At 37.0% G+C, this 72,089-nt stretch overlaps 1 protein-coding gene across 7 annotated transcripts; it reads left to right on the top strand.

The window, feature by feature from the left end:
* The first annotated feature begins 28,488 nt into the window (after positions 1-28,488).
* On the top strand, positions 28,489-70,298 carry Fmr1 (FMRP translational regulator 1). 7 transcript variants are annotated; one of them, XM_042680364.1, is made up of 17 exons: positions 28,489-28,810; positions 42,923-42,975; positions 47,963-48,056; positions 50,049-50,120; positions 50,379-50,527; positions 51,073-51,166; positions 51,249-51,365; positions 53,298-53,468; positions 53,549-53,627; positions 57,190-57,299; positions 58,268-58,402; positions 58,958-59,017; positions 61,161-61,250; positions 63,383-63,578; positions 65,064-65,246; positions 65,671-65,753; positions 67,904-70,298. In XM_042680364.1, exons 1-17 carry the CDS (start codon positions 28,760-28,762, stop codon positions 68,012-68,014), a joined length of 1,848 nt encoding a protein of 615 aa, XP_042536298.1. In that variant the 5' UTR covers positions 28,489-28,759; the 3' UTR covers positions 68,015-70,298. The 7 variants fall into 7 exon arrangements, with proteins under 7 accessions (XP_042536298.1, XP_042536300.1, XP_042536301.1 ...); XM_042680367.1 differs by having other exon boundaries at positions 28,664-28,810; positions 65,139-65,246; XM_042680365.1 differs by having other exon boundaries at positions 28,664-28,810; positions 65,100-65,246.
* Positions 70,299-72,089: the final 1,791 nt, after the last annotated feature.

Raw genomic sequence — 72,089 nt, 5'->3', positions numbered from 1 at the left:
TGGTTTACCTGCTAGGAAGTACAGATCTATAGATCATGTTTCAGGTCATTCTGGAGTTTCTATTTTGAACAGGGAGAAAAAAATCTCAGAAGTTCATTCTGAGTTTCTTTTATTATTAAGTATTTATACAAAGAAGTTACAATTCTATAAGTCTAGTTAAGAGTAGAATGCATGGGCTGGGACGGTGGCTCAATGGTAGAGCACTTGCCTTGCATGCCTGAGGCCCTGGGTTTGATTCCTCAGCAGCACCACATAAGCAAAAAGAAAAAAGCCGGAAGTGGTGCTGTGGCTCAAGTGGTAGAGTGCTAGCCTTGAGCTGAAGAGCTGAGGGACAGTGCCCAGGCCCAGAGTTCAGGACCCACGACCAGAACCACCCCCCCCAAAAAAAAGAGTAGAATGCATATGAATAAATATCACTTCTTCCATCCTTCTCTCCTCATGTCCCCCCCTCCCATCCCTACCCTCATTCTCAGTTTCAGTTTGTCATTTTCCTATATCAAAGACAGATGGGATTACACGTAAACATACGGGAGAATATTTTCTAAGTCTAAAATGACTTGTATATTTGTATATTTTCTCATTATTATACAGGACTAGGCTGTCATTTGGCTGTCACCTTAAAGTAATTTCTTCTGAGACATAGAGACTATCTAGCTTTAAATTATCCACTGTAGAAACAACAGAGAATACAGAAAAGAGATTCACTACGCAAGTTGTATTTTCTCTATCTTTCATAAAAACTGTTTTTGACCAACATGCTGAGGGCAATTGTAACTATACTTTTCTCATGTCTGTCTTTCTCCCTCTCAGTAACCCTGAGACTCTGTATCAGGTTTATGGGATTTCCCATGACACTACTTGCAAAACTAATCTCTATAAACCAGTGTCTTTGTCTCATATTCTCCCTCATTTGTATGCAAAGTTTATTTGCCACCAAATATTTATTCCTTTATTTAAAAAGGCCTCTTGAGCCAGACACCCGTGCCTCATGCCTGTAATCCCAACTATTCAAGGGGCTGAGATCTGAGGATTGTGGTTTGAAGCCAGCTGGGGCAGGAAAGTCTGTGAGACTTTTATCTTGAATTAATCACACAAAAAAGCAGAACTAGTGCTGTGGCTCAACTGGTAGTGTGCTAACCTGTTGAACAAAAGGAGCTCAGGGACTGTGCCCAGGCCCAGAGTTCAAGGCGTAGGACTGGCAAAAAGAAAAGATAAAAAAAAAGGCCTCTATGCATCAGGCATGATGGTTCATGCCAGTAATCTGAGCTACTTCATGATGGTTCATGCCAGTAATCTGAGCTACTTGGTAGGAGGACATAGGGAGGATTGTGGTTTGAGGCTATTCTGGGCAAAAATGTTAGCAAGACCCCACCTTAACCAATAAAATGAGGATGGGGGCAGTGCTGATTCACTAATAGAAGAATCAGTTTGGGGACATTCCCAGGCTAAAACAAACAAACAAACAAAAAAAAGCCTATGGTGGGGGGAAGCTAAAGAAGGAGTGGGAGAATGGTCCAAGTGGAAGAGTCCTTGCTAAGAAAATGTGAGTTCCTGAGTTCAAACCTCAGAACTACTAATGAATGAATGAATAGATAGATATCACTACCCACCAATAAACATTTTAACATGAGATAATTTTTGTGTACTTAACAAAAAGGACTGGCTTGCTTTTCCTATATTCACTAGTAGTAGGTTAAATTTCTCATATTCTTTTGTACCCACCTCCCAGATTCATTCCTTCCCTAATTCTCAAATAAGATCTCAATGTGGGTATCATTGCCATTATTCTAAATTAAAATGAAATGGTGAAAGATCAAAAAGAAAATATTGAAAAATATTCATCTTTTTCTTCAAAATACTCTAGCTATGCATAAACACAACAACAGAAGAAGAAACCATAAAATAAAAGATGGCTGAGGCCTGGGAATGTGGCTTAGAGGTAGAGTACTTGCCTAGCATTCATAAAACCCTGAGTTCATTTCCACAGTACCACATAACAGAAAAAAGCTGGAAATGGCACTGTGGATCAAGTACTAGAGTGCTAGCCTTGAGCAAAAGAAGCCCAGGTACTGTGCCCAGGCAGAGTTCAAGCCACAGAACTAACAAAAAAAATGATGGCTGACTCTAACAATTAAAATATACATCTGAGGTGAGCAAGGTGTCTGACGCCAGTAATCCCAGTTACTGAGGAGGCTGCAATTTGAGGTCTGTGGTTTAAAGCCAGTCTGGGCAGAAAATTCCGTGAGACTGGTTTCCAATTAATCACAAAAAAATCTGGTAGTGATCATTTGGGTAAATGCCCAAAAGTGGGATTGCTGGGTCGTTGGGGAGCTCTATGTGGAGTCTTTTGAGGAACCTCCATACTGCTTTCCAAAGTGGTTGAACAGGTTTACATTCCCACCAACAATGAAGTAAGGTTTCTTTCTGTCCACATCCCCTCCAGCATCTGTTGTTGTTAGAGTTCTTGATTTTTGCTGTTCTAACTGGAGTGAGGTGATATCTCAATGTTGTTTTGATTTGCATTTCTTTTATGGCTAGGGATGTTGAACATTTCTTCATGTGTCTATTGGCCATCCTTCTTTCTTCTTCAGAGAAGCTTCTCTTTAAGTCTTTCGCCCACTTACTTATTGGGCAGTTGTTTCTTTGAGGATTTGTTGTTGGGTGGTTTAATTTTTTGAGTTCCAAGTATATTTTAGATATGAGACCCTTGTCCGTTGTATGGCTAGTAAAGATCTTCTCCCAGTCCGTGGGCTTTCTATTGATCTTGCTAGCTATGTCATTTGCCCTGCAGAAGCTCTGCAACCTTATACAATCCCATTTGTCCAGCAAACAAGGCCACACTAAAGCTACCAGCACAACTATGTTTATTGCAGCATTATTTACCATAGCTAAGACATGGAACCAACCCAGATGCCCCTCAGTAGATGAATGGATCAAGAAGATGTGGTATATATACACAATGGAATTCTATGCCTCCATCAGAAAGAATGACATTTCCCCATTTGTTAGGAAATGGAAAGGCTTGGAAAAAATTATATTAAGTGAAGTAAGCCAGGCCCAAAGAAACATAGGTCCCATGGTTTCCCTTATTTGCAATATCTAGTATAGGTATGAGTCAAGCGAAAAAAGTCAGATAATGTGATGTTAGGAAAACAAAACCTCAAATATGTATTTTAATGTTTTTGTTTCTTTCATGCATGTGTTTCTAACGCATTTATAAGATTATTTCTTTGTTGCTTTGTATGTCCCTCCCCCACAGTGTAACCCCCGCTTTCACTATATTTGATGTCAGTATAACATGTGGAGGAGATGGGGACAAACAAGTCGTTTAAGGATTCAGGTGGACCTGTTGCAACAATGAGAAGTACAAAATGTCATGTCAAAACCAGCTTTACATGTCGGTGGGGGGGGGAGGGGGGGTATGATTGGTTGGGAGGGAGGGGGGAGGCTGGGAAGGGAGGTGAAGGGTAAACAAAGGAGGAGGCTGCAATGCTTGGTAAGAAATGTATGCATTATCCTGCCCATGTAATTGTAACCCCTCTGTACAGTATGTTCTCAAATAAAATAAAATAAAATTAAAAAAAAAAATACCAAAAAAAAAAAAAATCTGGTAGTGGAGCTGTGGTTGAAGTGGTAGAGCATTACCTTGAGCATATATATATATATATATATATATATATGAGAGTAAGGGAGTCAATCTGATTAAAGCACAGTACATGCATATGAGAGACACCGCAGTACATAAAACCCTATGAACAATTAAAATACACTTAAAAACAAATGATAGTGGTGCTGGGAAGGTGGCTTAGTGGTAGAGTGCTTGCCTTGCAATTCCTGGGTTCGATTCCTCAGCACGACATAACCAGAAAAAAGCCAGAAGTGGCACTGTGGCTCAAGTGGTAGAGCGCTAGCCTTGAGCTGAAGAGCTGAGGGACAGCGCCCAGGCCCAGAGTTCAGGCCCCACTACCGAAAATAAATAAATAAATAATAGTAATCTAAAAAGATCCTGTCTGGGGGTACAGGTACTAGTCAGAATGGGGTGGAAGAACAGAGAGGGCGAATGATGGGAAATATGGTTAAAATATTTTGTGTGCCCATGGAGCAATAAGCTGGTTGAGACTGGTATGGGAAGGAATGATTTGGTGGTGACGACAGTGAGTGAAGGGGACAGTGGTGAATCTCATAAAGGTACCTCTTATGCATATATGGACATGTGAAAATGAACCTCTTTGTACAACTAATTGATGTCAATACAAATGTAGGGGAAATCCATTTTAAGGTGCTGAGATAAAACAAAAATTAAACTGAAAATGCACACACACACATAAGAGGTTAATAAAAGGACAACTAAATGAACCAGTCAATCAACAGAATTTTGCCTATTGGACTATTGGAATATTTAATGTATTTTGTATTGATTTTCATAAGTTATTTGTACGTTAACAGTATTAACTACTTGAGAATCACTGAGAAATTAAAAAGAGTGGATTGTAATAAGTAATTGCTGAAGGAGTGGATCATTTTTTATTTTGATTGTACAGATTTATGGGATACACAAGTTTATGATACTTTGATACAAGTAAATGTGTGATAATTTGATACTAGTATACAATGTGTGATGATCAAAAATGTGCTTAATATTTCTATCTCCTTAAACATTTTGTACTGTTTTTAAATTTTAAACATTGTGTTCTGGATAAAAATTACAGGTATTTACACATCTTTTTGTTGTTGTTGTGATCAGTGTTGGGCTTGAACTCTAGGCCTGAGCGCTGTCCAGTTCAAAGTGAGTGCTCTACCACTTGAGCCACAGTACCACTTCTGGTTTTCTGGTGGTTTATTGGAAATAAGAGTCTCACAGACTTTCCTGTCCGGGCTGACTTTGACCCGCGATCCTCAGATCTGTGCCTCCAAAGTAGCTAGGATTGCAGGCATGAGCCACTGGCGCCCAGAGTATTTACACATCTTAATTATCTCATTCTTCTTCTCTTGAACAAGGATAGGATGGCTGAAGCTAGAGCAATTGTAAACATTATGTGACTGTGCCACTGACCTATACTTGAAGATATTCATTCTTGTAAAGAAAAGGCAAATTTTCATTAGTTCAATCATGTGTTAATGGGGTTTTCAGATACTTTACAGCAAAAACATTTCATATATTTCTTATGCCTGTGACTTACACAAAAAAGAGATACAAATGGACAGTAAGTACAAATATTGTTTTACTTCTGCAATGGTGAGTTTCATGTATCAATCTAACCTTTGGCTAAGGGATTCCCAGATAGCTGACAAAACATTTATGAGTGAGTCTGTGAGGTTCTTCTGGAAATAATTAGTAGGCCGAGGGGATAAAAAAAAAAAAAACATTGTATTCACAGACGTAACGCAGTATTACCAAATGAAGTTAAGGTTCTGAAAATAAATAAGTAAATAAATAAATAAATAAATAATAAAAACAGAACAAGGATGTATTTCTTGCTGCTTGAGCTGGGACATCAACTTACTTATACTCTGTGACCTCAGTGCTTCTAGTTCTAGCTAATCTAATCTAAACTCAAAGTGGGATTTCCACATTGACTTCTTTGCCTCTCTCTCAGACCTTCAATTGTGAGGATCGAAGTATACCATTGGCTTTCCTGAACTTGCTTGGTCACTTACCAGCTTACATAATCATATGAACCAATTCCTTCAATAAATGTACTCATATATATATATATATATATATATATATATATACACACACATATACATATATACTAACATATATTCATATTTACTGAGATAAATGGCTATGTTTAGAAATATCTTATATTTTATAAACTGGATGGCCAGCTGGATATGTAATATACATGACAAGAGCACCTATAATATAGGAGCTTGAGGTCATGAGTTTAATCTTCATTACCACCAAAAAAAAGTTTTAAAGCAAAAAGTAAGATAGTAACCTCAAACATATTATGCTAAGTGGGAAAAGCCAAACACAAAAAGACAATGATTGCTTGATTGCACTTACATGAACCCAAAGTATTCTAACTTAGTAGAGATAGAAGAGTGATGGAAGCTAAGGACAGGGAGAGGAGTAAGGAGTCATTGCTTAATGTATACAAAATTCAGCCAGGGAAGATGAAAATGTTTGAGAAATGGAAGAGGCTGATGGTTGTACAACAGTGAGAATGTACTTAATGCCAATCAACTGCACACTTAAAATGGTGAAGATGGTTAAATTTATGTTGTGTATATTTAATTACAATAAAAGGAAAGGAAATCAGGTGTGCTTGCTTGCCAAATTTTTGGTCAATGGTGCACCTTTCTTCAGAAGTCAGTTGTGCTTTGCTGAGACTAGTCTTTATTTTCCTATCCTTGTGACTCTAATGCTTCTTGGGGACTATATTTATTTGTTCTTTTGTTTTGTCGGTCAGAGGGCTTGAATTCAAGGCCTGGGCTAGCTTTGAGCTGTGATCCTCAGATCTCAGCCTCCTGAGTAGCTAGGATTACAGGCATGAGCCACCAGCGTCTGGTGAGAACATATTTATAGTAATAGTTTATTGGAGGTGGAGTCTCCTAGACTTTTCTGCCCATGTTGGCTTCAAAGCAAGATTGTTCAGTCTCCTGACTAGCTAGAATTAACAGACAAGAGCCGCCAATGCTCAGCTTTCTTTTTCACTTTTAAAAATCAGATTTAGTGAAATGTAACCCACATACAACAGAATGTATTCATTTTTGTAAAATGAACTGGTCTAAGTAATCACCATATTGTCAAAGCACAGAATATTCCCTTTAGCCCAGGAGGTTTCCTAATACTCTTGTCTCCAGGAAGTTCTTCATTCACAGCCTCAGGCCAACAAGAGAGAACAGAGCAAAAGTATACTCCGTAATCCTAGCACTTAAAAAGGCTAAGGCAGGAAGATAGCGAGTTTCGGGCCTGCCTGGGTTACACAGTTTAAAAAAATGTGTCTCAATAAAAACCAAACAAAAAATCCCAACCAAAAAAGAAAGAAAACAAAATCAGAAAGCACTGACAATAATTTTTCACATTTAAAATTGACTGCATTTTAGTTTTATTATTAATTTTGTTAATGATGGCTCACAGCGTTTCTGCATATGGGAAAGTAAAATTCTACCCTGCTACTTGGGGGAATCTAAATTACCCAAACCACTTTAGAGGGAAATATGGCCAATTGTATCCAAAATCTTATAAATATTCAGATGTTTTAACAGACTGGTTTTGCTTCTAGGAATACAATCAAATAAAACATGTAGACAATATTTTATGTCCAAAAGTGTTCATACAGCATTTGTTTCTAATGTCAAACCATTTGAAGCAGCAAACGTGTCCAAAAAAATGGTTGGTCTAAATGCATTACAGTGCAGCCTTTCTATAGAATACTGAATCATTATGATGAACCATCAGTAGCTGTTAAACTTTACCGCAAATTTGAATCACCTAAGGAGATTTTACAATTTCTAGTGCCAGCCATATCCCAAATCTGTTAAATTAGGACTTGTGGAGGTGGGGGCTCAGGCATCAGTACTTTTTAAAGCTACCCCCACCCCCACCACCTACTCATTCCAATGTGCTGCCAAGTTTAAGAACCACTTGTGTAGATTTCTATTTACTGAGATAAAAATATAAATATTCACTAGAATTTGATGATAAAAGCAGATTATAAAACAGTCTGTATAGCATGAGCTTCTTTAAAAATATAAATGTGTGGGACTTTTGAGTAAGGATGATGGATTAAAACTCACAATTGCTTTAACTTCCTCCTGAAAAAAATCCACTAAAACAACAATAAAAGACTTTTTAAAGATGCAAATTCACAAGGAAAATGTAATTGCAGAGAGGGAAACAGCAATGTGACTTTGGAAGCTAGAAAGTATTTCAGTGGCAACTTAGTAGAATGAAGAATGCTGAATCTTAAACTGTAGGTGGAAAAAGCTGAGAAATAATACAATTTACAATATAGAACCCCAACTCTAGATGATAAAGAGATCAGTGGAAGCAAGTACCTCTGGGAGAAAAGAATGGTCACATGAAAGTTTACTTACAAAACAGTAGAACTCCAGATCTCTTCTGCAACCCCAGCAGGAGTTAGTTTATTTTCTGGAAAAGACAAAATAGAGTATCCAGACAGGGAGTCATTACACAAAGCTGTGGGCTGAGGGAACAGTTTCAGAACAGACAAACACGGTCAATATTGAAGCTCCCTTCTCCTTTAGCTGCTCTATCCTATGGAGCTCCTAGAGCTGTAGGAGCCACAGCTATGCCTTCCAGGGAACAGGTTTGGGCAGGAAACTGATCAGGCCAAGAAGAGCAACCTTAAGATTTTTGTTACAGATCTTTTGTGTCCCCATGCCAAATTCATGTGTTGAACTCCTGTCCTGAGTATTTCAGAACAGGAGTATCTGGAGATTGAGTAGCTAAAGAAACAAAATAAAATAAGGTCATTAAGATGGGCCCTAATCCAATATAACTGGTGTCTTCATGAAAAGAGTAAATTTGAATAAAGACACATACAGAGGGAAAACATAAAAATTTAACAACATCGTCATCTCCAAGTCAAGGGAAGAAGAATCATTAGAACGTAATCCTGATACCCCTTTATATAACTACCTAAAGATAATAAAAATATTCAAAAACAGAGATAGAGACACAGAGAGATATCTAGGAAGAAATCATCTCTTCTTTTCTGACCCAGCCTTGATACCTTCTGCCATATTTTTCCAGTTTGGGCAGCTGCTCAAGAGAAAGGAATATAAAGTCAACTCCTCCATGAAGAGGTATCAAAATCATATTGTAAGAACAATATTAATGATGGTCATTAGAAAACACAATGTGTGACAACAGCAAGAGAAGTTTGATGAAATATCAAAACATAAGAAAATTTTCCACAATAACTCATATATGTCTGAGTCAAGCAGAAAAGGTCAGATAAGTTGATGCTAGGGAAATGAACCCCAAGATAAGTATTCAAATCCTTTTTTTTCATTCAGTTGTTTCTAACATATTTATAAGATGATTTCTTTGTTGCTTTGTATGTCCCTCCCTCACAGTATAACCCCTGCTTTCACTGTATTTGATGTCGGTATAATTTGTGGAGGGGAAGGGGAAAAACAAATCGTTTAAATAGGGATACAGGTGGACCCACTGCAACAATGAGATGTACAAGTCGTTATGTCGAAAACGAACTTTACAAAACTTTGTTGGGGGGGCGGGGAGGACTGTGTGGGGGAGTGGGGGGAGGATAGGAAGGGATGGGAAGGGGAAATAAAGGAGGAGGCTACAATGCTTGATAAGAAATGTACTCATCTTGCCCATGTAATTGTAACCCCTCTGTACAGTATTTTCACAATTAAAAAAAAAAAAGAAAATTTTCCACAATGAAGTCTATGTACATTTTGAGATTGAAAGAGGCAAATAGTGCTCAAGCTAATGGATGAAAATACAACCACATAAGTCATGTCATTGAAAAATTTTAGAAATTCATGTCAAAGCAAAGATCTTAGAGGCTTCTGTAAGATTTTTTGATTGCCCTACACTTTTTCTTTCTAGAAGCTTCTAGTGTCCCATTGGTGAGATAAACTAAAATCATAGTACTCTGCTTCCCCAAACTCTAGAGTATATATACACTTCTATCAGGTTATTCATTGTATGTCATATCCCTGAGCACACCGAGTCACATTTCACAAGTAAAGCCACACCTACCTCTTTTTCATGGATTGATATAGATATTGATTATAAAGGTCTCTTCTGTGACTATAAGCACTAGAAAAAGGTAAACTTGGAGTTGCCAGAGCCTATATGCACAGCCACATATGAAAGCCTGCTGGACAATGAAGCCAACACTAAGGAAAGTAGAGCCAAGGAATAGAGAGACACAAATAAAATATTTTTTTTTTTTGGTTATTGGTGGTCATGGGGCTTGAATTCAGGGCATGGGTGCTGTCCCAGAGCTTTCTTGATCAAGGCGCATACTCCACCACTTTGAGCCACAGCTCCATTTCCTAAAGTATTGTTTTAATGTTTACAAGTAACTCTACCCTTGGTCTTTCAAACATATACAAGCTAACAGCTTCTCATTATTATTTAATCTCATATGAGATATATTTCTGTCATGTAAAACCAAGAATCTTGACTAATTCATTAGTTGGATATTTCAGAGGAGAATAACTATCTACCAAAACATACTAAATTGTGTCAGTTTCCCAAAGGTAAAAAAAGAACTTTACAACTTTGGTGGGGGGGGGAGGAGGATTGGGTAGGGGGGCCGGGGGGAGGATGGGAAGGGATGGGAAAGGGAAACAAAGGAGGAGGCTACAATGCTTGATAAGAAATGTACTCATTATCTTGCCCATGTAATTGTAACCCCTCTGGACAGTATTTTCACAATAAAAAAATTTTCCTTTAAAAAAATCTTCCATTATCTTTTACTCATACTTTAATAATTTTAAGGGAGTAAATTTCTATAAACCCATCAAATAATTTTGTGTAATTCAACATTAGTTATATATATGCAAAAGTTAAATTTTAAAGGGAGTGCTATATCGAGAAATGGCATATATCTTAAAATTCAGTTCTAACATACATTGTATAGTGGAAAGAATGATTTTAAAAGTTTATAATTCCAACCTGCTAAATTTTACAAATCATTTGAAATCTCTTACATTTTCTAAACATTATTTTATATGCACTATCCTTTACTATTTATAGCCTACAAATATGTATTCATCTCAAAGCATATTTTCAGAATTAACAGAGCATTTGTTGTCAAATTCTGTTGCTAAACATTGCATTTATATGAGATACGGATTAGTGTGAGTTTTTACTTTGATTATTTTTTTAGAAACATCATGTTTATGCTTTTTTTCATTATACAAAGAACAGAAGATGGAGGGAAGGAAGGAAAAAGAAAGGGAGAAAACAAGAGAGAGGGAGAGAAGAGAGCAGTAACTCTAATAAAACATGTATTACTTGACATATTAGAAGTCAATTCAAATGAATTTAGAGCCATCAAAATAATTGCTCCAGATTTTTTGTCCTTCATGATTCATACTATTCACCACTGCGTATGTAGAATCAACTAGTATTTTCAGGTTATTTCAAAACCAAACAATATTCAAATAATCAGATTGTGATTCATTCTTTTCATGTTTCTTCTCTTAACTGTTTTTTTTTGTCTTTTCTTTGGGGTACTGTAGATTAAAACCAAGACTATTCCCTAGCTAGGTAAGTGCTTTGCCACTGAGCTATACCCAGCCACATACCATGATTCTTTGGAATCAACTTTTGAAGAAAAAAAACACCTGAAAATGCTGCTGCCTACCACCATTGCTTAGATAAAAGGAATGGTCCATTTGAGAGTAGTGATAGATGGGTCAAGGGGTCAAGGCTAGCCCAGAAAAAAACTGCAGGATACCACTTAAAAACAATCCAGAAGCATAAGGAATGAGGTGTGGCTGAAGCCGTAAGGTACCTGCTTAGTGAGTGCAAGGCTCCAAGTTCCATCCATCCTCAGAATTGCCAAATCAAGGAAAGTATTTTAAAGCATATAGGAACTAGACAATGGTTTTGTCTCAGGAACTGCTTAAATGATTTATGAATTTACTATCCTCAAGGGTCACTAAATCCTGTTGTGAGCTCTATTATCATTCTCATTTTAGAAATTAGATGGAAAGAGATTGAAAAAGGGAGTTTTACCTGTATATATTACATGTTTGTATGGCCATGTCACAAGGAAACCCCTCTTGTATAACAAATGGATGCCTATAAAATCTTCTAAAAACTAAAAGAAGAAAATAGAGGCAAAGAATTAAAATAATTCTTCAGCAAAATAAACACCTGGAAATTGGTACTTCAAAGGGGTGGGATGGGATAAAGGGGAGGGAGTAGATGAATGAAGAGAAGGAGGGGAAAATGCAGTCAAGAATTCAATGTATATCCTACAGAATTAAGAAAAGTAACAGATGGGTTGGGTTGGGAAGGATAGGTGATAATATTGAAAGGGGACATTGATCAAGATGCATTGTACTCATAAACTACTTTGTGGAATAGCAACTCCTATGTAGAAAGTAGTCAAGAATTTAAAAAGAATGAAATAGATTGCAAAAGGTTTCACAACTAATAAGTAGAAGAACCAGAATTTGACCTTATAACCCCATCATTCCACTATATTAACACCTCTATTTAGTGGCTAAAATTCAGAAAGCTGGTTTGAAAGTGCCCTCTCTAAAAATTGCTAATTATTCTTCAAAAACTATTAATTCAGCTTGAGAGGCACACTTATTTAATGTAACATTTGTAAATGTCAGTGACCTACTAAAATCTCCTTGTCAGTAAACATCTTTTCAGATCAAGCCAGTTTAATAACATAAAATTGTTATAAGGTAAGGAAACAGAGAAGCTACATTTTAAGAGGTCAGATTTGGAGCCTTTATTGGAGTGCTGGTGGTCTGCAGATGGATTCCTATCACAAAGATCTGCTGCCCAATGAATACACAACACTGTTAGAAAAATGAGCCATGAGAGCCAGAGTGGAAAGAAAGGACAGAAATGCAATACCAACAAACCAGAGCAACTCCAATGGGGAGCTGAAGTGGAATACCATGTTGACTGGGAGGAGTGCCACAAGACATGGAGACATGAATAAGGAGAAAAGAGGCATGGAGTACCCGAGCCTGAGTTGGCCTGGGCCTATACAGAGTCAAGGTCAGGGGGCAGGGTTACAGGAAACTTGAGTGTCTTGCAAGTTCATAGCACAGGACTGCAAGGCCCAGTAACCTATTGTCCAAGTCTCCACTGCTGCCTCTAGGAATTCTGGCACACCCATCATCTGGGAGGTGGGACTTCCCTGCCTCCACCTAGAAAACAAGATGGCACCCGTTAAACCTAATTCCCTATCCACAATGTAGCCAATGACCTGGTCAGTCATAGAGCACCTGAAAGCTCCAGTCTCCTCACTTCAAATTATACAGAATATTGTAATAAATATCCAAACCATGAGAATAATAGACAGTCGGGTCTCATTACAAACCAGTATCTAAGACTGTAATTTTATTTTCAGCTTCAAAAAGCAACCACATTTAGTTCAGCTAAAGGAGAATAATAGTAATTCATGTATATTAGCTCATCACAACACATACAAAAAGCAGCATTTCCCATCTTTATTCTTAGTTCATCAGAATAACAAATACAAATAAAGGGTTCCAGGTCAACTCCCATTTCAACTTTCCTCAAGTCTAAGCATACCCTTCTAAAGCAATCCACTTTCTGTTTCTCTTTTTATTTTATTTACTTAATACATTTCTTTATTGTTGTTCTTTTTAATTGTTATTGTAAAAGAGATGAACAGAGGGGTTACAGTTACATAACTCAGGTCATGAGTACATTTCTTTTTGAATGGTGTCACCTTTTCCCTGGTTTGCTCCCATTTTTCCCTTCCCATCCACCCTCCCCCACCAGTTGTATATTTCATTTACAATATAGTGTCTAGTGATTATCACTAATGCAGCATTTGTTCACCCTTTGGTCCCACCATTTCTGTGCTCCTCCTTACCCTCCCCAAATCAGATAAACTTACATACAAGACAAACAGTACAGACATTTTCAAAAGTGACAAAGGGCAGGGTGAAGCAAAATAATAAAAACCCTCTTGCTTCCATTTCTTTGAGGTCATTTCAATAAATATCATTTTATATGATCATATGCACATTGCTATTGAGCCCCTGTGATCCTGTCCTAAGAATATCCTCCTTTGATCTCACTGTGTGAATGTTTTGAGATAAATTTTTGGTCTTTTACCAAACAGTATGTTTACTTGTAGATTTATAGGCACATTCTAGTTAAAACAAATGAGGGAAACCATGCAACCCATTTTTCTTTGGGTCTAGTTTTTCTTTTGGAGTTCTCTGGGAGTATGGATGATATGATTAGATCTCTGTTTCTTGCTATGTATCTGTCAATACCCTCATAAACCTGATATGAAAGATGATCTCTCTGAACTTTGTTCACCTTCCTGACTTTTGATATTGTTATTTTTAGTTCCTTTCTAGTTACCTAGGTAACTTTAAATATGGTACTTAAGCCTTCTTTCCCATTCTATCAGCTTGTCATAATATCTCCTGGACAGAATATAAATATAAGCAATACTGACTACATAGAGGGAGGTTTGAACGGGGTAAGTTAAGCTTCTTATGGATGTGACCTGGGAAGTCATAGAGCCCTGAATTTGTGTTGTCACTGCCTTGGAATCCTTGTACACGAACAAAAATTTTAAAAATGGGAAGGAATAGCCAGATACCAGTGGCTCAACCCCACAATCCTAGCTACTCAGCAGCTGAGATCTCAGGGATAACAGTGAGATTCTGTGAGACTCCATCTCCAAAACAAAAAAGAAAAAAAATAAAAACAGGAAAAAGATGCCTTTCATGGTAAAGTGATTGCAAAGTCAATGTAATTTCAACTAAAACCCAAACACATTTTTAAAGAAACTCAACCTATTTAGTGTCACTTTCCTAGATTCAAGAATATCCAAGGTATCCTTTGCATTGTCTGATGTCAAAAACTACTATGAAGCATAATTAATATAATACTTGTATAGGCATAAATGAACAAAAATGAAGCACCAACAAACATTTTTATACAAGAGGAATAATAAATGGTATATACTGTGTAAAACTAGTGTTCACCTCATTAGTAATCAGAGAAATACCAATTATTCTACAATTAGATCTAATTTTGTATCCACTTCCTTGTCAAAAAATAACATCTAATGTTTTCTAGGATACACACATAGGAAAATAATTTGGCACTATGCTAGAAAATGTAATCCTCATATATTCTTTCATCCAGCAATTCCACTCCTGGGAATATAGCCCATAAATGCATATCTGTTCTGTCTACATATACCATGCTCATACTGACATGGTTCATAATGGTGTAAAAAAATCAATGTAAAAAAACTAACAAGATGTAAATTTATACAAATAGTAATACATTCAGACCTGAAATATATAGCAGAGAAAATCAATTCATTATTACTACCTGCAACAACATGGATAAAGCTTATAAATAAAATTTTGAGTTAAAATATAAGCCATCAGACCACTTCAGTATTTCATTTTTAATGTATCTCAAAATACAAATAGAATGCAATGTAAACAAAAACATAAAGGGTAATAATAGTAAGTGATATTTACAGAGTATTTACCTGTTTGTATGACAACCTCTTTAATCACGTACTCTGTGTATCAGACAGGAATTTTGTTCCTATGCTAAAAAGAGAACAAAGACAAAAGTCAAACAAGACAGATATTTCTTTTCTCTTACATACTCTAAGCAAATCTGACAACAGATATTGCAGGATTGATACTGCAGCTCCATTTCATCACTGTTTTGGTTTCCTTTAATCTTTTTGCTTTGCAATTTTTTTTATTATACTTTCCTTCTTCAAAGTTGCTCATGGCCATAAGACAGTGGTGGCAATTTTAACCATTACATGTAATATTCCAGGCAGAAGTAAGAAATGGAGAGGATTAAAAGTATTTTCCTATGGAGTTTTCTAGAATTCCCATCAAATGACTTCTATTTTCAAATTATTGACCACTCCTACTTCATGCATATATTTTTTACTCAACATAGTATTATGTTTATGTTTACTATAGTCTTGCTTTTTTTAAATTATATAAGGTTTGGAGTTACCTTTGTATTTGGCAGTGATTTTGAACTCAGTCCATGCAAGGTAATCAAGTGTTGTACTGCTTGTGCCACATTCTCTAACCTTTTCTGATCTGGTTACTTTTGAAATAGTCTTGCCTTTTCCCAGAGCCAGACTAGACTATGATTCTCTCATGTACATTTACCCTCAAAACTGGGTAGCAGGCTATTGGTAGATAGGTTCTTGAGAACTTTTTGCCTGGGATGGTCTTGAATCATGATTGTCCCAGTCTCTGCCTCCTCAGTAGATAGGATTACAGGCATGAGTCACAGACAGCCATTATTTGTCTTTTTTATTGTTTTAAACTTTAAATTTCTCCCTTTTTTTTTTTTTGGTTGGTCATAGGGCTTGAACACTGGGCCTGGGCGCTGGCCCTCAGCTCTTTAGCTCAAGGTGAGTACTCTACCACCTGAGCCACGGCACCACTTCCAGTTTTCTGGTGGTTTATTGGAGATAAGAGTCTCATGGACTTTCCTGCCAGGGCTGGCTTTGAACTGGGATCCTCAGATCTCAGCCTCCTGAGTAGCTAGGATTACAGACGTGAGCCACCAGCACCCAGCTTCTCCCGGATTTTTAAATTTACATTTTCATAATATTTCCCCATTTCCTTAATTTCAGTATTTATCACTTTGAATTCATTTTTAATCTAAGTTACTATCACTATATGCTAATGAAAGCATCAGTCCATTCAAATATAGCCTGATGTGACTTGTTTGTTTTGAATCTTGCTTCATATTTGCAACATGTTTTGTATTGCTCCTTTTAATCTTTCTTGAATACATATCTTCACTATTTGCAATAAGATATTAAATGTTGCCCCCATCAAAATGTTCCACCTCTTTTCTCATTTTCCACATAACAGTAAGATGAAACATGTAAGATACGTTCACTTGTCCTTACCTCCTTCTCCTTAGACTTTAAAAGGCCTTTGTTTTCTCTCACCTTCCATCTTTTAGCATAACCTCTACATTTCCTACTGTAACAACTGGATGGATTAGCTGTTTAAAAAAAAGTGAAGCTGGACCCAAACCAGCCTTCTACAAAAGGTGAATTGAAATGTACAATAGACCTAAACATAACAACTAAAACTATACAACGTTTAAAATATAGAACAGGAAAAAATGCTTTGCCTCTTGTGGTAATAAAGGATATGTTTAGATAAGACACACAAATCACAGTGTATGAACACTAAATAAACTTGGTATCAAAAAAGAAAGCAATTGCTCTTTGAAACACACATTTAACTTTTTAAGAAAACTGAGGGCAAAGAGAAAAATATTGGTAAAATACTTACCTAGTAAAGGACATGTATGCAGAGAATAAGAAAAACAAAAAATTTTTAAATGGGAAAAGATTTGGGAACAGTTAAAACAATGCACACAAATGAATAATAAACTCAAAAGTTTACAAAATTAAACAAAACATGATCTATGAATTCCAGCCCTAGATAGTTTCCTAAGAGAAACCAAAATTTGTTTTCCCACACATAATCTGTAGAAATGTTTATATTAGTTTTATTCACAATCTGCCCAAACAGGAAACAACCCACTGTCCTTTAATGAATATTTTGTGCTACATGTATGTACATAGATTATGCATTACTACTAAGCAATGTGAAGAGACAAACTACTGATATATCCAACTGTATAGATGAACTTCAAAGCATTTTACTATGTGGAAAAATTGAGACAAAGATGGTTCTATATTGTATATTCCATTGATATAATATTCCAGAAAATGTTTAAACTTTAGGAGAAAAAAAAGATTAGTGGTTTCCAGGCACTAGGTAGAGAGAGTGGCCTGTGGTTGTATAATGTGACCATTTGTTAAAATTCAAGGAGCCATATACCAAAACCAGCAAAACATATTTTATGTAATATGTAGCTCAATAAAAAGAGAAAAATAACTCCTTTTTGCTGTTTATTATTGTGTCATGAAGTCACTTCTTAATGCATCCGTAAACATGGAATATGCTTTTGCCATAATCTTAAGAGATCAACCAGAAGTTAAAATTCCTAATCAAACTTGGGTGGGCCTAAGGCCAATAATGTGTTCTTCAGGATATGCACTGCTTCAGATGCATGCTATTGTTGAGGCTGGTAACATTAGCAGTCCTCATCCTCCATGACCAATGGGCACCTGTTTCCAGGTGTCATCGGACTTGGAAGGGGGGGAGGTTCAGTCAAGCCTGACCATCACAGTTCCTTTGCCGAAAAGATTTATTTTCTAATTCCAAGTTTTCCGTGTGCCTGCATTTAGACTGTCCTCCAAATCCTGGAGTGGGGGTAGTACAACTACCTTATCTGATCCGTAGCATATGACATTTGAATTGGCTCTGGCTGTCCACTGTAACCTGATAAGGAGAAGAAGACATGGGTTCTCAGATGCCTTGCTAACTTTATTGCTTCCCTGTGTGTCCAGTGACAGAACTACTATTGAATTGTCAATGCAACCGATTTCCTTCCTGTTCAGTTCTGTCCATCTAACATTCCTCTCAACTTTTCCATCAATTCTCTCCTATAAAACCAAGATTTCATATATACCCAACAGTTGGAAATCTGTTGGTCACAAGAGAGAAAGGATGGGATGGGGATCTCTGTGTCTAAAGTACCTCAAAACTTTGTATGGTGCTAACATTGAAGAATTGTCTATTTCAAGCTATAAATTGACTTCCAATTTTAAAACTTGCCTCACTTCCTGCCAAGTATATTATAAACATGTTCAAAAATTTGTCATATCGAAGAAGCCTGACGTTTTGTTGAAAAACAAACTTTACAACTTTGGTGGAGGGGGGGGGGGAGTGGGAAGGGATAGGAAGGGTAAACAAAGGAGAACAAAGGAGGAGGCAACAATGCTTGATAAGAAATGTACTCATGAGGGGATGTGGACAGAAGGGAATCTTACTGCATTGTTGGTGGGAACGTAAACTTGTTCAACCACTTTGGAAAGCAGTATGGAGGCTCCTCAAAAGACTCCACATAGAACTCCCCTATGACCCAGCAATCCCACTTTTGGGCATTTACCCAAATGTTTACAAACAGTTCCACAATAAAACTACCAGCACGACTATGTTTACTGCAGCATTATTTACTATAGCTAAGATATGGAACCAACCCAGATGCCCCTCAGTAGACGAATGGATCAAGAAAATGTGGTAAATATACACAATGGAATTCTATGCCTCCATCAGAAAGAATGACATTGTCCCATTTGTTAGGAAATGGAAAGGCTTGGAAAAAATTATATTAAGTAAGCCAAGCCCAAAGAAACATAGGTCCCATGGTTTCCCTTATTTGCAATAACTAGTACATGTCTGAGTCAAGCAGAAAAGGTCAGATAAGGTGATGTTAGGGAAATGAACCCTAAGATACATAGTCAAATGTTTTTTTTTTCGTTCATGCGATTGTTTCTAACACATTTATAAGATTACTTCTTTGTTGCTTTGTGTGTCCCTCCCCCACAGTATAACCCCTGCTTTCACTGTATTTGATGTTGGTATAATTTGTGGAGGGGAAGGGGAAAAACAAATCGTTTAAATAGGGATACAGGTGGACTCATTGCAACAATGAGATGTACAAGTCGTTATGTCAAAAACAAACTTTACAACTTTGGTGGGAGAGCGGGGAGGATGGGGGGGGCAGGGGAAGGATGGGAAGGGATGGGAAGGGGAAACAAAGGAGCAGGCTGCAATGCTTGATAAGAAATGTACTCATTATCTTGCTCATGTAATTGTAACCCCTCTGTACAGTATTTTCACAATAAAAAAAAAAAAAAACAATAAAAAGCCGGGCGCTGGTGGCTCACGCCTGTAATCCTAGCTACTCAGGAGGCTGAGATCTGAGGATCATGGTTCAAAGCCAGCCTGGGCAGGAGAGACCATGAGACTCCTATCTCCAATAAACCACCAGAAAACCGGAAGTGGCGCTGTAGCTCAAGAGGTAGAGCGCTCGCCTTGAGCTGAAGAGCTGAGGGACAGCGCCCAGGCCCAGAGTTCAAGCCCCATGACCGACAAAAAAAAAATAAATAAATAAAATTAAAAAAAAGAAATGTACTCATCACCTTGCCCATGTAATTGTAACCCTCTGTATGGTATTTTGACAATAAATAAATTTAAAAAAGAAGCCTTTAATTTTTAAAGCTACAATATTTGTGCTACTTTTGGTGTTCATATTGACTTCTTTTCAGAAGACATAATTGTCAGTGATCAGATTAACATTAGCTCTAAGTATTAATTTTGAAAAATTAATTTATTCTGGATAATTAATTGGTCAGTTTCCATGAATAATAACACTCTAGTCAAAGTGGACATTGCTATTTTGTTCTGTACAATAAAAGATCACTGGGCTGGGAATGTAGCTTAGTGGTAAAGTGCTTGCCTAACATATATGAAGCCCTGGGTTCGATTCCTCAGTACCACATAAAGCCAGAAGTAGAATTGTGACTCAAGTGATAGATGACTATCCTTGAGCAAAAGAAGCACAGTGACAGTGCCCAGGCCCTGAGTTCAAGCCCCAGGACTGGCAAAAAAATAAAATAAAATAAATCACTATTTACTTGAAGAAAACATTGCCAAACATGCATCTTGCAAGACAAACTGATTTTTATTTGTGTTTTTCCTTCTCTTGTTCTTTGGTCATCATTAAGTTATATTTCAGTACTGAATCTATCAAACAGCAAACAATTCTAAGCAAGGCCTTGTAGAATACATTCTTATATATGCTGTGATTCTCTGAACATACCAACCTAGGTGTAAAAAGAGAATTACAAGAACAGTCACATGTTAGTGTTTCTATGGCCACATTCACTTATATGTTTTTTTTCTTTTATTTCTTTTTTTGTCTAAGACTAGAACTTGAACTTGGCATTTGAAACTTGCTTTCAGTTCCTGGCTGGCACTGTACGATCTGAGCCATAAATCCAACCCTATAATTTCTAGAAAAAAAATTCTGACAATGTCCCTGGTTATTTATTCTTCATGTATCCTCCTAGAACTAATTTTCTAAGTTCCTGTTGCATTTCCTATTTCCTTCTCCCTATACTGTTGCCTCCTATCTCTATAGTTTTTAGCACTTCCAGTGAGAAGCATCACAGCTAACAACTGTGCTATGCAACAAGATCATTGCTACTAGCTGTGTTCAGTAATACCTGTACAGATGCACTGACCTACTGCTGAGGGTATTACCAGATGCACAAGCCCATCACTGGTAAACTAACTTGTTCCATCTCCATTATATTTAGAAGATCTTGGGACCTAGGCAAATAATGCCATACTCCTTTTCTGGTTCTCTTATATAAAGGAATTTAGCATGGGTTTGAGATCCAGAACAAAACCTGTGACTTTACTCAGAATCAGTCCTATCCCATGTTTGCCTGTAAACTTGAACTACATTTGTTTGATCTCTCTACTCCAAATACAAATTTTTTCATAATAGATTTATCATTCCATATGAAGTATTGACTTATGATGGTCCTTTTTCCCATCAACTTTCTAGATGTGCCTAAAATCCAGCTGTGAAAATATCTTAGGGTCATACCATTCATTCTAATTATAGTAGTTACTATTTAAATGAAAACACTGTGTTCTTACATGTTATTCCTCCTGAATTCTTTTAATTTTTGTTTTTGAGCTGGTCCTCAGGTTTGAGCTCAGGGCCTGGGTTCTTTTGCGCTCAAGGATAGTGCTCTACCACTTGAGCCACAGCTCCACGTCCAGCTTTTCTTGGTGCTTAACTAGAGGTCAGAGTTTCAACAACTTTCCTGCCCTGGCTGGCTTCAAATCACAATCCTCCTATGTCAGCTTCCTAAGTAGCTTAGTATTACAGGCGTGAACCACTTGTGCCTGAAGTCCTTTCAAGTGTTAATAAACCTTTTATCTTAGAATAATTTAAATTGACTAAAATTACAAAGATAATGTACAGTTTTCATTTAACCTCACAACCACAACTAATAAAACAGTAGTTTACTATTAACTAAAAAACAGACCTTATTCAGATTTCACTAGTTTCCCCAATATTTTCCATTTTCTTTTCCATGATCCAATCTAAGATGCCACATTGCTTTTCATCATCAGAACCTTTCCGTTTACTCACCTATTAGCATGTCTTTGTTTTTCCTTGACCCATTAATTTTTAAATGGTCAGAATTATTTTATGTTTTTTAAATAGAGTTTGAGCCTGCTCTGTCTATGTAAAATAGATTATAGAAAATATTTGTTATCAACAATTCTGGAAATGCATATTTTTATTAAAGAGAAGAAAAGTAGAATGTTGCTTTAGAATATCCTAATCAAACGGTTATGGCACTGAAGTTGGCCTTTCCTTTACTCCCTCAAAATAGGCACATTCTCATAGAGATTTTATAGGGAAATTCAATGATAGCAAAGGAGGCAAACTAACACACTAAAGGAAACAGAAGCATCTGCCACCTACAGCTGCAACAAACATTAAAACAGCACAACTTCTAGCCAGATTAACATACAAACTGAAACTGAAAGTTAAATAACCTCAGTCTTGTCACCCAATACATCATGCCTAACTCTATACAAAAATGCATTTTAAAAAGGCAGTCTGAAAGGACGAAGTAAGCATATGTACCAGATTGAAATAGGACACTAGTTTGGAAATATTAGATAGGGAAATTCAAGTAACTATGTTTTACTTTTTACTCAATATAAACTATGTTTATATTGAGTTCTAATAAAAAGTAGACTATATCCAAGAACAAATGAGTAATATTATGAGAGAGAGGAACATTCAAGAAAGGATAAAAAAGAAATGATAGAAATAAACACACATTGTAATCGAATGGGATACAATGATAGAAATAAACATACGTTGTAATAGAAGTGAAGAATACCTTCATGGGCTCATTAGTACACTGAGCACAGGTAATAAAACAATCAGAACATAAAGAACTAGTTAGTTTAAAGATATGTCAATAGAAACTTCCCAAACTGAATTACAAGGTAAAAATAATGAAAAAGAGAGCAAAAAAAATCATAAAACTGTGAATATCATTGCTGGGAAACAGCAATGAAACAGTTTGAAGGAGAAGATAATTTGGCTCTTTATTTCAGATGGTGAATAAATATGTTTTAATACACCCATTACAACAGACTATTATTTCATAGTAGAAATAACTAAGAATAAGGTACCGATCTATAAAAAGACATAAATGAATTTTAAATGTACATTGCTATTTAAAAAAAACATACAATTCAAACTACATTCAAGAATCAGTAAAACTACACATTAAAAATTTAAGTTGTGGGCTGGGAAGGTGGCTCAGTGGTAGAGCGCTTGCCTTGTATGCAGGAAGCCCTGGGTTCGATTCCTCAGTACCACATAAGCAAAAAGAAAAAAGCCAGAAGTGGCACTGTGGCTCAAGGGTAGAGCACCAGCCTTGAGCTAAAGAGCTGAGGGAGAGCGCCCAGGCCCAGAGTTCAGGCCCCACGACTGGAACCCCCCCCCCAAAAAAAATTTTTTTTAAGTTTTAACCAATGGTTAGAATATAGTGCAGGTAAGTAGGTGGAGCACAGGAGGGTTTTTTGTCTGTCTTGGGGCCTGAACTCTGGGCCTGGGCACTATGGTGCTATCCCTGAGCTCTTCAGCTCAAGGCTAGCACTCTACCACTTGAGCCACAATGCCACTTCCAGCTTTTTCTGCTTATGTTGTGTTGAGGAATCGAATCCAGGGCCCACATGCATGCAAGGCAAGCACTCTACCACTGAGCCACCTTCCCAGCCCAGAGCACAGGAGTTTTGAGAGTAAGTTTTCTGTCTGACACTGCAATGGTAGGTACATTACGCACTTGTCAAGACCCACAGAACTATATAAAACAGTAAACTAACTTAAATGTAAACTGTAGAATTCAGCTAATATTGATATATTAATCATGATAAATGCATCACACTAATGCAGGATATCATGTGTATGTGTGTGTGTGTGTGTGTGTGTGTGTGTGTGTGTATGTCAGTCGTGGGGCTTGAACTCTGGGCCTGGGTGCTGTCCCTGAGTTCTTCAGCATTAGGTGAGCACTCTACCACTTGACCCACTGTGCCACTTCCAGTTTTCTGGTGGTTAACTGGAGACAAGTGTCTCACGGACGTTCCTGCTCCAGCTGGCTCTGAACTGTGATCCTCCGATCTCAGCCTCCTGAGTAGCTATGGTTACAAGCCTGAGCCACCAACACTCAGCCAAGATGTCAATTTAAAAAGGGGAGGTTGTACAAGGGCAGGTAATAACAAGTATATAGAAACACTGAACTGTCTGGACATTTTCCCCATACATCTAAAGGTAGTCATCCTATTTTTTTTAATCTAGTTCAAAGAAGTCAAGGTGAAGTGAGATTTTCTGAGAAAGTATTGTGAAAGCAGTTCTGAAGGAACCTAAGATTTCTAGAGTTGAAAAGGGCAGAAGGCATTTCAACAGGAGTTGAGGCATGAAAAAGATTCAAAAGGCTCATGTTACAAAGGAGCGGGAAATCACAAATGTAAGTCAATGCAAAGGCAACAGGCAGCAATCTAATTAAAGATAGGGGGATCAAGCAGGACTAGAAGTTCTGAAGCAGCACTCCAATATTAAATAAATATAGACATGGGAGTCAACTTAATTTGTCCTCAATCCACAGTACATATTCACTCATTCATTCATTCACTCATTAATTCAATCAATACATATTTAGCAACCATCTATGCTGCAGGTGCTATGAAGACAGCACTGAAGACAACAAAAAAGCAAACAAAACCTGCCAGGGATTTTCACAAAATAGCAAAGAAACTTGTGGCTGGAATGGAATAAAGAGGAAGGCAGAAGGTGAGACAGAGGAGATTAACAGAGGCCAGTGTTTGTTAGGTACTGAGTCTAGAATGAATAATAGCTTTGGCATTTTCCTGAGCATTTGAGAGCCATTGGAGTATTTTTAATAGTGGAGTAATTTGAGTGACAATTGGGATAGAGTCCTTTCATGTGTTCTATTGAGAGTGGCCAGAACAAGAGTAGTTACAGAGAAACCCTTGAAGAAGCCATTGCCATAATTGACGTAAGACCCAAAGGGGACTTGGATATCATGGGTTTATTAATACAAGTAGTTAGAAGTATACTTTGAACTCTGAAGGGATTTGCTGTTGCATTTGATGTCTGAGAGAGTATCAAAACGAGTTAGTTACTGTTTATAAGCACACATTAATTTTACAAATGGATTTTATTGTGATATTTCATTGTGCTATGTATATCTGTAATGTAATTAACTTTGATAATATTTACTACTCCAGTAACTACTTCTTCCCCTCACTCCTACCCTGATTCCCCCATAGAAAGTCTTGTATGCTTATGATCTATCCTCTTCCTCCTCCTACTCCTCTTCATATCATTTCTTAGATTCTTCCTATGAGTAGATATATGCGATTTTTGGCTTTTTGAACTTGGATTATTTTGCTCAACACCAAATGACTCAGTTTAAAATGGGCTGAGTAACTAACTTGAAGTTGTCTGTGGCAGAGATGGAAGCATATGGGAGAGAAGGCTCATAAGTCAGATTGAGAGTAAGGCAACAAGTCACGCAGACTGTCACAGTATGTACAAGTTGTAAGATTAAGCACTTATTTATTTGTTGAACCTATACTGAAATCAAATACTTATTTATTTTTTTGTCAGTCATATGGGCTGAACTCTGGGCCTGGGTGTTGTTCCTCAGCTCTTTAGCTCAAGGCTAGCACCCTACCACATGAGCCACAGTACCATTTTGAGCTTTTTTCTGCTTATGTGGTGCTGAGGAATCGAACCTAGGGCATCATGCATGCGAGGCAAACACTCTACCACTGAGCCAACATCCCAGCCCTGAAATTAACTACTTTTAAATCAACAATAATAAGGTATCTCTCTGCTTGGAAGGAATTAACAATCCAAAATGGAACCAAATGTAAGTAAATAATTCTGGTAAATAATGGATTAGAGTAAAGGTGCTCAACATTTTTGTGCATGCTATATAACCAATGCATGATGAAACAGTAAGTGTTCACTCAGCTCTGTAAAAGCACAAAAGAAATTCTCACAAAGGTTCATAAAGACATTCACAAGGATGTGCACCACAGTATGACAGCAGTGAGGTAGTAGTAACCTAGATGCACCAACACTAGGGATATGTATGAATGAAACATTGAATACTTAGCATCAAAGTAGGTATGCGTAAGTAATGTGGGATTATCTCAGAAGCTGAGTGTTGAATGTAAACAGAGGGAAACAGATTTGATAGTGTCTTTATAAGTTGAAAAGACACCGAAAACACTACCTGTCTTAAATTATTAATAATCTTTGTCCAACGTATAAAAAACTCTATCTAGAAGAATGAGAACGGGGGGTGTGGAATATGAGGGGAAATAACAAGAGCAAAAATTATATGAAAAAAGAGGGGTCCTGTATGGAATAACAGTAACAAAATGTGTTGAAAATTGAGGAGAAAAGTTAATTCTTTGCACCTGAAGAAAAATAACTTCAGAGTAGGGATCTAGCTAATAAACTTGAGAGGACGGATATTTCCAGGGCATGTAAAGCATTTGCAGGAACACACAGCATAGAATTGTATCCTAGGGGGGCTGGGAAGGTGGCTCAGTGGTAGAGCGCTTGCCTTGCATGCCTGAGGCCCTGGGTTCGATTCCTCAGCACCACATAAGCAAAAAGAAAAAAGTCGGAAGTGGCACTGTGGCTCAAGTTGTAGAGCGCTAGCCTTGAGCTCAAGAGCTGAGGGATAGCGCCCAGGCCCAGAGTTCAGGCCCCACGACTGGACCCAAAAATAAAAAAAATAAAAAAAGAATTGTATCCTAGGAAAATAACTGGTGTGCAGAGTTGACATATTTGAAAGCCCTTATATGTCTAGTTTTACACGTGGAGGTATAATCTCTAATATATTCCCCTATATTCATTGAATTGAAAGAGACTCTACTCTCATGCAGCTGACATGAGATTCTTTCATCTGTGTTGAGTTCTACACATACTTTGTCTTTTTCAAAGATCCTAGTCCAATGAGTCATTGCTATTTACCTCTGCCTTAAGGGTTGTGACCCTTGATTGTCTGTTTTAAATCTGGAGTTCCACCAGGAGAACAACATTGTAAGCCTGAAAGTAGGGTAGGAAGCCAAATGGAGGTCCAACATAGCTCTCATTCTGGAACATTTGCCTGGGGTAATTTCCTGCTGCCACCAACAATGTGAGGGTAGATAATTGTCACCTGCCACATACCAGTTGGGATCATTTCCATCTCTGTGCCCCTCCCCCACAAGTCCACTTTGTCATATCCCAATATCATAGCTTAACCTAGCTGTTATCACAGTTGGAATTACTTTGCTTTGTGTAAAAATTTGATATCTATTTGCTCTTCTAGGTTTCAAGACTAATGCTGGCAAATCTGTTTTGATTTGGGGGAGTGGTTTACTGGGGATTAAATTTAGGCTCACCAATACATCCCTCATTTGTTCCACTTTTGTTTCGGAGAGTCTTGCTAACTTTCTTCAGGTTCACTGTAAATCTCTTCTGCTGCTTCCTTGTCCTGAGTGGTTGGAATTATAGGTAGAGGGTAGCAATGGCCAGTTTGGTAGTCGTTTTATTCCTCCCTGCTGCCTTCCTAGCACAAGCACAGTGTTTGGTACATAGTAGGCATTCAATGAACATCTCAGATGCTCAATTTCCAGACAATGGGCAGTAGCTCTCCAGTGGCAGGGAAGACAGAGATAACAAAGTTGCAGTTAGAGCAGATGCGAATGGTTCACACTTGTAATCCTAACTATTCAGGAGGCTGAGATCTGAGGACCATGGTGGGAAGATAGCTGGGGTAGAAGCCAAGAGACTCTATCTTTCAAACTTAGGAGTGGCTCAAATAGTCGAATGCCAGCTATGAGCAGAGAAGTCAAACAGGTGTGGTCCTGAGTTGAAGCCCCAGGAAATTAAATAAATAAATAAATGTTTCAGTTGTTCTGTACAGGGAAAATGGGGACTGCTACGAAGATTCTGGTAACTCAACTGGTACAGGTCACTGTGTGCTCACTCTCTGGTACAGGGTGGGCACACAGAAAGAGCAGTAAAGAAATGAAGTACAGAAAGATCTGTAAAGAAATGAAGCACTTTCGTACTTTTAGTTTAATTTTGTGTTTTTTAAAGTCAAAAGTATGCGAGTGAATTGAGAAAAGCATAGTAGTACTGGATGTCTTGACACAATACATTACCTCTGAAAAGGCACATAATGAATCCACAGTACAGGCAAAGTGCGGGAGAATTTTACTCTGTTCTGTACCTGTCACAAGTGTGGGTCACGGTGATTGCCTCTATTACTGTGGCTAGGTGAAGATCTCCAATGCAATGTATTTTCTTCCTTGCTGCCTCCTTCATTCTACCCCTATCCAGCTGAGCCAGGCTCTAGAGGACTTATGATCAAAATAAACTCAACCATAGCCCCCTGCAGACTTAGTCGGGTCGGGATGCGTATGGACAGATGGATGAAGCTCTTCATTGTAGGAGGCCGTTTGTTTCGTAAGATCCCGTTGGCGCCTCCACCAGAAGGTCTCCGGCTCGCCACACGAGGCCGCGCGACCAGTCACCGCCCTTCGCGCCTTCCCGCTCTCCGTCGGGCTCGCGCACGTCCAGCCCGCGCGGCCTTACGTCGGACCCCAAAGCCGGTTCTCATCATGGCGCTTGCGCGAGCTCCCTAGCCTATAAGGAAAGAAGGCGGGGCCGAGGGGGCTGAGTCCGCGGGAGGAGGGGCGGCGCCGGTCACGTGACCCGGTTTCACTGTTTACACGAGGAGCGGCCCCAGCCTTCGGCCTCAGTCAGGCGCTCGGCTCCGTTTCGGCTTCACTTCCGGTGAGGGGCCGCCTTCGAGCGGGCGGCGAGCCGACGGCGAGCGCGGGCGGCGGCGGTGACGGCGGCGCGGCTGCCAGGGGGCGTGCAGCAGCGCGGCGGCGGCGGCAGCGGCAGCGGCAGCGACAGCGGCAGGGCCTCGAGCGCCCACAGCCCACCTCTCGGGGGCGGGCTCCCGGCGTGAGCAGGGCTGACGAGAAGATGGAGGAGCTGGTGGTGGAAGTGCGGGGCTCCAATGGCGCTTTCTATAAGGTACTTGGCTGCAGGGCAGGCCCCATGTTCCCCCTCGCTCCCTTCCCTTGTCTTCTCGGGGTCGGTGGGAGGCAGGCCCGGGGCCCCTTTCACCGGCGCCGCGCCCGCTGGCCGGGACATGCCGGGCAGGCTGTGATTTGGGAGGGAAGGACCGGACTTGGGGCCTATAGGAAGCCCCTGGAACTCCGCTCAGGCTCCCATGTAGAGGCCCCGACCATGGGCGGAATGAGAAGGGAACGGGCACCACCGGGTCCCTTCCGCCGCCAAGCCCCGCGGGGGAGAGCGGGCATGGGCAAGGACCGGCGGCAGGTACCAGATCCCGGCGAGAAGGGCGGAATCGGCGCTAAGTAAAGGCGAAGGCGCATCCCCCCCACCCCCCTTTGCCTAAGAATCCTCCTGCCGCCGCGGGCTTGGGGCCTGCCTTGCGGGGAGTTGTGCGGGAGCGGAAGGCGCAGCAGCCGGACCGTGTTCGCCCAGAGGGCTTCAGGTCTGTACGGACTCCAGTGTTCTGTTCCAGAATTGGGACTTCCAAGAGCTTCCCTGATCTTGGGTGAGGAGGGGGGGGGGGTTGTCGAAAAAGAGTAGTAAGAAGAGCGGTAGTGAGCACCTATCACAATAGCAACTGGCTTTTTAGTGGGGCTCTCTTTGTGAATGTCAGGGGAGATTTTAGATGCAAAAGTTTCAGGAAGACCCAACCATATCTGAGAAGATGCCTCAAAGAAGTTAGCCACCGGCGATCTCGCCGGCCCCTTGCCCCTTTGATAAATGAGGGTCGGTTCAGGAATACACATGCTTCCGCGTCTAAAAAATCGTCAGCAACTCTGCCACTTCAAGTAATTCTTTTGTCTTTTAAGTTCTCGAAGACCGGAATATATGCCAGAGAACTTCAGGAAATTAACGGGGAGTATGTGACTACTAGGGAATTTTACTAGGGAGTGTTTGGAAATATTTATGCGCTCAAAACTTCACTAGATTCTCTTCGATTTTAAACGTGTTACAGTGGACGCTATGCTAGAGCTTTTAAATAGCCATTTATACATTTACTGTGTTTTTAGTTACGTCATTGAACATCAGCTAATGTCTTTGCAAACGAAGATTGAAATATTGGGATGCAGCACTGGTGTGTTTGTTGGTACTAGTTTACTGTTGATCTAACAATCTGATTTTTCCCTTTCCTCTTGAGTATCTCTGACCTCTGTAACTAATATCCTACCTCACTAAAGTGTTTTAGCAACAGAAGGTACACGTGGAAAAAACATGCAAAATAACTGATACTGTTGTCCAACACAACTTTTATAATTTAATGTATAATAACTTGAACATTCCAAATAGGGTTCATTGACCTATTGTATGAAGTGAACTTTCATATAATGTGTTTACCAACATACAACATTTTATTATTTAGTGTTTTTAATACAAAGTATAATTCAAGGCTTTCAGAAAAAATATAAAACATTTTGTTGTAAAAGTAGGTATAAAATAATAACCTAACATGTTTCTTAATCCTTCCAACTTAAAAGTTCTTTGTTAGTGTTCTCTAGCCAAGTTTTAATGGCACTGTATTTTAGTGCATTTACACAAAACCACTGTCCTACACCTAGACCCATAGTTTTACTCCCTATAAATTTGTGCCACAATATTTAGGCAGTATTTTAATTGACCTGTGATATTACCCTAGACTGGAGGCCACTGTTTGAATGAAGTTAGCTCATGGTAGAAGGCAAGTTATGTATCCTGATCTTGAAGGATTTATTAGCTTGCAAACTGTATGGAATATAAGAAATGCCCACCCTTTTTTCTACTACTCCTTTCTCCCTCCTTTTTTGTGCTTGTGTTTTTTTAACCAACTTGCTAAATTTGAAGGTGACTGAAAATTAATAAATTGTCCTTTAGTATGTAATATGCAGAGGAATTGTTATGTTTAATTAAGGTTAGTTTTTAAAGAAAATTTCAAGTATCTTTATTGATGGAAGAATTTTAATGAAGACTTTCTACTTTTGTATGACCTATAGCATGGCTATGAGTTATAAAAACAAAAAAGAAGTAAATTGAATTGTCTCTCTGCTAGAATGCTGGGGAAAGATGAGACGTAAACTGATACAAAATGAACAATATATATATATTTTTTGTCGGTTGTGGGCTTGAACTTTGGGCCTGGATGCTGTCCCTCAGCTCTTCAGCTCAAGGTGAGCTCTCTACCACTGGAGCCACATTGCTACTTCTGTGAACAATTTATAAGTACTACATTTATATAAAAAAAAAGGGAACTTGATTGAACAAATTGATAGAAATACTTTTGCAAATGAAACAAGTCAAAAAGTTTAGTATAATTAAGTTCACACTTTGATTTGTCTCATGTTTATAAAACTACCTAATTCCAAAGGCCAGTTCTCTATCTCTCCTGAGCATGGTATCCATATTTGCTGTATAAACTATTTGGAATATGTGGTAGAAATGGTTTGATTCTTTCTCTAAAAAATAAGTACAGCTCAAGAGTCAGGATAACAAGACCAAGAAACCAAAGGGGTAAGGTTGTAACACTTCTCTTTTTTCTTTTTTGTGTTTATGATTAAAAACTCTTTAAGTTTTTAAACACTAGAGCCACTACTTTTAGTTTTGGTATTTCTTTAACTTAGAATAATAGTTATTCACATGTACTACTTAGTGAGCCCTGCAGGTATGTTATTTAAGATTTATATCCCCAAACATGCTGTACAAAGCATTGCCTAAATAAATAATGATGAAATAAGGTCTTTATTCTAGTCATCTTCACTAAGTATAGTTTTCTCTGGACAGAAGTTTTGAGGTATTAAGGATATTAATGAATTAACTCCATTTTAGATGTAGAATTTTTGTGATTCTAAGATTCGTATGTTTGTGTACTAGTATAAAAATTGCTAAAGATAGATAAATTATATGTTGAAGACATGAGACAAAATATTCTTATTTTCTCAATCTAGTGGCTGATAGCTAATGCATTGTTATGTGGTATAATTGTGCTAATTGGCAATTTTTTGCGATTATAATTAAATATAACTTTTTTGTGTGCCAGTACTGGGGCTTGAACTCAGGGCCTGGGTGCTTACCCTTAGTTAGCTTCTTCTGCTCAAGGCTGGCATGCTATCACTTGAACCATAACTCCTGGTTTTCGGTGGTTAATTAGATATAACAGTCTGGGATTTTCCTGCTTGTGCTGGCTTGTATCCATGATCCTCAGATTTCGGCCTCCTGAGTAGCTAGGATTACTGGCATGAGCCACCACACCTGACTAATAAAACTTTTTTAAGCCTAGTATCTGAAAACAGGTAAAAAGTTACTTCAGATACTTACTACCCAAAAATAGATACTAGTGACAATATAAAATGCACAAGTAAGAGGAAATTTTGTGTGTGTGCCTGTGCTTGGGCTTGAACTCTGGCCTTGTGCTCTCTTGTTTGTTTTTTTCTCACTGCTGCAACTGAGTCACTTGAGCAACAAACGCCTCCATTCTAGGGTTTTGGGGATTTTTTTTTGTTTTGTTTTTTGCTACTTCTTTGGGGCTTCTGCTGACTTTGAACCTCAATTCTCAGATCTCTGCCTCCTGATAAGATAGCATGAAATATGTGAACCACTAGCATCTAGTAAGAGGAAAACATTGAACATAGTAGAGGCCTAATATCTCATTTTATCAGTATGACTAGCTGAGTGCCCAGTGGCTCAAGCCTTTAACCCTAGCTACTCAGGTTGACATTCAGAGGCTCTCAGTTTGAATCCATCACAGGCAAAAAAGTCCATGAGATTCTGTGAAAATAATAAGCAAAATGGTGGGCTGGAAACATGCAAGTAGTAGTGTGTCAGCAGTGAGCAAACAAGCCAAGCCAGAACTTAAGGCTCTTGAGTTTAAGCCACTGTACCAGTACAAAAAAAGTCAGTTTTACTGCAAATAAAATTTGCGTATGATATAATTTTAAAAATTTGCAAGCTTCATTAAGTGTTCAGAAACTGGAATCAATGTTTTCTCTAAAGTACGTCCAGAAAAGTTTGCATAAAGTTATTTTTCTGTACTTTGAAAAGGTGACAAGTGTACCACATTTTATGCTATAAAACTGTCTCTCCTTTTTATCATTTGGTATCTTTGACGATATATTGTTTTTCCTCTTTTGATATATACATTTTTCAATTCAATACTCAAGTATGTTGATAACCTCCAAATTAATAATTAAATGCAAAATTCCCTGCTATGGGACTGTGACACTAAAGATAATAGGTGTTGAGTGCTTGAAAGGTATCAGGCATCCTATAGTAGGTGCTTTACTGCAATTTTTCTCCCCTCTCCCCACAGTTCTGAAATACCATTGTTTCCATATTTTTTGATAAGGATGTAGATGCTTGGGAAAGTTAGACCAAAAAAACTAGTAAGTGTAGATTCTAAAGGTTCAGACCTGGAACTTGAAGTCAGCCATTTGACTTTCTAAAATGATAAATCCTAGCTTGAAGAAATCAACTGGATTTGATTTCCTGCCTCATCTCCAATTTTATTGAAATTGTAACACTGCCTTAGCATCTCATAACCATAGTTGTTGGGTTACCATTTTTTGCTTTTGGTTAAAATATTTGAATGTTTGCATCTGAAAATAGGAATTTTAAGTTTATGAACATTTGATGAAGTTTATAAGCTTCATTGACATCTTATTCATCTTTCTACGAAAAGATATCATAAGATAGTTTGTCAGTTTCCTTTTGTTAATTAATCCTTGTACCTTGATAGGTATTAGTACAGCTCTTCATAGGAATTCTTTTTTTTTTATTATGAAAATACCATACAGAGGGGTTACAATTACATGCAAGATAATGAGTACATTTCTTATCAAGCATTGTTGCCTCCTCCTTTGTTTCTCCTTCCCATCGCTTTCCATCTTCCCTCCCCACTCCACCATCCTCCACCCCCCCAAAAAAAGTTGTAAAGTTCGTTTCTCTACATAACGTCTTGTACATCTCATTGTTGTAATGGGTCCACCTGTATCTCTATTTAAACAATTTGGGTTTTTTTTTCCCTTCCCCTCCACAAATTATACCAACACCAAGTACAGTGAAAACAGGGGTTACATAGTGGGTTCATATGAATTCTTAAGGAAAGGTAAAGTTAGAAACCTCTGAACTGAGCCGGGCGCTGGTGGCTCACGCCTGTCATCCTAGCTACTCAGGAGGCTGAGATCTGAGGATCTCGGTTCAAAGCCAGCTCGGGCAGGAAAGACCTTGAGACTCCTATCTCCAATAAACCACCAGAAAACCGGAAGTGGCGCTGTAGCTCAAGTGGTAGAGCGCTCGCCTTGAGCTGAAGAGCTGAGGGACAGCACTCAGACCCAGAGTTCAAGCCCCACGACCGACAAAAAAAAAAAATAAATAAACCTCTGAACTGCTGGGACATTTGCTTTAGTTACATTACACAAGGAGATCGTGAAAACTGAAGTATTCAAAGATTATTGTATATACACACAAGGAAAATGAATAGCCTAGTTAGCACTATGATCAGAGTGAGCATAAAATTACATTTTACTTAATTTATCGTAATTGCCCTCATGAAGTCAAATATTTTGGACATGTGCTTTGGACATGTGGTTAGGACTGTTGGTAAGATTTACTGTATTTTTACTATATTATTTATTTTCTTACATAGTGCTAAACTCATTAAAAGGGAGAGAAAGTGGGTAATTATGTAAAGCCTTGGGTATGAATTTACTGTTTTATAAATGTCTGTATTTCTTATCTGTAGTAGGGATGTTTTACAATGTTGTAAGCTTTCTCTTGGGAGAATTATAGCACTATATATTTTGTAATTATTGGTAGAAATCTGCTGATGATGTAATTGTGCTCAGTCTTGGCTAGGGGCTTATATTTAAACCTGTACACAGTAAACTCTCTTGTGACCAATGACTTTTTATTTTTAAAGTAGTTTACTGAACTAAGAAGGTAGATTCGCCTAAATAGGGATGTATTTTCTGTCTTTTTTGCATCAGTTTCGGTGGTTGAATTACGAAGTTCCAATCCTTACATACTTTTGTAAATATTAATTTGTGATTTCCTCCTTGACTCAGTTACCAGGAAATTAAGGATTTCATAATCACTTTAATTTTTTTATTTCCTCTGGTGAAAAATGTGTGGTTTAACTATTTTATCACCTTTCTTGAACTCCAAAGGTTTTTAGCACCTTTTTTTTTCCTTCCTAGAGTCTAAATAACCTCTAGTATCTGATTTGCTGGAAATATCTTTTTCTTTTCCTTCCTAATTTTACAGTTTAATCCTTGACACACATTATCAGAAATGGATTATGTCATGATTAGGAGTGACTAAATCTTGTATCTTTTCAGTAAAACAGCACTCCTGAGTGAACAGACCTTCTTTGAAGAACTTCAATTTTTTGTCCTACCCTTTAGACCTCTTGGTCTTAGGTGTTTCATAGTTCCATTAGAAGGCCCCCTCCTTTTTTTGCCTGAACTCAGGGCCTCACACACTCATTTTCCTTTCCTCTCAGGGTGAGAATCTACCAGTTGAGCCTCACCTCTACTTCCAGCTTTTTGCTGGATAATGGGAGATAAGATTGGTCTGCTCTAGCTGGCTCCAAATAGCAATGTTCAGATCTCAGTCTCCTGAGTAGCCAGGATTACAGGTGTAAGCAACTAGTATCTGACCAAAGCCTCTTTTTTTAGTTTGTTGCTGGACTAGAACTCAAGGCCTGCATGCTATCTGTGAACTGTTTTTTTCTCAAGGCTAGCACTCTACCGATTTTTGAAACACAGCTCCACTCCTGAATTTGGGGTAGTTAATTGGAGATAAGAGTCTCAAGGGCTTTCCTGCCCAGCCTGACATAATCCGCAGATCTCAGCCTCCTAGGCAGCTAGGATTACAGGTGTGAGCCACCAGCATCTGGCTAAAGCCTCTTTTTTAGAAAGTATTTTTTAATTGGGATTTAGTTTTACTTTGCTAAATGCAAAAATATTTATGGTTCTGCAGCTTATGTGAGATAGCTCCTCTCCACTTTGATCATTTATTTAAAATCACCTTTGTATGTAATTTCATTACAACGGCTTTAGGAGAGTGTTCCACTTTCTTAATTGCAACTGAGGAATCCAAGGTCCTGAGATTACTTCTTGGAGACTCCCACAGCTCTTAGCGGGGTAGAACCAAAATTTTGATCCTAGGTTTGATTAACAGCAAAATTTAACATCTTAAGTTCTTGGAGTCCAGTAAGAGCATGACCTCTTATCCAGTTCAGTGAAGCTGTCTTGGTAACATCCATTCAGTAATGTCTTTGCAGCCTTTCAGTAGTATGTTTTCTCTCCACTAATACTTGGCTGGTAACGATCACAGAAATACATATTTTTCCAAGTTGATATGTGGGATGATAGCACTAGAGAGGCAGCTAGAGAATGAAGGTATAACAACCATCAAAGACGGACAAAGGAGGGTTATTGAAAAAAATGTGGTGATATATAAGAAGATATGCACTCTTTGATGTTTTAGTAAAGGGCTGTAAAACTCAGAGTGTGTTTGTCCTTGGTGTAGAGGCCAGAGGCAACTGATAAGTAGGTATTTTATTTATTAATGCAGCAGCCAGAGGTATTGCATGTCTTTCATATTCACTTAAAATGCAAACAGTGACTAAAATGACTGATTTTGAAACAATCATGCAAATATCTATATACAGATAAGCCTCATTAACTCAAAGGCATCAGTCCTGTTGGGCTGTGATGATTACTCAAACCATTTCTGACATTCCATATCCAGAACTGCATTCAGAGCTGGTGAAAGCATTTTTTAATAGTCACAACACTTACAGATTTTCCTCCTTTGAGGGAATATTTGATATTAGAAAATAGGTAAATGTGGATGAATATGATTAAACTGGGCAATAACTTAGGCAAGTGGGAAAAAATAAGAATATAGCAAAGTCATGAGTCTAAGGCTGAATTTTAGAGTGCTTTTATGGTGTATCCAAAACGTCTCCAACATTTGCAAATGTTTTAAATCCGTACTATCTGCCACAATAGCCACGGATGCATATATGGTTGTTCACCACTCAAAATGCAGCAAGAGTGAACAGGGACTAACTTTAATTTTCATGTAAATAGCCACACATAGCAGACAGCAGAGATTTAGAGAAAAATATGTCAGAATTTGAAAGATACTTGTTTTATTTGGAATAGTTCTTATCCCAGCTCTAACAGAGTTCTGTGACCTTAACATTTTCTTCATACTATACACACTGAATGGCTAATTTACTGTTGAGACATGCAAATATAAAACTAGACATCAGACAAGGTTTAAGGCAGAAGCAGTAGCCTTTATTGGTAAATAAGGGATCAGTCACCTAATAGGGTACTTTAATTTTAATCAGTAGTCTTTTTTGTTGTTGTTGGGGCTTGAACTCCGGGCTTGGGCACTGTCCCTGAGCTCTCCAGCTCTACCACTTGAGCCATAGCACCACTTCCGGTTTTCTGGTGGTTAAATGGAGGTAAGAATCTCACAAATGGGCTGGCTTTGAACTGTGATCCTCAGATCTCAGCCTCCTGAGTAGCTAGGATTATGGGCATGAGCCTACTGCGCCCAAAAGTAGATCATTAGCTGTTATGTAAAAACTAGGGAGAAATGAGGGTAAAGGATTTTTTTCCTTTCTCTATAATCTTACATCATCTTTTAAGCCTAAGAGCCCAAGTGACCAATTCCTACAATTTTTAATTCAAAATCAGGCTCCTTTTTGTTGAAATAATAGTAAAGCAAAGAACCCCTTAAAGCACTGGAGGTATGTAACTTTATGAAATCTAGTGTATTCCAAAACAACATGGTCAGTATAAAGTAGAGCTCTTAAGTATGCTGGAGAAAAATGTTGATAATTTAAATATAGCTGTGTAAAAATAAGATCAGAATGATAGGCAGAAAGCGTGAACTTCTTTTTAAGCCAGGAACTATAAGGATATAAACACATAATTAGCTTAAAAATAGTAATTTCGCCACCTTAGCTAAACCAGAACACATGAATGCCATTATGGTCCACTGTAATCATTCATGCAGTTTTTTTTGTGTGTATCTATGGTAAATTCTAAGAGAACAGCCTAAAAGTTAGAAAGATTTATATTGGTTTACAATTCCAGTTCATGGTTAGCCTGCTCCATTGATGTTGGCCTGTGTGTGGCTGAGCAAAGTTGCTTACCTTAACCACAGCCAGAAAGCACAGAGGGAGGGGTGAGGAGGAGAGAGAGGGAAATGGAGGAAGGGAGGGTCACAGGAGGTGACCAAAGATAGGTATAGCCCCCAGGTTATGCCCCCAGTGACCTACTTATTTCCTCTAGCTAGACCCCACCAACTAAATTTCTAGCCCCTCCTATAAGAAGCACCACTAACTGGGGATCAAGTTCAACTGATGAGCCTTTGGGACACATTTCATATTTAAGCATAATGTTTGGTCCTTGAAACCAAGAGATTCATGTCCATCTCTAAAATGCGTTTAATCTCCCAGAGGGCTAGCAGTTCCAACATTGTTTAAAAACTTTCCTCCAAGCTCAGGGCAAACTGTCAGCATAAGCCTATGTAAAATCAAAGAAAATTATACCACTAGTTGAAGACATATTCTCTCGAGGATGTAATACTGTTCATTAAAAGGATCTGTGAAATAACTTTTGTTTGGCTAAGTCATTGCTTTAACCAATGTTATATTGAGTAAATACTCAGAAATGTAAAAATGTGATTTTTTTTTTTAGTACCAACTCAGTTGTATTTGTTTTTTCAATTGTATTTTATGCTGGGCACGGTAATACTCAGAGAATCGAGACAGAGGGAAGCAAATTTGACAGCAGTCTTGGCTACAATGTGTAGAGGCCTAGTTTCAGAAACCTGGAACAAGTCTGGGAACATGGTTCAAGTGTTATAGCTTCTTCCTAGCAAGCATGAGGCACTGAGTTTGAAACCCATTTCAGTCAAAATCAATCTATCAGTGATACAGTGGCACAGAGTGCAAACATTTCTAAACCAAAAGGGAAGAATGGAAGCATAGAAGGTGTTGCAACCAAAGCAAGACTGAAGGACAGCATTAAGTCCATTAGCTCCATGTCCAGTATCTAGGGCACATGATGTTGTTAGTACCTAAGAGTTTGAAGATAGCTGCAGTCCCCATAATCTCTCTCTGGCCTTCTTTGTTTTCCTGTCTGTAGCTTTCCCTCCTGGTCATTCCATATATTTTGAATCTCCACTGTCCTGGGCTCTCCATTGCATCACCAGTTTTACTCACACAGTTTCATGCACCACCCTCAGATGGTCCCTGAAGGTATTCCAACCCTGCCTCACCTTGCCTGCTGGGCTGCCAGTGCTTTTCTTTGAAATCTGAGTAGAAGCCTCCATTACCCAACTCTTGCGTTTTGCGTGCTTGCAATACCAGCATCACATGGACCATACCAAAGTCTGTTACCGTCTCCAGTGGTACCTATGCCTATTTGGGTGACCATTGAAGCAGCCTATGAGTGTCTAGGTGACTGAGGATGTTGAAATGAATCCTGAGGAAAAATAGTTGGGTCATGTGTGAACAGGATCCCCTGCACTTGCTCTCTTCTCAAGGGAAAGGCTTGGGAAGCTTGCTTCATTACAAAAGAGTTTACAAGTTATCTTTTCAATGGTCTCAGTACAGAGTACTTGGCTTCCTTTTAAAAGTAATTCTTTGTGGTACTCGGGTTAGAACTCAGAGCTTTGCTTGTTAGTAAAGTGCTCTTATTACTTGAGACACCCACTCTCAGCCCTGGTGCTAGGGTTTTGAACTCAGGGCCTTGCACTTGCTAGGCAGGCATCAAAGCCATGTTTCCATCTCTTTTTGCTTGGATTGTTTTAAATCTTGCTTTTGGTTCAGATCTGCCTGTACCTCAGTCCTCCTATTTATGCTCCCTATGGCAGTTGAGATGACTGGCAGCTTTTCTTTTGGTTGAGACTGAAACTCAGGAAGTATTTAACTGTGCTGGCTTCAAATTGTGACATGCTCAATCTCAGCCTCACAAGAACCTAGGATTACAGGCGTCAGCCACCATGCCTGGTGACTTGGCCTCTTTTCATTGGTACTAATTTCCCAAACTGCGTTTAGCCTTAATTTTCTTTCCAGGGTCTTCTATTTGTTAGGTAAAAACTCTTTATCACTTGAGCCACACTGTAGTCTTTTTTAGTTGGTTTCTAAGATATGTTCTCACTAACTTTTCCCAGGCTAGTTGAATTGCTGTCCTCTTGTCTCCATTCCCCTGAGTAGCTAGGGCACATGTGTGACCTAGGCACTATGCCTGGTCCCCTAGCCTCAACTTTAAGTATTGTCCTTTTAAAAAAATCTTCCTCCTCTGCTGTTTGCTCCCAATTCACATTACGAACCTGCTAAAAGCAGCCATCAGTACTCATGCCAGCTGTCAGAGTGCCTTGAAATTTCCATGATCAGATTAGTCTAACATCTTTAAAACTCAGCCCCTACAAGGTCTTAGGGCAGGAACAAAATGTAGACAAATTCTTAGCCAGGATATAAGGTAAATAACCTCTCAGTTCCCAGTTCCTCCTTCCTATATGAAACCTCATGAAACTGGATTTCATTATTTGCATTCATTCCTATTCGCTTTCTGTTTCTCTGAGCTCACACTACAATCACCCATTAAGCTCTGCTTACAGCGTTCTAGGACTTTTTTAGTCTGTATCTCCAGCCTTTCCCAAATTCTTATCCCAGACCAGTTCAAAAGACTTCTGAATCACATAAAACGCAAAAACCCCAACTTCAGTGGTACCAGTTTTCTGTGTGTTAGGTTTTTCTTTGCTTTGACAAATAATGCCAGAGAATGACTTAAAAGGAGGACATTTTATTTTGATTCGTGGTTTCAAAGGTTTTATTCCATGGCAGGCTTACTCCATTGCTGTAGGCCTGTGATGAAGCAGAACATGCCAGCAAGAGCTTGTGGCTGAACAAAGTTTCTTACCTCATGGGAGCCAGCAAGAAAGGGAGACAGGAAATGGCCACAGACAAGGTATTAGCCCCCAAGGACACACCACCAGTGACCTACTTCTCTGGCTAGTCCCCACCAACTTAAGTTTCTAGAACCTCCTGCAATAGTACTACTACCAGGTGCCTTGTGGGAAACATTTAATATTTTAACCATAGTATATTTCTTTCAAGACAAGTTTTTCTTCTAGTATAACTTTTTTTCAGTCAAGCATAATTGATAGAGCTTGATGTTTCTGTTAAGTTGTTTCCATATTAACTGTTTTTCCCAGAGCCCTGCCTTAGCTTCTCTAATTTTTTTAAAGCAGTTATTTAATATTTGATTCATATGCTGTAATAGATGTTTGAGAGTCTTTAAAAGATCTTTTCGCAGTGACTGTAGTGGTTTACGCCTGTAATCCTAATTCCTTGGAAGATGGAAATCAGGAAAATTGTGGTTCAAGGCTACCGTGGCAGACAATTTGTGAGAGGTATATACTTGTTATCCTAGCTATTGTGATCCACGGTTCTATTTTCCAGCCAAAGACCTTGTCTGAAAAGGTACCTTATGCAAAAAAAGGAACAACTGTGATTCACTTGATAGAGTCTTCACCTAGCAAATACAAGGCTCTGCGTTTACAACCAGTACTGCCCAAAAGCAAACAATCAAATAATCCTTTTGCACTCAAACATTTGCTTGCTTAAAACACTTATTCTACACCCATAATAACTAGAAATTGTGCCAATTGCTGAAGCTACAGAAGTCAAAGATGATTCTTAATCCCAATTCATTATTTTCCAGTAACATGTATCCAAAATTGTGAGGACCTACTATATTTTCTAAGAATTTTATATCTGTTATATTTATTTAGGATTCCAGTGCATTTTGTTGATTCTTGTATGGTATGAGATAAATGTCAGTTTAATGTTTTGCATGTGAATGTGCAACTATTCCCACAGCATTTGTTGAAAACACTACTCTTGTGCCATTTGATTTGTCTTGGTTTTCTTAATGACAAAAAGTTTATCTCTGTCATATTCTAAGCTGCTTCTCAGTCTAAGTTCTCTTCTGGACGCTTCTCACCTTGGTGGAATACCTCACTTTCTCCACCATTGTTCTCCATGTCCTTTATTTTGGCCAATTCCACTTTACCCTTTAAGGTTAAGGGAAACCTCACCTTTAATATATCTTCTTTCATCCAACTACTACCACTCACACAGGCATTTTCTCCAGGGTAACAGGACACTTAACTGGTCATTGTATATGATACTAAGTTCTCTGGAAGATAACTGAATAAAATGATATGGTTAAACTACCCTCAGGAAGCTTATTGGCAAAGGAGAAAATGTAATAAATATATGAATAAGAACAGGATTCCACAAGAATGCAGAGGATAGTGTTTAACCTGCTTGTTCTTCTGGATATTTCTATAGAAAATGACATCTGAACTGAAATCTTAAAGTTTAAGTACAATAGTAAATAGCTAGGTGAAAAGAGGGGAAAGACAATAGGATAGAAGGAACTGCATTTATGGAAAAGTTATCACAAATCTATACTGACATATGGTTCTGTAACAGGTTTCCTAGTTTTTAATATTTGTAGCCTAAAATGAAACCTCCAACTAATACCACTGCATTGTAATGTTCAATGTACTTGTTTCTCTTTGACATGCTAGTCTCACAATTTTTCCTTGCTTGTTGTTTTAACTGTATTCCTATGGCCTAGCATACAGTATATGACAATATAGACATGATGAGTGAACAAACCTCAGATACTGACTTTCAATCAAAGTTCCTTTTTATTCTGAAACATAGACTGTTTACTATCTCTAATTTTTTTTTTTTAAATTTTGTTGGTCGTGTGGCTTGAACTCTGGGCCTGGGCACTGTCCCTCAGCTCTTCAGCTCAAGGCTAGCATTCTTCCACTGGAACCACAGTACCAATTCTGGTTTTCTAGTGCTTAATTGCAGATAAGAGTCTCATGATTGTTCCTGCCCAGGCTGGCTTTGAACCGCGATCCTCAGATCTCAGCATCCTGAGTAGTCAGAATTATAGGCGTGAGCTACCTGCATCCGGCATTACCTCTAAAATTTAACTGAAAATGGTCCTTATATCGAAAAGTTAATTTTTTGTGCTTTTTTTACAGGCATTTGTAAAGGATGTTCATGAAGATTCAATAACAGTCGCATTTGAAAACAAGTAAGTGTGTTAACACGTAATGTTTAGGATCACTAAAAATTTGTTCAATTCCTGTTTCTGCTCCTCAGTGTCTAAAAATTAATTCAAGTCTAGTTTGAGTGTTTTTCCTATTACTGACCAAAATTTCCTGAAGAAGACACTATTAAACAATTAAAAAATTAGACAATGGAGTGACTACTTCACCTAGTATCTTTAGAGGTTGGGGTGTATAATAGGATATTCTTATAGAATGGTTGAAGATGGACCTATATCTAATCTTTTTATCTCCTTGCCTGTGAATATGGAAACCATATTTTTCTGTATTAGTAATTGAAAGTTTGAATGTTTGCATTTTTTTTGAAAGTTGAAAATTCATGGCAATTTGTCAGCAAAGATGTATGTGGCTTTCATTTCATTAAATCTTAATGATAGCTTTAGTTATCTAGTATATTTCATCAGAAACAATGGTATTTACCCATTAGCTTATTTTTATACTTAATATATTTACAATCTGTTACAACAGCATCTTTTCAGCTTTCTTTTGTTAGATCATAAAATAAAAATATTTAGACATCTAGAAATGTGAATTGTATAAAAATGTCAATAGTGTAGATATTGTCGTTTTATTGGGCAACGCAAATCTATTGACTACATGTGTAGAGTATTATTAAAGTAGCCATGCAAAGTACTAAAGCACATGTAAAATCTTTGGCCATAATGTAGGTGTGACCATGATCTCAGGATTTTGCTGAACTCTGATGATTATGAGTGAAAATTTTTGGGCTTTTAGGTACCAAGAAAACTAATAGTATGTTAAAGGCAGGCTAGAAATCTGTAGACAGACTCTGGATCAGTAGTTCCTTTGTACTTCTTCAAGCGTTGAGGAAAGAAGCCTTAGCTAAGACATCATTCTGAGGATGAAAACGTTCTAAAGTTCACTAGTTAAAATTGATGGTATCTCTGAACACACTCACTAGAAACCATTGAAATGTAATTTTAATTTTTTTTTTTTTTTTGAGGGGGGATCTGGTCATGGGGCCTGAACTCTGGGCCTGGGCGCTGTCCCGCAGCTCCTCAGCTCAAGGCTAGTGCTCTACCATTTGAGCCACAGCGCCACTTCTGGCTTTTTTCTTTTTTTGCTTATGTGGTGCTGAGGAATCGAACCCAGGGCCTCATGCATGCAAGGCAAGCACTCTACCACTGAGCCACCTTCCCAGCCCTGAAATGTAATTTTAAATGAGTGAGTTGTATGGCTTTTGAAATGTATCTCAGTAAATCTGCTAACAAATGTGAACCAGACATAATGAGCAATAAGCAAAAATATCTTGCGTCTGAAACTCTTTAAAAGCAAGCTTGCATTTCAGCATCTAGAAAGTTTTGTGATTAGGGTGGAATCACATTCAGTCTTTTAGCCTACAGAGGGACAAAGTAGTATCCCTACGTGCTGAAACACATTGAGAAGGGCAGAGTAAATTGATTGAGAATATTCAGCTCTTCTAGGCTAATAATGTTAGTTCAGGATATAAATTTGAATAATTACTCTTCTCTGAGTACAGAAAGCCAAAAATCCAATTTACCTTTTACCTATTTCAAGTGTCTGTGGTTGTACAGTAAGCAGAAAAGCATCACACTTCTAGTACAGGAATCTTTCATAACTTGGAGAGTACTTTTTTTCTTGTAATTACACTCTATCTATTTGCTCTGTACAGTAAGCAAACACTGTTTCCTATAACAAAAAAGAGTTATCTTTATTTGCCAGGCTTCTCGTTTCTCCTATCTGTAATCTCAACTATTAAGCAAACAGTCATTTTCTCTCTACATGTGTCTAGTTAATACATTGCTTTATCACATCAGTTCATTTTGGTTTTCATTCAGATTTCTACCCTAAACTTTAAAGCATTCCATCTATTGACTTCCTAATTTATTTATCTCCTGTGCCATATCTGCATAAAAATTTCATTTCAAGCTGTCATCCCAGGAATCTGAAATTTAGGAACACTTTTTCTTTGTGTTCATCAAGTGTGAGATACTATATTGACTTTGAACATTAATAGTAGAAAACATATACACAAACAGTACTCCATAGAACTTGAGATTATGTTTACTCTTTCTTTTTTTTTTCTTTCTTTCTTTTTTTTTTTTTTTTGTGCTGATACTGGTGGCTTGAACTCAGGGTCTAGGTGCTGTCCTTTATCATTTTTGCCCAAGGCTGTTTCTCTTCTACATGAGTCACACCTCCACTTCTGCACTTCAGGATTTTCAGTGGTTAATTGGAGCTAAGAGTCTCATGGACTTTTCTGCCCAGGCTGGCTTTGAACCACTATCTTCCTATCCTCAGATCTCAATCTCCCAAGTAGCTAGAATTCCAGTGATATTTACCCTTTGTGTCAGTTATGAAGAAACACCTGTCACTCTTATACTCGATAGTTTTCAGTGCTGTTCCTGATCTTTTTTGCTCAAGGCTACTGCTCTACCACTTTAAGGTACAGCCTCACTTCTGGATTTCTAGTGGTTAATTGGAGATAAGAGTTTTGTGGGGCTGGGAAGGTGGCTCTGTGGTACAGTGCTTGCCTTGCATGTATGAGGCCCTGGGTTGGATTCCTCAGCACCACAGAATCAAAAAGCCATAAGTGGCGCTGTGGCTCAAGTGGTAGAGTACTAAAGAGCTGAAGGACAGCACCCAGGCCCAGAGTTCAAGCCCCACGACCGACAAAAAAAAAAAAAGAGTTATGGCCAAACTTTAAAAAAATGTAAAATTGCATCTTGTAAACATGAAGAGTTGTACCTGCACATGTGACCTTTGTGAACCGAAATTTGCATGTATAATCTGTGTTTACTTGTAACTCTGGTTATATTCTCCTTATATATGTGGATTCAAGTTACTGAAGTAAATACCAATAAAAAAAAAAATCTAGGCCATGTTCATTGGTTATACATGTTTGGAATGTTAACCCCCCCCCCCCCAAAAAAAAAAGAGTTTTGTGGACATTCTTGCCTGGGCTGCCTTAAATCCTCCAATCTCAGCCTCCTGAGTAACTCGGATTACAGGCGAAAACCATCGGTCTCTAGCATCATATTTCATACTTTTTGAATAGGAGATTTGATTTTTTTTTAGTAAATATTTCAGAAACTTTGTTTTGTTTTTTGTTTTTGTTTTTGTTTTTTGGTCCGTCGTGGGGCTTGAACTCTGGGCTTGGGCGCTGTCCCTCATCTCTTCAGCTCAAGGCGCTCCAAGCGCTTTACCCCTTGAGTCACAGCGCCACTTCCTTGATTTTTTTTAATCTTTATATATTCAAATAAAGTCAGTTTTTCTTCTTTCAAATCAAGAAACTTGTATTCTATGTTAATATATGCCTTACAAATCACATTTATCAGTGAATTTGTCATGCCTCAAGCATGCAAGGCAAGCAAGCGTTCTACCACTGAGCCACCTTCCTAGCCCCAGTAAAGATGATTTTAAAAATAGTTTTCGTTTGTATAGTAAGTCAAGATGGGTTTAGTCAAATTTCAGCCTTCAGATTTCCAAAAATTCTGACTTATTTTTGCTCTTACATAGTAGCTCTTTAAAAAGCAAAAGCACAAACAAAATTATCATTCCTCAGTAGGAATAAGCTGCCAGGCGCCAGTGGCTCACTTCTGTAATCCTAGCTATTCAGGAGGCTGAGATCTGAAAATCGCAGTTTAAAGCTAGCATAGGCAGGAAAGTCCATGAGACTCTTATCTCCATTAAACTACTCAGAAAACTGGAAGTGGTGCTGTGGCTGAAGTGGTAGAGCGCTAGCCTTGAGCTGAAGAGCTGATGGACAGCGCCCAGGCCCAGAGTTCAAGCCCCACCACTGACAAAAAAAAAAAAAAATAGGTATACGCTATTTGAACAGCACTTAGGCAATATTTTTAAAAGTTACTGCCCCAGCTTCTTTTGTTCCTTGTCTTGAATCTCCAAATATCTGTATGGATAATATAAGTCACTGCTCCAGCAGTTGAATGCTGCAGTGCTTTGGTAGAGGTTTTTTTTTTTTTTTTTTACTACATTTTAAATCTTTGGTGGGTGTAAAAGAATAATTTGCCAGGTGCTGGGGGCTGTGGCCTATAATCCTAACTACTCTGGAGGCAGAGATGTCCGGATTATGGTTCAAAGCCTCCAGGGCTGGAATGGCCTTGAGACTCTTTATTTCCAATTAACCATCAGAAAACCAGAAATGGAGCTGTAGCTTAAAGTGGTGGAGCACTGTCCTTGGGCACCAAGCTTTCAAGCCCAACAAATGAAAACAACAACAAAGAGAATGATTTGGTGTCTTCTACAGTTGCTCCATATCATTTTAAATTTTTAAAAAGTAGAAAACACAGGCAACTTAATTGAACTACTGTAGGCTGTCTCCATTGGGTTTCTGTGGTTTAGGACACCCCCACCAACCCAGTGCATGCTGATGCGTCAAACTGATCAGCAGCGGCTACCCATGACAAGAATTGACCACCTCGTGGGATCTAAAATTTTATGGGGTAAAAGTGAGTTGTGAATTGTTGATGTGCTGACTGCTCCATTTTGCTTGAGAATCAGAGGACAGTTTTGGCAGTTGATGGAATGTCTTTCAGTGTTCTTTGCAAGTCGAAAGAAGTACGTTGATGATACTACTAACATTTGCTGATACTACCATTTCATTTTAAGTATTTATGGTATTTTTCTGTTGTGAATTTGTATTTAAACTCTTACAAATTGAAATTATTGGAATAAAAATTTTTGAAAAACTATTTTGATCTAGTTTGTTTAGAGAAGAATTTCCTATGGAAGTATAAGGCTGCAATGCTGCATGCAGACTGTTGAAATGTCTGTACATTCTCATTGTGCTCCACTCAGCAACAACTGGCTGTTTGAAAGCATTTGCTTCTCTAAACCAGAAAAAAAAAAGGGGGGGGAGGTTCCGTGCTTATCCAAGTTGATTGCAAAATGGTCACTGTTTGAATTAAACTTCAAAAATATGGTAAACAAATTTTGTTTGCTTATTTTCAGCTGGCAGCCAGAGAGGCAGATCCCATTCCATGATGTGAGATTCCCACCACCTGTAGGTTATAATAAAGATATAAATGAAAGTGATGAAGTTGAGGTGAGTTACCACTGTCAAGAAATTATTAAATATTCAAGGAGTGGGAAGTACTTAATTTGCTTCGGATATTTAATTATACCTTGCCTTTAGCAATGTTTAAACTACTTTGAGTTTTATTAGAGTTTTGATGCTATATAATATCCTTTTAAGAGTATATAGACATTTTACTGTATTTTTTTCTTAAACCTTAATGTCTTCCTGGTATATAATTTTTGAAAATACACCTTTTAGTTTATACGTATAATAAAACCTTTTTTCACAGGACATACTCTGAACCATGCTCATCTCCCATGGAGCTCTTTGACTAAAAGGTGCTATAGAGACTTAACGCATGATCAAAATCATTGTGTTCATGATTCCCTATTCATTGGGAATTTTTTTTTTATTAATCCACCCCTAAAATGTTTTGATGTTACAGTTTTGTGTAGTTTCTTAGCTTTTTACACACTGCATTTTAAGCTTCTTCTTTTATTTCCATTGTGGAAATTTGAGTATCGTATGCAGAATACTTTTATAGAGACAAAACAAAAGGTACTAAGTCCTTAAACTCTTTTTTTCTGCTCTTGAGTGCTAAAAGTACAGGAAAACAGGACAATCTCCTGCCTTAGTTTAGTTATGAGGGTCATAGCAAGTGAAAGTCATGAAGAAAGAAAATCAAAACAGGTAACCATACACAAGGCTGCAATGTTTTAGGATGTAGTCAGGAATATCTCTATATGTCTAGGGCTGTGTTCTCTCCATAGTTTATAAATGGAAATGGAATAAAGTTTTATATATTTACCAAGAATATACTGAGTAGCTATAAGCAACTGGGTTTTGTTTTGAAAGCAATACTAATGAAATAGAAACATTGCATGTAGTTCAAAAACTTTAAATGTCCACTTCTCCAGGACATTATGAGCTTTCTGAAGGCAAGGACCACATTTTTTGGTCTGTCTATATTGGAAGTACTCATAGTGTTTGATGAAGAAGAAGATCTTTTGTTTTTCAATGTAATCACATGACATGACAAGTTGAAATTTCTGTGGTGAACTGACTAAAGTATCTAAGAGTCAGCCATTAGAGTAGATTAAGAGTTGAGAGACTAATAGAGGTAAGAGGGAAAGATAGGTTCCTTAACTTAGGCTACATTTTAGTCACCTTATTGAATAACCATTAGCTTTGGTTGTAAAGTGGAAATGAGTGAGAACCTGACTTGCTTTCAGCCTTTTACTCCTCTTCTCCCCTCCTCTCCTCTCCTCTCCTCCCTTCCCTTCTCCTCTCTTACCCTCCCCTCCCCTCCCCTCCCCTCCCCTCCTCTCCTCTCCTCTTTCTTATTTTCCTTTGTGCTTCTGAGTATTTCCATTTCTCTTTGCATATATACAGTACTTTTCTATCAACCTTGATTTGTTAGTATCCTCCAGAGAAATCATTTAGAATTAATCCACAATTGTGTGATGAAGTAGGAAGACGATACTCAGAGACTGACAGTGTATGTGAATTTGTCCTTTTTAATGGAGAGGAATTTGGAGGAATGAAGGCCCTAGTGCTGACTGGTCAGCAGTCTTACACATTTGATATGCACACAGTAGGCCAGTCAGTAAATTCCAGTAAATTTTATAGCTCACTACCTAAGGAAAGTATATCCATGTGTATGAATCGCAACTTTTCCTAAGCATCTGTGTTTGGAGTATTAATTACATAAAGTATAACGAAGATGTAAGAAAACTACTTATAGCAGGGAGCTTACTCTCAAGCAGTCTCAGGTAACTTCTGATTAGGTAACTTTGTCTAGCTCAGAAAGCATAGACAGAGGTACAATTTGATTGAAGGCATATGATTTAAAAGTTACATGGTTTAAAGGATACCTAGAGGAATTTCATGAAAGTTTTCTCTGTGTCTGATAATCTATATATAGAGGAATTTCATGAAAGTTTTCTCAGTGTCTGATAATCTATATATTTCCAACTTAACATTAATCACCAAATATTGTATGTTGTAATTTTTGTGTAGGTTTATTCCAGAGCAAATGAAAAGGAGCCTTGCTGTTGGTGGTTAGCCAAAGTGAGGATGATAAAGGGTGAGGTAAGAAAGTGCTTAATTTTTTTTTCCTTATACTATTTCCCTTTCATAAACCTAGTTAAGGTTACATTATAGTTTAGATTGCTATTTGAATGTCTAATTTTAGTCATTTTTTTAAAATTTTTCACTGTATAATTAGTGCATTTCATATATTGTAATTAAAGTTTTGTTTTCCTCTAGAGGATTTATTTTTAAAACAGGTATATAAATTTTTCACTTTTTGCTTTAAAAGCTAAAAGTGACTTTTATTTATTTTGTCAGTTTTATGTGATAGAATATGCAGCCTGTGATGCTACATACAATGAAATTGTCACAATTGAGCGCCTAAGATCTGTGAATCCCAACAAACCTGCTACTAAGGATACTTTTCATAAAATCAAGCTGGAAGTACCAGAAGACTTACGGCAAATGTAAGTTACCACATGAGAATCGCTGAGGAGATACAAGCAAAGTGATGTGAAATTAAAAGAATACAAATTTTAATTATAAGTTGGGTTTTATATTCAGTGAATTTTGGGAAAAAATGATTTAAATTCCCAAAAGTAGTAAGTCTGATGTGGACATCTTGTATCTCACTGACATATTACAGAATAGATCGACTAACGATTGTGGATATAAAATTGTTGCATTTTTCATTCATATGTATTCCCTACTCTCATTCAAGAGGCCAGCTGTTTTTCTTTGCAAAAGAAGAAACAAGGCCAGGTTAAGTAAATTTTAAAAATAGCTGAGGCAAAAGGCAAGGCCCCTTCTTAACAAACTAGCCAGACATGGTGGTACAATCATCCTAGTTGTACTGGAAGTGCAAATAGGAGGATCTAAGACCAAGGCCAGCGCCAAACAGTAGGGTGACACATTATCGTAATAACTAAAGCAAAAAGAATTGGGGTAGGTAGCCTGCAGAGGAAAGTAGTTCCCCTCTTAACAATGAGTTTTTTTTTTTTTAAATTTCTAGGTGTGCTAAAGAATCTGCACATAAAGATTTTAAAAAGGCAGTTGGTGCCTTTTCTGTATCTTATGACCCAGAAACTTATCAGCTTGTCATTTTGGTGAGTTTTTCTATATCATCTAGTTTTGGTTTATTTCATTTGGAGCAATTTCCTTTGAGACTAATGTTGTTACCTTACCTAGTCCATCAATGAAGTCACCTCAAAGCGAGCACATATGCTGATTGACATGCACTTTCGGAGTCTCCGCACTAAATTATCGCTGATCCTGAGAAATGAAGAGGCCAGTAAGCAACTGGAGGTATGTCACTTTCCCTAGCTCTGTTTGTAAGACTACCTACAAATGACAGTTGTACTTTTTCCAAATTGAATATGGGCAGCTTGTCTTAATTCTTTATAATTTGGAAGATTAAATGTACAAAGCATAATCATATTACAATATTCATGGCTGGTGTTTCAAAATCAAACAGCATTTCATGTCTTTAAGGAACTTCTGGTAAATTCAGTTTTACTATACGTTTTCAAAGCTGCTGTAAATTGAAGCAATGCTTCTTCCATAGAGCATATTATTAGTAAAGTACTGGACAGTAAATATCTAATCATATTCCTTTCACTATGTATGTTTATCTCTGTTTAAAAGGGTATAGAACTTCTTCATTCTAATTGGTTGTCACTCTTTAAAACTCCTGTCTGTCTTCAGATTCCTGCCAGAGGCTATTTCCCTAACTTACTATTTCGTCTCTTAAGGTGCATTTTATCTACTTTTATTAATCCTCCAATAATTTCCATCACCATACATTTATTTTCATTGATAACTATTTAGTACTTCCATCCATTGCCATAGAAACAAAATGGATTTTATTTTAATATACCAACTCAAGTAGATCAGAATTCCTCATCCTTATTCATTTCATTAGGGGGAATATAGCAGTGGAGATAAAGGAGTTCCAAAGTGCATATTGATTGAGAGAAGGTGGTCAAGGCTTCACATAGAGCCCTATTTTTTTGCCACCTTCCACCTTGACATGTGGTTTCTGAACCCTTGGTAGGAAAGAAAAGTTTTTCTTATCGCCATGTAGCTCTGTTTGATTGATTGTTGCTTGTCCTTTCATCTTGTCCTGTGGTCACCATTTTGTGGTTTTTTCAGTGATATTGCCATAACTTTTATCCAGAGTAGCCTCTTTAATTGTGAGTATCATGGAAGTATACTCATATGCATCTTCTTAAACATCTAGTTTTTCTTAAATGCTCTGTTACCATTTGTCAGTAAGTTATCAATGAAAAGAATGAACTAGGCTAATGAACCAGTACTCAAAAAAACATGCTTTCTTGGAAAGTCCTAGGTAGATTGTGTATACTTATTACTATATTTTAAGTGGATTGTGTACTTTTAAAATTAGTTTACATACACTAGGTGAATTCATTTCTTTCAAATTAGCTGTGCTGAATAATGAGAAACTAGTATGCATGCCTATTCTTCACTACTAATAATAAACAGATTCATTTATTCCTATAAGAAATACCCATTTTTCAACATGAGCCACTAATATGTTTGTTTTTCATTAATGGCATGCTAGAAATAAACTTTAAATTTTGATATACTGTTTAAAGAAAGCAATTATCCACAAGTTTGGATATCAATGGAATTTAGTTTTGTCACACTGAATATATTTTGAAGTGTTCATCATACTTGTGGATCCAGATCACAAGGTCTAGCAGACTCTTAACCTCATTGTAGGTCAGTTTTAGTTTTTGACGTACTGTTAGCATTCATTTAACTACCAAGCAACTTTTATGGTTTCTTTGATTAGGTCTGGGGAGAAGAGAAGTCATGATTTCCATAGGGGGATTCTTTTACCTTTTTACTTAAATAATATTTGAGTCTGCCAGACCCAGTGAGCTGGTTTTTATTTGGAAACATTTGATGTGCTTCTAATTAATTATTACATTGTTGATGCCATTGGTTAACTATGGCAGCCTTGCAAATAGGTTTTCAAGTTGGAAAACTGTCAATAGCTCTATTCCTATCAACAGAAATGAATCATATGGCATGGACCTTCACTAACCTAGAAAGTACTTGTGCTATGGGAGATCATTTCTAAAATTAGTTTTCAACTGAAATCAATTTATGGGCCCCTGATATACGGGGTCAAGATAATTTACATGGCTGACCTATATTCAGTTGTCTTAATAGTTAATCAAGCATAGTCATCAGATGTATGTTTCTCTTCAGAGTTCAAGGCAGCTTGCTTCAAGGTTTCATGAACAGTTTATCGTTCGAGAAGATCTGATGGGTCTAGCTATTGGTACTCATGGTGCTAATATCCAGCAAGCTAGAAAAGTACCTGGAGTCACTGCTATTGATCTAGATGAAGACACCTGCACATTTCATATTTATGGAGAGGTAAATATTTTACCAGATAGTTTCTCCCCACAAAAATATCAGTAGCTTAACTTTAGTCTTGAAATTTCTCTTCTTGTTAGGATCAGGATGCAGTAAAAAAGGCTAGAAGCTTTCTTGAATTTGCTGAAGATGTAATACAAGTTCCAAGGAATTTAGTAGGTAAGTCAGAAATAACCATTAACATAGATTACAAAGAAATGAGGGTAAACAAATTTTTATACTAATAAAATCTCATTTTCTTTCATTTAACATAATTTAATGGAAGTGTAAAAGAGAATGTTTTGTAGGTTCATAGTTACTAATGCTTGGAAGAATACATTTTGCCCAGCCTCCTCACCATGTAATTTTTTGTTACTTAAAATGAATATTTTTAAATGAATATTAGGATTCATAATTTGGAATATTTTGGGACTTGATCTTTAAAATGGACTCAAAGTGATAGCATTCATGTGAATTATCTCTGATGAAGATCTGAATGTAGACTTCTTAAATCTAATAAGTTCCAAACTAGAAGTCCAAATATGACTTGAGTACTATTTCATGACCACCATCACAAATATCTGAAGATATATAGAAATTCTTCACCCATACTCACAAACATTGCAGCAATCTTCAGTAGACTATATTAAAACCACATCAAGAGATCAAATAGGATTTTATAAGGTTGAGACTAACTTGAAGATGGAAAAAAAGACTTTCTTGTTTATTTTATATGCATAATTTCAAAGCTACTTGGTTTGCTTTTTAGTCAGCATAGGCTAGGAATATCTTCTAATGTCAGTGAAAAGCACTAGTAATGACTATATGCTGGTGCATGCCTGTTTGTAATCCCAGCATTCAGGAGGTTGAAACAGGTAGATGGGGAATTCAAGGTCAGCCTGAGCTACATAGCAAAAAACCCTGGCTCTAAGCCCATGGTATTTCTTTCTCCTCTGAAAATAACTCAAATATAAAGTACAAGTACAAATGAAATTATGAGAAATTAATACTTCACTTATAGATGACTAAAGAAGATCACTAACATTATTTAAGTGACTTATATGCCAGTTGTATAAAAGAGTCACGTACAGGGTGAATTAATTATCTTAAGGTTTTGAGGTTATAAATAAGATTTTCTTATTTATAAGTTATTAACCACATACATGTAGGTTGAATAAGGAATGTTACTGTAAATTTAGAAATTGAGGCATTCTTAGGAAAACATAGCCAAAAGTGTCTTAAAATTATCATATCGATGGAAATTTAGGTTTCAGTTCCATGAATGTTTATTTTGAAGGTGGTATTATGGTAGGCAGAAGTGCTTGGGCATAGGAGTTCAGTCATACTTCATTATTTGGTAGCTGTGCAACTGTGGACAATTGATAATAGTCTCCCAGAGTAGAATCTTCCCTATTTTTCAAATAAATGTGATAATAGTATCTACCTCTCTGAGAGATGGATATGGGCCGTGCTTTGTGTGTATAAAGTACCTCTTACAGTTCTGGACATTAGTAGGAGACTCAGTAAAATAACTATGTTAGTAGAGCAGGATTGTAGTAAATCGATCTTTGGGTTTTAGAAATACCTGTGATGTAGAATTGGATTGTTACTAAATGGTAAATCTAGATTCCACCTTTGGTCTTACTGGAAAAAGAGGAGCCAAATAAGAGAATTCTTTTGAGGCATGGGAGGGTTGGGTGGGGGGAAGGGAGGATGGGAAGGGGAAACAACGAAGGAGGCTACAATGCTTGATAAGAAAAGTACTCATTATCTTGCCCATGTAATTGTAACCCTTCTGTACAGTATTTTCACAATAAAAAAAATTAAATTAAAAAAAAATTCTTTTGAGGCAGTATCCTGCAACACTGGGATGGTTGGAGATTTTTAGAAAGCCTTTTTATGCAGGTCTTTAGGAGATGTCATAATCAGTATTGCATACGTTTCCTTAAAGTCTCACAATATGACTGATCTCTTTAACATGTACACTGATTTGTCTTTCTTTAAATTTGCTTGTTCTGGGGCTGGGAAGTTGGCTCAGTGATAGAGTGCTTGCCTTGCTTGCATGAGACCCTGGGTTTGATTCTTGAGCACCACATAAGCAGAAAAAGCCAGAAGTGGCGCTGTGCCTCAAGTGGTAGAGCACTAGCTTTGAGCTGAAGACCTGAGGTATAGCACCCAGGCCCAGAGTTCAGGCCCCATGACTGACCAAAAAAAAAAAAATTGCTTGCTCTTCACCACCTTTGACGATGAGTTTAAGTGTTCAGTCAGCTACAATTAATGCAGAATAGTCAATGTACAATCTCAATAGAAATGTACTAAAATCTCACTTTTTTCTTACTTTTCTAGACTATTAAAGTAAGCATTCATCAGTATGTTTATAAATTATAAACAAACTGTGGGAAGGTGTAGATAACTAATCTTACCTATTTCTCCTTTTCATTTAAAGAAGAGCATAAATAATTGGCAAGGTCCTAGGAGTCCTGATTTGATAACATCAGTTCCTTTTTTGTGTGTGCCAGTATTAGTGGTCACACTCATGGCCTGGGAGCTGTCCCTTAGATTTTGTGTGTATGTATATCGGTTGTGGGGCTTGAATTCAGGGCCTGGGTGCCGTACTGGAGCTTTTGCACTCAAGGCTAGAACTCTACCTCTACTTCTGTTGTTCTTCTGGGGTAATTTGGAGATAAGAGTCTCACGGATTTTCTTGCCCTGGCTGGCTTCAAACCATGATCCTTAGATCTTAGACTCCTGAGTAGCTAGGATTACAGGCATGAACCACTGGCACTCGGCTGGCCCTTAATTTTTTTGGAGAAGGCTAGTATGCTACCACTCGAGCCACAATTCTACTTCCAGCTTTTTGGTGGTTTATTAAAGATGAGAATCTCATAGTTTCCTGATCAGGCTGGCTTCAAACTGTGATCCTCAGATCTCTGCCACCTGAGAGGTAGGATTACAGGTGTGAACCACCAGTGTCTGGCTGAATAGCCAGTAAGTGCCCTTACCCATATCCAGGGTATAATAGCTGTGCTCTGCTTGTGAGAGACATGGATTCCTCCATGAGGTAATGTAGCAAGTTTTGGCTTTATAAATTAAGAAAAGAATCAAGTGCTGTTTAGTAGTAGTACTTGAAATCTTTGAAGTTTTAACCAAGTTTGTTGGAGTGCTTTTTTTATATGTAAGTTTTTCATTGTGATTTTGACTTAAAGCATGCTTTCTTAATCTTACACTCTGACTACTCCATCTATTCTGCTCTAATTTGTGACTAATGCACAGAAATAATATTCTGTTGACAAATTAGCCCAAACAGTTTCTATTCTTTTCAAATAGATGAATAGCTGCTTAAGCTTCTTTTGGATACCTGTTTCATATGTGCTCTAAATATATTTACCATAAAGAAATAAGATTTGAATCAAGTATAGATAAGAATTGGAATTGTCAAATGTGCAGGTATATTTACTGTTATCTATCCTCCTTAATTCCTTTTGTAGAACTTCTCAGCATGATAAATACCACAGTACCAGCGAGCCAAAGGATACCCTACCCTCTTAATACACTATAAGCTTTTTCTGCCTTAAAAATTCAACCTTACCAAATCAGGTCACATATACTAATCAAGGGTTTTTGTTTTGAATTTTATTCAGTTCCCTGTGTGTGTATGTATGTGTGTATTGTTATAGTTTAGAGTAATTGAGGTGTTTGAGGGTATGTTTTTAAAATCAAACATGAATTATTCATTTCTTAGGTAAAGTAATAGGAAAAAATGGAAAACTGATTCAGGAAATTGTGGACAAATCAGGAGTTGTGAGGGTGAGGATTGAGGCTGAAAATGAGAAAAATGTCCCTCAAGAAGAGGTATGTTATAGTTCATATATTTCTAGTTTGTCTAATAAAAGTTTCTATTGTTTAATTTGATATATTACTTTAGAAACAGAAATACACATGAGATTAATGGAAAACCTCTTTTTTTCCAGAACTTTGTGCTTATGTATCTGATACGACTTAATACTGTTTGTGGTTTAATAGTAGATTGTATTTATTCTGATGCTATGATTTTGGATTAGTAACTTTAACCTGTGCTCTTAAAATGGACAGTCATAAGCTTGCTAATATTAGTGACAACTTAATGAAATAATGTGTGTGAACGTGTTTTGTTTAAAAAGTACTTTTCAAATGTTAATGTTGCTGACACAGACAAAATTAGAAGACAAGTTAAGCTTTCTGGTTTTCTACTGTTAGTTCTTTTACCTTGAGAATTACATTACATGTATGTTTATTCTCTGTACTTTAAATTTTTTTCTGACTAATATACATCACTTTCCCCAATGTTCTCATTTTATAATCTGAACTTTTACTTTCCTATTATATTTTATGGTAGCTACCCTTGCAGTACTTGTATACCTTCTGTGCAATACTATTCTTAAGCTACTGTCCCTCCAAAATGTAATTTTTGTATATTGTTTAGTCTTTTGTGTAAGGTGTTTTTATTTGAAATTAAACCCTTGGCTTTTATTGCATAATGTTTGGATTCAGTAGTTTATATGCAATACTGTGTATAATGATCATGGAGGAAGAGTTGAGTTTTCTAATATGTTTATATATTATTATTTAAGTATTAAATGGTATGTTTACTAGAAATAATTGATGAAATAATGGAGTTGTTAAATTGGTGCTTTCTATTTGAGGGTCAGGGACATTGCTGGGGTTTGAACTTAGTATTTTGTACTTCATAGACTGTGTACTGCTTAAGCTAACATAGCTGCAGCCCAAAATTGGTCCTTTTGAAAACTTCTGTTTTGTGTTCTTTGATTTTTTTTATCCAGGAAATAATGCCACCAAATTCCCTACCTTCCAATAATTCAAGGGTTGGACCTAATTCCTCTGAAGAAAAAAAACATTTAGATTTAAAGGAAAATAGTGCCCATTTTTCTCAGCCTAATAGCACAAAAGTACAGAGGGTAAGACTGTTTTTAACTTTGAATTACACTAAAATTTCTTCAACTCAGATCTAACAGTTGGTATTTTGAGTCTCTTTCTGATTAGACTGGTAGGCTACTCATATTATTTACAGATCTGATTGGCAGCTTATAAGATCTTAGAAACCAAAGTTATGCATACTTTTCCTCATGTATACAAGGCAAGCACTCTACCACTGAGCCACCTTCCCAGCCCATACTTTTCAATTTGTTCACAGTGATAAATCTTTAAAATAATGGATTCCCTGTTCCTGCTGAAGGTAGATATTTTTTATGCTGCATTTTCTTAAATTTTGTAGGTACTGTAGGTCAAAATATACTTTCTGCTAGATACATTAATTAGTCAAAATTCCATTATTTTGTATAATTAGTGTACACATAATAAAAGAAAAACATTTTTAGAAACTAGTTTTCACTATTTAACCTAGCAATTTAGAAATGGGTTTAGAAGCCCTACAAAGAAAGTCCTGTGTTCAGGCTTCAGTGTATCATTTGTTACAGTTAAGGACATCACTTGCATTCCTTATACTGTTTTAGGTGGTAGTGGTTTCATCAGTTGTAGCAGGGGAATCCCAGAAACCTGAACTCAAGGCTTGGCAATCAGGAAAAGATTCCTTGAAAAATACATTAAGTTCATATTTCCATGTTTAGTCCCCTTGTTAAGAAAGACTGCAAATAAGCATCTTGGAACATTATCATATTCTTATTCTTTTAGACATACATGATAAATCTCACTGTGAGTTTATTTTACCTGGAGCACTCTTTCTCCCTCATTTGCCTCTTCATTTTGACCTTACTCCTTGTGAAACTTTGACTATATATTTGCCAGTTTCCCTCCCCTCTCACTACTCCACTCTTTGCACACCCTCAGTATGACACTTTTATTAGAGGGTCCTCTCCCTGGTCTGTGAAAACTATATGAGAAAGATGTATGACTCAGGGGAGATTAAAACCAAAAATGCTGTTTTACAGAGCACTGTATCTGCAAATAAATTGGGTGATCTGAGCTGGGCAGCTCAGCTCTTATCCCAGAATAAGGAATCACTTTTCTAGTGTATGAATTGAAAGCAACATTCTCTTTTCTCCTTTCTTCGTTGGAATTGATTCAGGTCTTCTGACAAGATGCTTAAATTACTCCACCAGTTCAGACATGCTCTAAGAGAAAATGTCTTTAAATGATTTTCTGCAAAGTCAGGTTAGCTGAATTTGAAACATTGGCTTTGAAAGCATAGTTTGGTAATTATTTGGAGAAGTGTAACATTCTGTCATATTATATTTCGTGAAATAATATGGGCTAACAGCTTCATAACAAAGTTAGTTGGGGAAGAAACACAATAGCCAAAATAGTATTTTCAGATGAGATTTTATTTATAGGCTTCATTATTTTGATACTTTATGTATTGGTGCAGAAAAAAAATCCATATGAAGTCTATGGGTTTTCAGTGGCACCTGATTCTTCAGATTGTCCTTAGTAATAGGAGGCAATGCCTCACCTACTAGATGAAGGTCAGTATTTAGTACTTTGTAATTGTTCATGTAATTGATCAGTTTCCTTCTCTATCTGCACCTATGTTCATGTATACGGAAAAACTAAAGCTTGTGCCAGCCATTAATTGTAAGCAACAAAAGCAGCCCGATGGTAGCAACACCTACCAAGTGGATAATCTGTGTGAGAAAGATACTTGGCTCAAGGGACAGTTTCTTGGCTCCACACTCTTTTTAACTTTGCCTAATGGTTGTAATGTATCCATATCAAAGCTACCATAATAGCTTGTATTAGTTGGTGATTATCAATAACCATGCATATTTCTCCAGTAGCAAATAGTGGACTATTCTTGATTTTAACTGTCAGAATTACCTGTCAGAATTTTTTTTTCCTTTCATTTATACTGATGGGCTAAAAGTGTGCGGGTTTGTACATTATCTCATTTAAAATCTGTGCTTTAATATATTAAAGTGGTATGCATAGAAAATAAAACATTTTTTAGAAAAGATTGAATGTGTTATTAGAATTTGTATAATCTGGCTAAACTTTATGCTCATGGAAATACCTAACTTTTTGTCATGCAAATTACCTACTACATTTTTATTCATACAAATTTTTTGTTGAACAATTTTTTATACTGTATTAACTTTTCTATCCCCCATATGTTGTTTTGAATTATTTTTCTAAAGATTCTGATTTAGGTAAAACTTGGAGTAAATGCATTGGAATATTTTCAAGTATTCATTTTGTTTATGCATCTCATGGTAAATCTTGTATGACTTTAATATTTTTTGTGATTTTTGACATTTAATGGTACTCTTTAAACTGGAATGTGATTAGCTGGGCACCTTAGTGGCTTATGCCTATAATCCTAACTACTCAAGTGGCTGAAATCTGTGGATTGTGGTTTAAAGCCAGCAGGAAAGTTCATTAGACTCTAAATCTCTAAATGACCACTTAGAAAACTGGAAATGGAACAGTGGCTCAAGTGGTAGAATACAGCAGATAAAGCCAACGAACAGCACATAGTCCCCTAATTCACATCCAGGACTGGCACCAAAAAAATTATTTGTGTTGTTTTGACCTCTCCTTATTCATATTAGAATATACCAACTACTTGTTTTTTTCCTTATATTTTCAAGAAACATTTGTACACCTATTGTTCACTAGACTGTACTAGGGATTTAATCATTATTTGTTTTGTCAAATTAATCATCACAAATATTTTTGGCCTCATTGTTGCAATTTCTTTTTCAGGGCATGGTACCATTTGTTTTTGTGGGAACAAAAGACAGCATCGCTAATGCTACTGTCCTTTTGGATTATCATCTGAACTACTTAAAGGTGAGAACATGACTTTCTAATTCATTTGCGCTAAAATATAAAAACTGAATTTTCATTAATTATTGTTCATTATAGTCAGTGCATAACAATGTATAACCCTGTAAATGGTCATAGAAAAAATAGTTTATTCAGCTTATATCCCTCCTGAAAACAAAACTTTTTCATTATACATTTGAGGACTAGTAAATTCTCAATAAATTCCTATGTTTCCACTAACTCATCATTAAATACTTATATTCAATTTGGTTAATCCTGTACGTAGCCCCCTTGATTATTTCTAGCTTTTGTAGACTTTATGTGTAGGCTAAATTTTGTGTTCATAACACTTGCCTTTGTTGTCCCTTTTATGTTACTTAGCAGGGCACTTCTAGCATTCCATGAAGTATTCTGATTCAGTGTTTGCCCTTCATATTTTTTCTATACTCTGTGATTCAAAAAAAAAAATTGTTTTCGTCAGTGAGTGCTTGTATGATTTTGCCTCCTGTAGCTTGCAAGCTGGGATGTAAGAACAAGGAGGTTGTAAGATGTGGAAAGAGTACAATCTAGATTGCAATAATAAACTGCAGTAATACTTCTATCACTAGGTATGTGACCTTAGGCAAGTCACTTTATAGACTAGATTCTTTTTGAAATTTCCTTTGGCCAAAACGTCCTGTAAATTTTAATAAAATAGAATCTTACTGTTTAATTTTTGTTATTTGCTTCTTTGTATTTATATCTATTAAAACTGCAGTGTAGCTGTTACTGAGTACTTTAAACAGCAATCTGACTTTGTTTGGTTTATATAACAATTATATTCTTTTGCTGGCTTAAATAAAGATAAATTATTCTAATTATATGTAAATAAGAGTGAAAGGAAGAAAAAATTGTAATAGTTGGCTAATTCATTTATACTTCATAGTGGTAAGTTAATTAAAAGTGGCAAGGTTTCATCCAGCAAAGTTTGCATGGATATGATATTTGGTTTATTTTTATTTGACAGTGTGTTTCATGTGTAATACGTTGCAAGCATTTTTCTTTATAGTCTTAGCTTAAGTAATTACAGAGACCTTAGCAGTTAAGGTTACATTGTGTCACATCTCTTGTTCTCTTAGATCTTTTGCTTTCTTCTTCGCTGTTGAATATTTTATTTGGCTATCACCAGCTGTTTTATTGACATTCTTTCCATCACTAGATCTTCCCTTGCATCTCTAACCAAACGTGGTTACTTTGCCCTAGTAGAAGTATTCCGTTGTGTTTTACAAAACCTTTGTACCCATTCCATGAAATATTAATCTATTGTTTTCCAGATGCTATATGTTCCAAAATTTTAGAAACCTAAGTTTTAAGGGTCTTCTCCAATAACTTTTCATTTAGATAGTCTCTGTGATAACCTCTTTGTCTGGGACATCAACTAACTATAGTTACAGATCTGTTTCTCCGTAGCTAGAAAATGAGGTGTTTATGGATAGATTGGAAAGACGAGTTATAAAAATGTGTCATCTGGATTTTACAGAACCTAGTTTATTGGAAGCACTCTGTATAAGGAAGGGTCTGTTAGTAGAACCTGGAGTATCTTTTGTTTAAGTGAATATACTTGTGTTATCCAAGTTTTAGGTTTTGAAAGGTTTCCAAGTTATGATGCAAGACATAGTTATTTTGATTAGCTTCTAAATAGTTGTTATTCCTCTTCATATAAAGGATATATTCAATTTGTGGAAACTACTTTTCCTTAATCATACAATCACATCCAAAGATGGTCCAGTCTCAGTACTTTGTGAATTAAGATATTCACTGGCAGATCCATTTCTATTAAGATAATTTGCAATATGTGATTTTTTGACAGTTGATTAAACCTTAAATGTCATTTATCTGTATTTATACATTTTGGTATTGTTTTATTGAGTATCCTGTCACTAAGAAATCCCCAAACTAGCATATCTTTAATTTTGAACAATAATAACTAGTATCTATAGTAATTTTCTTTTTAAGGAGACCATTCAATGTCCTGATAATGCTGTTAACAGTGTTTACTGTAAATTTAGAGCTGAAATTGAAATATTTCCAGTATACTTTTTTATCTGATAAAAAGGAGAAGCATATTAAGTAAAATGTCAAATTATTTTTACTGTTATCTTGTATATTTTAAATAGGAAGTAGACCAGTTGCGTTTGGAGAGATTACAAATTGATGAGCAGTTGCGACAGATTGGAGCTAGTTCTAGACCACCACCAAATCGTACAGATAAGGAAAAAGGCTATGTGACTGATGATGGTCAAGGAATGGGTCGAGGTAGTAGACCTTACAGAAATAGGGGGCACGGCAGACGCGGTCCTGGATATACTTCAGGTACAAACTAAGCATTTTACTCAGTAACTTTTATGTGTTCCTAGATTCAATAGCTGCTAATCTCTGATACTCATTAAACCTCCATGATAACAATTTCTCACAACATGGTTTCCAACTGCCAATGGGTCATATTGTGATTCAAGAAACATATAGTGTAAAAACCTGATAATGGCACACACAGTTTTCAGGGAAGTTGTGAGTTCTATCCATGATCTGATTTGGAGATACATCTGTGTAAACCCTGGTGTATTGTTGACCTAAGACCTCCCCTGATTTTATTACTGTATAGCCAGAACTTTGCATCTGTGTACTGTGGCTCATTTTTTTTTGTCAGACAAGTGCTGGTCATACTTGCTGGATGGACTGTATTAATCAGGGGTCTACATTTTTAGAGGCATGGCCAGAGTCAGCCCTAGGCACAGTCTAGAAGTAGGCAAAGTTTTTCTTTGCCTTCCCAGATCTTCTGTCCATGCTTCTTCTCTCACAATACCTTTCATTGAACCCAGTCCCAACTACCAGTGCCTACTGTCTTTTTGCTCAACTGTGTATCTACTATGTAACTTGCTAATGATGATGGTATAAGGTATAATCCATCTCACAAATATTTGCATTTCAAAAAGGAACTCTTTAAGATGGAAAAGCCTTCAAGATCCACAGGAATGAAGCTATAATGGTGAAGCTATAATTGGTCATTAGCTCCAACAGAGGAAGAGAGAGAGGTAGTAGAGTTGATATACTGGAGTGGGGAAAGACACATGCTCCTAAGGCCAACCTTGAACCTAACCCCTAACCCCTCTCCCAAAAATTCTGTTCTTTTACCAAGAAAGTTCCACCTTACTGTGGAGTTCTTTTCCTCAACTCCCATCCCCTATGTCTTTAATCCATTCAGGCATAATGAGTTTTTGTAGCAGTCTTTTATTAAATTATGAATTATTCCACTGGGAGTGGGAGGGAAGGTTGTGAACCATGCATCAGTCAAGTATATTCCCCTTCACTGGGGATAATTTGATAGAGACCCTTCCCTCAGGCAGATGCCATGGTGGCCTTCTTGCCACCTGTTCACAAGTGATCAAAATGAGTACATTCCCTTCCAACCCCGGGTGAAATCTTGTTAAAAAGCTCTCTTTATAGAAGTTTTGTGTATCAAAAGTTTGCATTTAATTCTTGTAGACAACTTTTTCTCCAGAGAGCACAGATGTTTAAAAGAACACAGCTGTTCAAAGATGTGGCACATTCAGGTTTGAATTTAGGTAGCTCATAACATATCATTTAAAAAAGTGTTTATGACCAGAATAGTCTCAAATATTACAAAACCCTTCACTTTAAACTTGAAATTACTTGTTTTACTAAATAGAACATAGTAGTTTCTGATGGGCTTCATAATGGGAAGAGTATTGGATTACCCCTGAAACTTCGTCTCTGGAAGCTTCTGTTAACCTTTTTTTTTAAGTCAGACAATGGTATATAACTTTTAACTCTCGATAGGAACTAATTCTGAAGCATCAAATGCTTCTGAAACAGAATCTGACCACAGAGACGAACTCAGTGATTGGTCATTAGCTCCAACAGAGGAAGAGAGGGAGAGCTTCCTGCGCAGAGGAGACGGACGGCGGCGTGGAGGGGGAGGAAGAGGACAAGGAGGAAGAGGACGAGGAGGAGGCTTCAAAGGTATAATGATTTTCATTATTGAAAAATTTAAGCAATTTTTTTACAACTGTATGAAGTCCCATGAAAGAAATGCCTGGCAACGGAATTATGTGTTATCCTGTTTTCTGCTGATTGAGGTTGGAAGGAATTAGCCTTTGATTTATGTAGTAACAGTATTAGCTTTCTTGTGGTTTATATAGAATGTAACTAAAGATTGGTGACTAGTTCATCTTATTTGAGGATTCTAATCAGTATCTGATGGTTAATCCAGACTGACTGAATATTTTTCCATTTCTTGATAGAATGATGGATACGAACTATAATGTAATACTGGAATCAGTAGGCTACTGATTACATTTTAGTTTCTATGCTTGATCAACCTGGTAGATGTAAGAATACGGAATTTCCATTAAGCCTAATTGTTGAACATTTTAAAAATATGTAGGCAACGACGATCACTCCCGAACTGATAATCGTCCGCGTAATCCAAGAGAGGCTAAAGGAAGAACAGCTGATGGATCCCTTCAGGTAAAACTTAATGTGCTTTCTTATATCTAAATTGCTTTAACATGGCAACTTGAGATTTATGAGTTTATCTTTATTTTTAAGCATATTGGTAAATTTGACATAGACAAAATGTTTTTCCTTCAGCATCACAGTTGTGGGTCATTGTGGCCCTTAGGGATAAGAATACAATTATTGGATTTCTCTAGAGAATATGCAGTATTTATAAAGATTTCAGTGGCCATACTATAATTGAAATACCACATTGTTGGGCTGCAATTAATTCCCCCAAGAAAAGAAATATTCTGAAATACACTAAGAGACTTGAGTAAGTCCTCTAGGTCCTTTCTACTTCGAATTGTAGTGATAGGAGAATGGAAAAGTAGTTATGTCTCTCACAACAAATACTCACAAGTTTGTGATGTTCAACTGGTCTCCATACCCAGTCAGTCAGCTGTTTATTACAGACAGTGTGTGCTCTGAGGATCCCTTCTCAAGTGGCTTTTGACAGTGCTGAACTCATTGTTAAGTAATTTAAAATTGCTCTGTGAGCTCATCCAGGCAACTTTACTAAGTGCATCGTGTATATTTTATCTCACCTAATCTTATGGCAGCCCACTTAAGTAATTTAATTTCCATGTTATAGGTGAATAGACTGAAGCTGCAGTCATTTGCCCACACACTCATAGCTAGCATATGGTGGAGTGATATTCAAACCCTGGTGTCTAATTCTCTTCTAACCTCTACCCATGTTCTCTTCTACTTCCTTGGTAACTTTTAGCTCTTAATTCTTTTAACCAGAGTAGCTAAGAGATCCTTTCTGAATGGGGCTTGGTTTGGAAGTAGCTCTGATTCAGGCCCCACGACCAGACCCCCCCCCCCCCCAAAAAAAAAAAACAAAAAAACAAAAAAACAAGGGCTGGGAAGGTGGCTCATGGAAGTAGCCCTGATATTAATGAGAAAAAGATTTTTTTAAGACAAAAGATAAGTTATAGAATATTCTTCAAAATTTATAGCAGCTCTCAGTATTAACTTTTGGCAGTATCTTAAGGGCTGAAAAGGAGTTAGACCAAAATGAAAATATTGGCAATGTGTATCACGTAAAACAAATAAAGTATTTCTGTACCAGTTTTGAAATCTCAGTGACATAATACCAGGAATTTGGCAGAATGACCACAATGATATTTGTTAGAATAGTGAATGAAAATACTATGTTTATCTTGAAAATATGAACATAGAAATTAACATATTGCTGAATCCTTGACAGCAAGATTTTGAAACATACCTGAAGCAAATCCATATTTTTAATTATTACACTCTTAGGTCCATTGGTCAGTATCTTCCTTACAGAATTCTGTTAATAGTGTGACCATAGGTGCTTAAAATATGTTAAGTAACACTTAGAATATTCTTTGTTTAAATTACAATAATCCTTAGGCTTTCTTAGGGTTCTAGCTCATCTACAAATTATTGACTGCCAATTTTGCCATGCCATCTTTTCTCCAGGCTTTTAAGTTATAGGCTCATCTTAAATACCTTATTGAAGTACAAGCTACTGGAATGCAAAATTAGTTATGCCTATGATAAATATGAAGGTGTAAAATGAAGGCAAACTCATAGATGAGTTTGAGTCTTCATCCAGGTAAAGCCAAAATATTTTGTGTGTCTCCTCTTGTATCTAGAGATAGTTTTAAAAAATGAATAAATCACTGTTTTTAAAGAACAGTGTTAGCTGAGATAGTGTTACATATATACATATTATTTATATAAGTATGTATAAGTATGTATTGCATATATGTAAATAGCTACACACATGTATATACATGCTATAAAGCCTATATAGTTACCTATGAAAGTAATTCATTTTAACTGTTTATTTTTCACTCTTATTCTGCTTAAAAGACACTGTAGGATTGCCAGGTTTTCTCTAACTTTGAATGCAGTAAGATGACCAATGTGTTTCAGTTCAAAAAGTCTTAAACTTGTAAACCAAATACAGAGCCTATATTACCTCAATTTCCTCCATTCTATTCTCAATTCCATTTCTCCTTTTTTTATGCAAAGGATACATGACAAGCTTGTATTTCTTCTCAGGCCATTTACCATTTACATGTAAGATCTGGTGTGATCAGATTTGAATGCAATAATGAGTATCCATATTAAAACATTTACAGAATGCCTCCAGTGAAGGTAATCGGCTGCGCCCGGGTAAAGATCGAAACCAGAAGAAGGACAAGCCCGACAGTGTGGATGGTCAGCAACCACTAGTGAATGGAGTACCCTAAACTGCATAATTCTGAAGTTATATTTCCTATACCATTTCCGTAATTCTTATTCCATATTAGAAAACTTTGTTAGGCCAAAGACAAATAGTAGGCAAGATGGCACAGGGCATGAAATGAACACAAATTCTGCTAAGAAGTTATTTTTTGATATTGGCCATAAGCAACAATCTCTCAAACTTGCACAAAATGATGAAATTAAAGCATTGCTTTTAAGTATACTTAGTACTTCAGGGCAGGATTTTAATTATACTTTTCAAAGTACTGAGCAGTGATGTCCTTTATTCATTTGGACCATTTTTCCTGCATTGGGTAATAACTCATCAGGATGTTTTAGTTTTTCTCAAAAAATAGCATTTATAGGAATCATACTAGACTTCTGTTTTCAATCTCATATAGAAGTCTCCATGAAATGCGTGTCATTTCATGTCCTGTGTCAGTTTATGTTTTGGTCCACTTTTCCATTATTTTAGTGGACCCTGAAATGTGTGTGATGTGACATTTGTCATTTTCATTAGCAAAAAAAAAGTTGTATGATCTGTGCCTTTTTTATATCTTGGCAGGTAGGAATATTATATTTGGATGCAGAGTTCAGGGAAGATAAGTTGGAAACACTAAATGTTAAAGATGTAGCAAACCCTGTCGAACATTAGAACTTTATAGAATGCATGCTCTCCATATTTTTTTCCTTACATAAACATCAGGTTAGGCAGTAAAGAATAGGACTTGTTTTTCTGTTTATGTTTTGTTGCACTGAAGTTTGACAAATAGTGTTACTGAAAGGGATGTGAAATTTTTCTGTATAGACAGGAGAAGAAATAACTCTTTTCATTTGAGAGAGGCTAACATGTCTTCAGCTAGGAACAAATCTTCCTGGTTGAAAGTTAGTGGGATATGCCTGCTCTTTGGCCTGATGACCAATTTTAACTTAGAACCTTTTTTATTTTGTCCTCCCCAAATTTTGTGAAGTTTTTCCTAGTTTAAAATCAAGCTTATTTTGGGGAGATAGGAAAGTTGTTTTCATGTATACATAATAACCCTGTGAAGTACAGGTACTTTGTCTAAGAAACATTGGAAGCAGGTTAAATGTTTTGTTAACTTTTAAATATAAAGTCTAATGTATACGCAGAATTGAAAAGCATACTAGGCTCAATTAACAGTAATACTTTTTTTCCCCTATTTTTTAGTTTTGATGTGATTTTGATTTTGGTTTTGAGCTTTTTTTTTAATGAAAAAAAAATTACTGAGGAAAAATATGTGAAAGACCTTCACTCCTAAGATGTTATATTTTTCTTAAAAAATAACTCCATGTAGGGGTACCACCGAATCTGTACAGAGCCGTACAAACTGAAGTTCGGTATTTTGTGAGTTTGTTTTTTTTTTTTTTCATTTTCATTTTACAGTTACTTTTCCTTGCATACAAATAGGCATATAAAAAGGCAACAAACTGCACATGATTTCACAAATATTAAAAAGTCATTTAAAAAGTATTGCCAAACATTAATGTTGATTTCTAGTTATTTATTCTGGGAATGTATAGTATTTGAAAACAGAAATTGGTACCTTGCACACAGCATCATCTGTAAGCTGTTCGGTTTTAAAATACTGTAGATAATTAACCAAGGTAGAATGACCTTGTAATGTAACTGCTCTTGGGCAATATTCTCTGTACATACTAGCGACAACAGATTGGATTTTATGTTGACATTTGTTTGGTTATAGTGCAATATATTTTGTATGCAAGCAGTTTTAATAAAGTTTGATCTTCCTCTGCTAAATTGATGTTGATGCAATCCTTACAATGATTGCTTTTTAAATTTTAAGATAGGAAAAGAAGAAATCTCTGAGTTGCATTCTGTTACAAAATGTAACTGTTACCATTGGAAATTTCACATATAGGAAGTTAGCCGTTAATCTACCAACATTATCTACCAACTTTCGAGAACTTAATTTTGTTTAATAATAAAGTGAAAAAACCAACAATGTGGTACAAAACTACAGTGTACCATTACAATATGCACTAAGTCTCTTTTTTACAAAGGCTGGATTCAGCAAGGCGCTAACTTGCTTAAATGTGAATTACTAACTTCTAAAACTGTAATTTGATTCACATGTTTTCAAATGGAGTTGGAGTTGATTCATATTACAATATTTGTGTGCAAATGTGTATGTTTTTCAGTTCAAAGTCATGATGTTTTTAAAATCTTATTAAAGTTTCAAAAATCTGAAGATTGTTTATCTAGATGTAAATTTTTATTAAAAAGTTGCACTTATGAAAACACAAAAACTTAGTCTGACACGTTTACTCCCGGTTTTGAATTTCTATAATGACAAAAATGATATATATGTGGGGGATGATATTTGTCATGCAAAGCAAATATGAGGTTACAAATGGATTAAAAGGCAAGTGAACACATTTGAAAATTCTCTGTATTCTAAGAAAATGTCAGTCCATAGGATGCCACTAAACCGAAACTGTATTAAACAGAATATTACTGGACATGGTTGTGCACACCAATCCCAATTTTTTGGGAAGGGGAGGCAGAAGGATCAGAAATTCCTTAAGTTCAAGGAACTTGTGAACTTGTGATGTCCACCTCTCAGTAATAGAATTTATAGAGTATGGGAATTGGTTGTTATGGTCACTTCAGGAAAGTCTAGCACAGCCTATAATTTTGAAAAGAGTACATAAAGATTGAGACATAACATTTTCATAGTTCATCCGTTGTTAGAATCTGGAATAATTCAAGGAAGTCTCCTACATGAATGTGCTTTTTCATCATTTTCATTTTTGTCTTTCAGAAAAATGCCTTGTGTTTTCAGATGTTCAGGGTTTTCACACCAACACTTGTTTGGTTTTGTGCTGTTGGTTTTGTCTAGCTGAACACAGTTCAACAGTAGGTAATTTCACAGTTTTCACCAGTGAACAGCAAATGGGTGGCAGCCAACTTGACACTCACCTTGGCTCATTCAAAGACATTGAACTCCTAGTGGTTTGTAGTATAGTGTCTTTTGGACTCAGTATACTGGTGTGATGCCTATTGAACCACTACCTGTTAAATGATCATAAATGTCATGATTCCCTTATGAAATTTGGATGCCTCTGATAAGCACTGTTATTTTGACCCCTAATTCTTAAATAGCCATTACCAGGTGCTAGTCATGATTGCTCAGCAGGAGCCAGGATTTAAATTGAGCATCTCTTACTCAGTATGTTTTCCTGGAACTTTCTTAAAGGATGGTTGAGAGGTTTTATCTCAGAACTTTCCAAAAACCTAAGAAAATCCTTTTTGTTAAGGAGTTTTATGTTTGTGAGAAGACTGAAAAAAAGGCTTGAAAAATTTCCTTTGCTTATAATTAAACACTAAGCCTCAAAATTGAATGTTTAAAGATCTCCAGCTTCCTAATTTCCTATATCCAATTTTAGTTGACTTTTTGTTGCCATGAAAAATACTTGAGAGGAATAAATGTTGGAACAAGTTATTTTAAGTCCCAATTTCAGAAGTTTGTCTGTCATGTGAGTGTGGCAAAGCAAAGCAGGTTACATCATGGCAGCAAAGAAGCAGAGAAAGAATGCTCAGGGCATGGAACTCACATGAGTGAGTTCCATGAAGCTCACTTTAACCCTTTTCCATCTAGACAGCCCCACCCTATGGGATGTTGGAGCTTACATTGGAGATGGGACTTTTTCCCCTAGGCCTCTCTAATATCTCACTGATACACCCACAGGTCTTTCACTAATTTCCTAGGTACTTCTCAATCCAGTCATGTTAACTCCCAGAATTAACCATCATCAGTCAACTCTTTGTCCTTCACACCCACACCTTTTTTTTTGTTTTTGTCTATCATGGGGCCTGAACTCTGGGCCTGGTTGCTGTCCCTCAGCTCTTTAGCTCAAGGCTAGCGCTCTACCATGTGAGCCATAGCCCACTTCCGGCTTTTTCTGCTTTTGTGTGCTGAGGAATTGAATGTAAGGATTCTTGCAAGACAAGCACTCTATCACTGAGCCACTTTCTTTGCCCCCAATTTTTTTCAACCATAACATTTCATCCATGGCTCACCACAAGTTTATGTTTAT

The sequence above is a fragment of the Dipodomys spectabilis genome, unplaced genomic scaffold, assembly GCF_019054845.1.
Source record: "Dipodomys spectabilis isolate Male_0828 unplaced genomic scaffold, ASM1905484v1 ptg000060l, whole genome shotgun sequence".
Lineage (NCBI taxonomy): Eukaryota > Metazoa > Chordata > Mammalia > Rodentia > Heteromyidae > Dipodomys > Dipodomys spectabilis.
The sequence above is the reverse complement of the archived record's forward strand: the minus strand, read 5'-3'. Positions and strand labels throughout refer to the sequence as shown.

Excerpts from the sequence above, each read along its gene's own strand:
- Fmr1 (XM_042680364.1), top strand. The coding sequence starts at position 28,760 with ATGGAGGAGCTGGTGGTGGAAGTGCGGGGCTCCAATGGCGCTTTCTAT. Across the intron at positions 42,976-47,962 it reads ACAGTCGCATTTGAAAACAA|CTGGCAGCCAGAGAGGCAGA; the intron begins GTAAGTGTGTTA and ends GCTTATTTTCAG. Across the intron at positions 53,469-53,548 it reads CATTTCATATTTATGGAGAG|GATCAGGATGCAGTAAAAAA; the intron begins GTAAATATTTTA and ends TCTTCTTGTTAG.